The 65,449-nt window shown below is 37.4% G+C and overlaps 6 protein-coding genes, 2 non-coding genes and 1 pseudogene across 16 annotated transcripts; 2 read left to right on the top strand and 7 right to left on the bottom strand.

Moving 5' to 3' along the window:
• Positions 1-11,491: 11,491 nt before the first annotated feature.
• LOC103927851 (probable serine/threonine-protein kinase PBL28) lies at positions 11,492-17,480 on the bottom strand. 4 transcript variants are annotated; one of them, XM_048588745.1, is made up of 11 exons: positions 17,068-17,462; positions 16,721-16,777; positions 16,474-16,609; positions 15,548-15,930; positions 14,570-14,791; positions 14,217-14,230; positions 13,984-14,110; positions 13,840-13,911; positions 13,581-13,755; positions 12,577-12,709; positions 11,492-11,887 (listed from the first exon to the last, which is right to left on the bottom strand). In XM_048588745.1, exons 1-11 carry the CDS (start codon positions 17,150-17,152, stop codon positions 11,642-11,644), a joined length of 1,650 nt encoding a protein of 549 aa, XP_048444702.1. In that variant the 5' UTR covers positions 17,153-17,462; the 3' UTR covers positions 11,492-11,641. The 4 variants fall into 4 exon arrangements, with proteins under 4 accessions (XP_048444702.1, XP_009335087.2, XP_048444703.1 ...); XM_009336812.3 differs by having other exon boundaries at positions 15,548-15,903; positions 17,068-17,459; XM_048588747.1 differs by lacking the exon at positions 11,492-11,887 and adding an exon at positions 12,006-12,494 and having other exon boundaries at positions 17,068-17,480.
• Positions 17,481-25,502: 8,022 nt separating this feature from the next.
• LOC125479528 lies at positions 25,503-25,605 on the bottom strand. The gene has a single exon (XR_007260089.1). It is a non-coding gene; the product is annotated as a U6 spliceosomal RNA (small nuclear RNA).
• Positions 25,606-26,254: 649 nt separating this feature from the next.
• On the top strand, positions 26,255-26,327 carry TRNAK-CUU. The gene has a single exon. It is a non-coding gene; the product is annotated as a tRNA-Lys (tRNA).
• A 15-nt stretch (positions 26,328-26,342) lies between these two features.
• On the bottom strand, positions 26,343-29,097 carry LOC103927849 (annotated as a pseudogene).
• A 4,530-nt stretch (positions 29,098-33,627) lies between these two features.
• Positions 33,628-36,186, bottom strand: LOC125479445 (putative disease resistance RPP13-like protein 1). The gene is made up of 4 exons (XM_048588722.1): positions 35,889-36,186; positions 35,087-35,735; positions 34,250-34,988; positions 33,628-34,023 (listed from the first exon to the last, which is right to left on the bottom strand). Exons 1-4 carry the CDS (start codon positions 36,184-36,186, stop codon positions 33,628-33,630), a joined length of 2,082 nt encoding a protein of 693 aa, XP_048444679.1.
• Positions 36,187-37,116: 930 nt separating this feature from the next.
• Positions 37,117-38,252, top strand: LOC103927848 (proline-rich receptor-like protein kinase PERK2). Its single transcript, XM_009336809.3, has one exon. It carries the CDS (start codon positions 37,449-37,451, stop codon positions 37,950-37,952), a length of 504 nt encoding a protein of 167 aa, XP_009335084.2. The 5' UTR covers positions 37,117-37,448; the 3' UTR covers positions 37,953-38,252.
• A 2,458-nt stretch (positions 38,253-40,710) lies between these two features.
• LOC103927846 (4-hydroxy-3-methylbut-2-en-1-yl diphosphate synthase (ferredoxin), chloroplastic) lies at positions 40,711-46,455 on the bottom strand. Of its 4 annotated transcripts, none has more exons than XM_048588860.1 (20): positions 46,266-46,455; positions 45,640-45,904; positions 45,133-45,290; positions 44,909-45,015; positions 44,717-44,817; positions 44,551-44,627; positions 44,160-44,279; positions 43,837-44,067; positions 43,438-43,554; positions 43,261-43,335; positions 43,100-43,177; positions 42,921-42,980; positions 42,742-42,831; positions 42,462-42,606; positions 42,191-42,329; positions 41,895-41,972; positions 41,657-41,816; positions 41,462-41,560; positions 41,247-41,351; positions 40,711-41,049 (listed from the first exon to the last, which is right to left on the bottom strand). In XM_048588860.1, the coding sequence occupies exons 2-20, from the start codon at positions 45,845-45,847 to the stop codon at positions 40,948-40,950; spliced, it is 2,250 nt and encodes a 749-aa protein (XP_048444817.1). In that variant the 5' UTR covers positions 45,848-45,904; positions 46,266-46,455; the 3' UTR covers positions 40,711-40,947. The 4 variants fall into 4 exon arrangements, with proteins under 4 accessions (XP_048444817.1, XP_048444816.1, XP_048444815.1 ...); XM_048588859.1 differs by having other exon boundaries at positions 45,640-45,865; XM_048588858.1 differs by having other exon boundaries at positions 45,640-45,870; positions 46,266-46,454.
• Positions 46,456-47,948: 1,493 nt separating this feature from the next.
• On the bottom strand, positions 47,949-50,339 carry LOC103927845 (threonylcarbamoyl-AMP synthase). Of its 3 annotated transcripts, XR_664262.3 has the most exons (6): positions 50,123-50,339; positions 49,809-50,043; positions 49,459-49,634; positions 49,024-49,315; positions 48,375-48,506; positions 47,949-48,280 (listed from the first exon to the last, which is right to left on the bottom strand). XR_664262.3 is itself a non-coding variant. In XM_009336805.3 (5 exons), exons 1-5 carry the CDS (start codon positions 50,238-50,240, stop codon positions 48,440-48,442), a joined length of 888 nt encoding a protein of 295 aa, XP_009335080.2. In that variant the 5' UTR covers positions 50,241-50,339; the 3' UTR covers positions 48,229-48,439. The 3 variants fall into 3 exon arrangements, 2 of the variants coding, with proteins under 2 accessions (XP_009335080.2, XP_018498231.2); XM_009336805.3 differs by having other exon boundaries at positions 48,229-48,506; XM_018642715.2 differs by having other exon boundaries at positions 48,229-48,506; positions 50,139-50,283.
• Positions 50,340-58,298: 7,959 nt separating this feature from the next.
• Positions 58,299-63,714, bottom strand: LOC103927843. The gene is made up of 8 exons (XM_009336804.3): positions 63,422-63,714; positions 61,328-61,822; positions 60,255-60,417; positions 59,803-60,100; positions 59,564-59,636; positions 59,397-59,487; positions 59,038-59,117; positions 58,299-58,641 (listed from the first exon to the last, which is right to left on the bottom strand). Exons 1-8 carry the CDS (start codon positions 63,500-63,502, stop codon positions 58,498-58,500), a joined length of 1,425 nt encoding a protein of 474 aa, XP_009335079.2. The 5' UTR covers positions 63,503-63,714; the 3' UTR covers positions 58,299-58,497.
• Between the last annotated feature and the right edge of the window lie 1,735 nt (positions 63,715-65,449).

Below are 65,449 nucleotides of genomic sequence, written 5' to 3'. Positions count from 1 at the left end.
ATTTTGTAATGGATCTCAAAAAAGGGTCTCTTTACTTCTAACGCAACTTTTGCTATCGAATAAATCCCAATAGAAAATCCTTACAAATGGCTACATCAAATGGAATAACTAACTAGCTTTTGATCTATTGATATTTTATATTCTTACGCATGCAATGTGCTACTTGGTTTGTGAAAATTTGCACAAAAAGTGTGTTGGGTAATTTGGACTACAAACGAATCGTTTCAAATGGTTTGAATTTGTTATAATCGTTCTTGTTGGACCCTCTTCACCAAAAAATTGCTTCATTTAAATGTTAGAATTAATTATATTTTATGCCCTCATGTTTGGGTGCGATTTCAATCTTGTACCTCAAAATTAGTGTTCTAAAAATCGGCCTAGGTGCTGGGCAGAGGTGTGTCAATGCGATTAGGTCCGAATCGTTAAGAAAAATCAGGGAGCTGTTAGGCACCCGCCTAGGCTCTCTTAGGCGGCCTGGGCGGTCTAGGCGGCTATCTAGGCGGAGTGAAATGGTTTCCTGGGAAGAAATTCCAAACAGAAACCCAAAATCGCAAACTCGAATTTAAACTTGAAATTAACATGCAAAGCATGGGTTAAGCTACCTGAGTTTCGAACGGGACTAATTCGAGCTCAAGGGATCCCAAGTTCGACGGGTTCCTCGCCGGAGCTCCACGCTAGAAGCTCAATTTTCAAAGGTTGTAGCTCGATTCCATTAGAGCAACTCTCACCGAGAACCCCTACTTGGATTCTCCTACTTTCCATCACAAAATTTAACATGCAAAGGTACCATAGGGATCCCCAGGTTACGCAGGTCTTGTATTTGGTGGTTTGGGGTCTCAATTTAATTGGAATTTGTTGTGATGGTGCCTGGACCTCTCTTTGGCTATGTGGTTTAGAAAGAAGGCAGAGAGTTTGAAAAGAGAGAGAGAGAGAGAGAGAGAGAGAGAGAGAGAGAGAGAGAGAGAGAAAGAAAGAGAGCAAGCTGTAATCTTAGAGGAAAAGATGGTTTCAACTTTCAAGAGAAGGAGAGAGAGAGAAAAGAGAGAAAGAGAGAGAGAGAGGAGAGAACCGGTTTTCAAAAACAAAAATGGTGGTGATGTGTAAATGATGATAAGAATTGGTGGTTCAGTGTGTAGGTTTAGAAAGAGAGGGAAAGAGTGACGTGAGGGTGGGGTGTGTCTGTGTCAAAGGTAAAGAGAAAAGATGTGAGAGAGGTGAGAGAGAGAGATAGGACCAGTTGATATTAAATGGGGAAGGATGCATGCTCTGACCAGTTTTGGTGCTCCAAATGAAAGTGACACCAACCCAGATAAAATTAAAATCATAAATAAAAGACTCATGCTCGGATCGGTTTTGGCTCCAAAGTTCAAAGTGGACGCCAATAAAATCATAAATAAAAGAGAGAGGATTTCGGGGATGATATCAATGTGTGTGGTTTCATTAAGGGATAACTAGCATGGCTTTCTAGTAGTTTTATTATTAACCACCTAACCCATTACTTCACATTTTTACTTTTATTTTTTTTTTAAATTGATATAATCATTCAAAATGTCTTAAGTTATATGGCATATATGTTTAATGCGTTTTTAAATTTTAGACTTGTTGGATACTATTTTTGTATTTTATCATTCTTTTATTATCTTATCCATGGATTTAATATAAGTATAATTTTTCATGTGTCAATATGCATTATTTACAAGATATACAAGAAATTAACCTAAATCCGCCTAGACCGCCTAGGCGCTAGGCGCTGGCTAGCCGCCCGACTAACGCCTAGCATTTTTTAGAACCTTGCTCAAAATACATTTGCATGTTGGCTAATTGCTAGTTCGGTTCTCTTCCTGCACTTGTGTTTTGGTGGCTCTGTGGTGGTGTTGAGCTTTGGGCCTTGGCTAGTTAGTTTCTTTTGTGTGTTTCTCTTTCGACCATTTGTAATGTTCTATTTCTAAACAAAGAAGCTGTATTGACAAAAAAAAAAAGGGTTAAAACCCATTTTAGTGTTGTAAACATTCATAGTTTAAGTGTGATTGTGTAAATCCTAGATTTGATTTGATTCTAGTTATCCTTTCCTATTACATCTTGTATTCCTTGGGGATGAAGGAATATCTTCTCTCTTTTTACTACTATAAATAAAGGCACAATGTAGGAGGGATAACAACACACATTCCCCTACAATTCTACAAACACATCTTTCTCAATTTTTGTACCCTTGCAGCCGGCCCTATTCCATTTGTCAGATAAAATAGACCACAACACATTATCAACAAGCTCATACCACTGCGCTTAAGAATCTGATGTTGAAGAATTTTTCTGCATCAAACCAGTTCATCCATATCATCACGCAATCAAGTTCTTCCAAAACAAAGGTTTTTATCTTGATATTTTTTGCAGCCCTGATTGCATAAACATTCACCATAATGCATGACCCAACTTTACGTTTTTTGAATTTTAGATTCCACATAAATTGTGTATGCATTATATTCATAATTGTTGAATTATGTGAATTTGATATTTGCCATGAATTGCATCAAATATATGTATATGCATTATACTATTGAATTAAATATACTTTGAATTAAATTATATATGAATTGAATTGAAAAAAAAAACAGAAAAAAAAAAGAAACCGGAACAAGCAACCTCAGTTCTTCGAACCCATGCCCTCGCGCCATTGAACCAGGCCTGCAACTTGGGTGGCCGAGGGCTCCAAGATTGAAACCCAGAGATCCCGACGTCTTCCATGGCGTCTTCCCCTGTCGTAGGTTGGCCGTCAGCCAATCCCCATCCACGGGTCACCATGTTTGATAACCTGAAGCTCGTCCTCGATACCAGTTGACCGAGATTGTCGAATCTCGTCGGAATTTTTTTTTTTAAATTTCCAATTCGTATTACTAGGGTTTTGATAGAACGTTAAGATTTTTCAATCTCTGTTCATATTTGAGGTCTTCATTGACCCATGGACTCGCCCCAAGCACCGTTGTCCCAAAGCACGGCCACCCGAAACGGTGGCGCCAACCTTCTTCCTCGGCGAACACACCCAGCTACGGCTGGGCTGTCTTTGGACCCAACCTGAACCCTATTAGGCTCCATCTCTTGGCATGCTCTCTAATTTTTTGGGCCCCTTGTATAGGCCCATAAGTTGTTTGACCAACCAACCCGCGAAAAAAAAAAAAAGAAAAAAAAAACAAAAGTTTTTTTCTTTGGGCTCGCTTGAAGTGACTCGCGCAAACATAAGTTTTTTTTGTTAAGCTTGCCCGAAGCAGCCCACTACCTAGGCCCGGCCTATTTTTCTTCCCCCTTGGTTTCACTATTTGCGCGCACTTTGTTTGGGCATGTAGCCCCACTCGAGACCAAACCCAACCCAATTTTTGGGCCTAGGTCACACGGATCACATTATTTTGAAGCCACCAGTGGGCTTATTTTTCTTTTGAGCCTCGAGTTTTATTCGCCTAATTATTTTAGACCCAATGGGTTTTATATTTTTTTCAACCACACTTTAATTTGGCCCGAAGTCCAAATAATTAAGTTCAATTATAATTATAGACCTAAAGTTCTATTCTTGCATATTATTGTTGCATTTTTCTGTGTATATATTTGTGTTTGCATGCAGGAATATCTGAACCTGAAGTTCATAATTATTTTGAAACCTGAAGTTTCTTACAAACATGCCTTGTTTGAAAACCTGAAGTTTTCATTTAAAACCATCACCCATGAAAACCCAAAGTTTTTTCATGCAAAATTAAACCAATACATGTCTATTAGAACCCATATGTTCTACTCCTATGTGAATGGATTGATTTTTCTCCATTACACTAACCACATCTTGTCCATCTATTTTGTGATAGGAACATGTCAAATTTGAACAAACTCGACTTCATCGCTTTAAAGGTCTCTGGAAGAAACTACCTCAAGTGGATCCAAGATGTTAAGCTTCACCTCACTGCAAAGAACTTGCGTCCTGCTATTGAAGAAGAGACAGACAACCCTATTGGCGAAGCTGAAAAAGCCATTGCTATGATCTTCATTCGAAGACATATCCATGACGCTCTGCGGACTGAATATCTTGCTGAGGAGGATCCATGTGCACTATGGGTCGCTTTGGTTGATCGTTTTGATCACCAAATGACATATTCTTGCCTGAAGCAAGACATGATTGGCAGCATTTGTACTTCCAAGACTTTAAGTCTGTGAATGAATATAATTATGAAGTTTGTCAAATCCAATCACTCCTCAAGTTTTGTAATGAAACTTTAACTGAAGAAGATATCTTGGAGAAGACTTATTCGACCTTCTCTGCCTTTAATTTTGTCATGCAACAACAATATTAAGCTTAGAAGTTCACTAAGTTCTCGGATTTGATCTCTGTTTTACTTATCGCTGAAAAACAGAATTAGATGTTGATGAAGAATCATCAAGCTCGACCTACTAGGACAACTGATGTGCCTGAAGCACATTATAGCACAAACCAACACCCAAAACACCAAAAGAGACGTGGTAGGGGCAACCATAAGCCATCCCACCAAGGTCAACAGAGTCAAGGCCCATCCAATGAAGGAAACAAAGCCCAGAAGCGCCCAAACCTCGCTCCCACGGCCTCGAACTTCAAGAATAAAGGCAAAGCATCTGAAACCATGGATGCGGATATGTGCTATTGCTGTGGTTCAAATGACCATTGGTCCTGTGTTTGCCAAGCTACTAAGAAGGTTATAGATGAATATCATTCTCGGCGTAAGAAGTTTGAATCAAACTTTATATAAGTGGACAAACCGGAGACTACAAAGATAAAGGTTTTTGACTTTCAAGAGGATACCACCCCTATGGAAGATTAGAATCTTAGACATAGACTTAATTTTTAGTTGAAATAAGACAATGGGGCCCAATTCCACCTAGTGGCCAAACCCCTCCTTTGTTTTTGGTTGATTTTTGAACAATTTTCCATTATATTTGGATTATTTGTTGGTCATTTGTTTTTGGATATTAAGTTTTAATTAATTACCATTCATGAATAAATGAAATTATTTTGAATTGATATTTGTTTTTAGAACTTTTATGCATGTGACCAATTCAAATTAATTTTTCATTCTAGGTATGACTAGTGGGGAAGTTAGTTGTTTGACAGATAGTGCAACCACGCACACAATTTTGCGTGAACGCATCTATTTCACTAACTTCATACCTAAGAATGCACCTCTGACAACCCTCTTAGGCCCATTCAACCTAATTGAATGATACGGTAAGGCACGTATAATGTTGTCCAATGGTACAATCTTGACCATTGCTGAGGCACTCTATTCTCCATATTCCGGAAGAACGTTGTTGAGTTTCAAGGACATTAGAGACAACAATTACCACGCTGAAACCCACGTAGAAAACGGAGTTGAATTTATGTGAATAACTTCGTACGAATATGGCCGGAAGCGTATTCTAGAGAAGATGGAGCATATCCCGAGTGGTTTGTATACTATGACCATACGTCCCATCAAATGCCACTATGTGGCCAACCCTACTTCTGGGACCGTGCATGAAATTACACTTTGGCATGATCGTTTAAGACATCCTGGATGAATAGCGATGTGCCGTACTTCACACTGGCATCCAGTAACCTGAAGTTTAGGTTTGATCCAAGGAATCGTATGTTAAACATGTTTAATGGGAAAGCTTATTACTAAGTCTTCTTATGACAAGATTCATTCGAATCCTCTCTTTTTCTACAACGGATTCAGGGGGACATTTGTGGACTGATTCGCCCTCCCTGTGAATTATTTAGATACTTTATGGTTTTGGTTGACACTTCTACATGTTGGTCACATGTGTGCTTGTTGTCCACAAAGAACGTTGCATTTTCTAAACTGTTGGCTTAGGTTATCAAGCTCAAGGCTGACCACCCTGATTATCAGATCAAATCTATTCGATTGGATAATGCTGGAGAATTCACATCTAAAACTTTTGATGACTACTGCATGTCAGTTGGGTTTGAAGTTGAACATCATGTACCCCATGTTCACACCCAGAATGGCCTGGCAAAGGCTTTCATTAAGCGCTTACAAATGATTGCTCGATCATTAGTCATATGTACCAAGCTCTCGATCGCTACTGGGCAATTCAATATTGCACGTAGCAAAGTCAGTATGCCTGAGGCCTGTTGTGACACAACCATTTAGTGCTCTTCAATTGATTACCAGATACGAACATGACATATTGCATCTACGCGTTTTTGGTTGTGCGGTATATGTGCCAATCTCGCCGTCCTTACATAAAAAAATGAGGCCTCAGCGAAGGATGGGAATCTATGTCGGATATGATTCTCTTTTGATTATTCGTTACTTAGAACCTTTAACAGATGATCTGTTTACCACTCGTTTCGCGGATTGTCACTTCTATGAAACAGTCTTCCCGTCGTTAAGGGGAGATAAGAATGTCAACGTTCTTGAAAAATGACACGAATTATAGTGGATGACTCCCACTTTGCCTCCTTTAAATCCCTGCACCGCTTAGTTTGAAATTGAAGTGCAGTGCATATTAGATCTTCAGAGCATAGCTCAGAGCATGCCAAATGCTTTCACCGATCTAGAGCGCGTGACAAGATCACATATTCCAGCTGTGAATATGCCTGCAAAGATGTATGTACCAAATGTATGATGAACTTCCCTCCTAGAAGCCCGAACTGCTACAAAAGGGGATATCACTAGAGGTGGCGAAACCGACAAGAAACCCTAATTATTGTCGGATTTTGGTAAAAATCCGACATTAAATCGTGCAATGTCGGATAGAGGAACAGACACCAATGCTACCGTCATGAAAAGGGTATTGATGTCTTTTAACTCCCTTAATCCGCCACCAAGAAGCAAAGTAATATAAAATTAAAAAAGAACAATAGCGTCGCTTAAAAGTGACACCACCTGATAATTGAATAAATAAAATAACCACTATAATGTCGCCCATAAGTGACACCACCTAATAATTTTTTTTTTTCTTTCCAGAACTCCTCTTTCTTTTTCATCGTCTTCTTCACCCTTTCTCAATCCTCACCTTCTTCTCTTCACCATTTCCAGTAGATCGACGTTGCTTGCGTCCTATTTTGCTTCTCTGTGTCACCTTCCCCTCGCCTCTTGCATCTCAGATTTCAAAACAAGTATATTTGTCTGTCTCAAGTAGAAAATCAATCAAACCACCTCATTAAACACCCCAAAACCCGATCTTGACCCCCGTCTTACCCATCCCTAATCCCTACTTTTCTTCACCCAACAAAAAACACCATAATGTTTTTTTTTTTAAATTGCCGATTATGCTTTTTTTTTTCTTTTTTTTCTTTTTTAACAGCAATCTCCTAAAAAATAAGAGAATTTATTAGACAAATTTCAAGGTATAAAAAAATAAATCATAAATGAAAGATTTTTGTGATCTCTAACCTCTACCGCTCCATGTTTTGAAAAAGCACTAGAATTGTCATTAATGCATTTTCCAGACGAATCAAATGAAAAAGGCTATTCTTTCCAATTGGAAATTGAGGATCCGCATCTCTGTTAATCTGATCCTTATAAATACAGAAAGAAACAAAAAACAATTAAAAACCAAGAAACAAAAATCAATTTTCAATTTAAGCAAAATACTAGTTAGAATACAAAACTGAAACTAAAATTAATAATCATAATAATTTAAAAATGAACCACCTTCGAACTCTTCATCTTCGAAATGGAGTTCCTCAGTATGTTGATCTTCAAAATGTTGATCCATAGCAAAAGTTACTGGAAGGAGAAGGAGAAAAACTGAAATGGGGTAAGAAAGAGAAGGTGAAGGAGAATGAGAATGGGAAGGAGAAAGACTAAGATTGGGGAAGAAATGAAAGCACGGATGAAATGGGGAAGAAATGGGTTTAAATATGGATACTGAGTTGGCGTCGGTTAAAACTGACATTGATTGCACTGACGTTGAATTAAAAGCCACTGGCATTGAATTAAAAACCAACTTCTGGCACACTTTACTGATATGCACTTCGAATTAAATGAAGGCACTTCCTGACACACTTTATTGAAATTCACGTGGTGTTGGTTTAGATGAAATTTGTGTTGGTTCTAACCGACACCATCTTGTGACACACTTTACGGATGCTGAAACTTGCGTCGAATTAAATGTACTTGGTGTCGGTTTAAACCGACACTAAGTCTGACAGTGACTGCAAACTCTTCTCAATCCATTTCCTCGTGCAAAACAAGAGGGAAAATTCCCGCCTAAATATTTCAAATTATCCATGTCGGCTACAACCAACGTAGACTTTGAAAATATTTAAAAACTTTCATTAGTGTTAGATAGAAGCAACACTAGTCATCTTTTAACCGACGCTAACTTTATGTCGGTTACAAGCGACACAATTTTTTTTTTATGCGACACCACTATTTAAAAAAATATTAAAATCTATGTTGCATATAAGCGACATTAACAGTTTGTCACTTATAACCGACAGTAATTGCGACACCATGTTAAGTAGGTGTTGGAAATGTCTTATCCGCCACTATGTTATATAAAACCGACACCAACTACCGACACCATAAGGCCATTTTGTAGTAGTGCCAGGACGCCAATCTGGGTGATCCACGTACATTAGCGGTTAGCAAATCATTTTCCCCTACACAAAAGCGTGGCAGACCCCTTGGTTCAAATGATTCACATTCCCGGAAGAGGAAACCTATAGCACAAGGTCCCAAAGAGCCTACCTTGAATTCGACTGTCGCTTACTCATTCTATCCAACTTATGAGGAAAAAATAGATTATGGAAACATCCTTGAAGAGACAAATCCTCCTCCTGAGAATCTTGATATTTCGGTCTATTATGCTAGCTTAGATGATGTGTGGCGTAGAAATGAGATGATTGTTGACGATGCATTAGCATATGCAGTAGCTATTGAGATCATGTTGAGTGATGACATTGAACCGCGTTCTGTTAATGAATGTTGACGTAGAATTGATTGGTTAAACTAGAAACAAGCAATCCAAGTCAAACTTGATTCAATTGTGAAACGTAAAGTGTTTAGTCTTATAGTTCCTACTCCTCCACATGTGAAGCCCGTTGGCTACAAGTGGGTTTTCGTTTGGAAATGTAATGAAAAGAACGAAATTGTGCGTTACAATACTCGTCTTGTTGCACAAGGCTTCTCACAACGCCCCGGGATTGACTATGACGAAACTTATTCACCCGTTATGAATGAATGTGATTACTTTTTGCTACCTTATCAATTTGGTAGTTTCCAAAAAATTGGATATGCAGCTGATGGATGTAGTAACCGCGTATCTCTACAGGGATCTTGATACGGAAATTTATATGGAAGTTCCCAAAGGACTTACATTGACTGGTTCAAATATTTCCAAACCCCGGAGCACGCTATCAATTCAGCTGAAGTGTTCATTCAACAGTTTAAAACAATATGGAAGAATATGGTATAACCGTCTAAGTGACTATTTGACCAGTCAAGGATATGTGAACAACGAACTATGCCCTTGTGTGTTCATTAAGAAGTCACATTCCAGATTTACAATTGTTGCAATATATGTTGATGACATGAATCTTATCGGAACTCCTAAAGAGCTCGCGAAAACTCCACGCACCTTAAGTCAGAATTTGAGATGAAAGATCTAGGTAAGACTCGATATTGTCTTGATCTTGAGATAGAGCATTGTTCGGATGGAATCCTAGTACATCAATCGAACTACACCCAAAAGGTGTTACACTGCTTTAATGAAGATAAAGCAAATCCTTCGAGTACACAAGATCCCTTCCGTTCGAAGGAAGATGATGAAGAGATTTTGGAGCCTGAAGTTGCGATGAACACTTTATTGTATTTAGCTCAATGCACTAGACCCGACATCTCCTTCGCTGTTAATTTTTTGGCAAGATACAGTAATGCACCTACACCCAAACATTTGACTGGCGTGAAAGACATCTTCCGTTACCTTAAGGGTACTACGAATTTGGGCTTGTTTTATCCCTATGGATCTTTGAGTGATGCCACACTCTCTGCTTCTTGAGTCGATTCTTGCCTTGTGGGCCATATTCGAAGCTTATGCGATCTTTATCCCGCCGTTGATGTCCTGACGACGATCTTTGAAAACAACGCAACATGCATTGAATAGCTCAAGAAGGCTTACATCAAAGGAGACAACACCAAGCATATTGCACCAAAGCTCTTCTTTTCACATCAACAACAAGAGCATCGAAGATTGAAGTCACGCGAATCCGTTCACAAGACAATATGGCCGACCTCTTCACCAAATCACTGCTGATGACGACGTTTCAGAAGCTTGTTCATGGAATTGGTATGCGTAAACTTTCTGCGTTGTAACATTGCTATTTCTCTTTGGAATTGTGTCAAACTCAGGGGGGAGTATCCTGAAGATACTTGCTTGATCTTAATGTACTCTTTTCCCTACGATTAGGAGCATTTTTCCCACTGGTTTTGCTACCTAACTAGGTTTTAACGAGGCACCCACCTTGGGCTGGGCATATCCTTGATGACTTCTCGTAGACGTTTTTTGACTTTGCATTTCTCACACATTTTTCCTTAGACTATGGATTTTGTCCCTCCTCGAGTTTTTGCGATAGCCTTAGGGTTTTTTAGTGAGACTTACTTACTTATGCAAGTTCCTACCCTATTAAGAATAAGCGTTGTTCCTTAGAATCAGTGCCGACGAGGCGACTTCCTCAACTTCTGCATGATGTTGAGTCTACCTTGAGTATTTTCACACTCAAGGGGGAGTGTTGTAAACATTCCTAGTTTAAGTGTGATTGTGTAAATCCTAGATTTGATTTGATTCTAGTTATCATTTCCTATTACATCTTGTATTCCTTGGGGATGAAGGAACATCTTCTCTCCTTTTACTACTATAAATAAAGGCACAATGTAGGAGGGATAACAACACACATTCCCCTACAATTCTACAAACACATCTCTCTCAATTTCTCTACCCTTGTCGCCGACCCTATTCCCTTTGTCAAATAAAATAGACCACAACATTTAGTACTTTTTATACCTAGAATCTATTTTAGTCTTCCGTTAAGTAAATACTAGCACATGCCTACAAATTTTGTGCCTGTGAACATTTTTTTTTTGTTTTAAAAATGGAAATGAGAGAGGAAGATAAGGAAGAGTGGCAAGAAAGGTTTTTGTTTTTTATTTTTTATTTTTAAGTTAGATACATGCCAAAATCATATGTACGTGTTGTTTAAACAAAAAAATAACAAAATTTGATTTTGTGAAATTGCATTACTGCCTATAATTTTTTTATTTTTTTATTTTTTTTTATTTTTTTATTTTTTGTGATAGAAGACTGAATAGTCTTACTCTCTTTTTGTTGATAAAAGGGTTGTATTAATATTAGTTTAGATTAAAATATTCATTAACTAATTTTAAATTAATAAAAATTATTTAACTATGTAAAACAACTTAAATCAGTAAGGTAAAAAAAATAAAAATCAAATCGCAGTCCAAAAACTTTGAACTTTATCAACCTAATCAATCTGAACTTTTACTATTTTCATTTGATTTATTTACTCAAGAATGTTTGTATATATTATATATTTTTCTTGTGTAATTAATTACAATCGATCGAATTTATAAAAGAACGAAGAGATGACACTGATACAGGGAACTCATTTGAAAAGCTCACTCCCAAGAGTCACAGCACCTATCTCCTCATCAACTTCTATATGAAAATGGCTACTTTCTCTCCCTCGATGGATTCGTTCTAGCACCTCCACAACAATCTGCATCTGCGGCCTTCGTTCGCTACCATCTACACACATCAATGCCAGCTCCATCATCTGTTTTGCAGTTTGCCACGACTTGTCACCTAAAGTTTTGTCAACAAATCTGCCTAAATCCTTGCAATCCTTTGCCTACGAAAGCAAACGGAACTTGATAATGAATGAAAGGGTTGAAAGGGTAACAATATAGGCTGCACTTCGCCTTGTTGCTTTCTTTTTTTTGTTTACAGTAGTGTCACACAAGCAGATCTTATGAAAGAACGAAAAGTCTACTTCTTTGAATGACAAACTTTTAAGTACGTAAAGTCAGTGAAGTTTCATAACTACGCATAAATGCATGTATAAAGATGAAAGCCTGTAAATGCTAGAGTGAATGCATTGTTCAGAACCGACAACTCTCTCTCCCTCTCCACAACCTTTTGATCTCAGAAGGTGCTAGGATTTTCGCTCTACTGCATCTCTCACACACTCTAAATTCTTTCTTTACGAGCTCTTCAATTACGTCACTTGATCTTATCCAAAAAGGATCAGAAAAACCTGCAAGCTACTCTAGGATCTTGAGAATATCCATTATATTAGGGAGAGCTTCAGCCATCATTTTGCTTGCCTTAGAGAAGTGAGGTGTCCATCCACATAAAGACGTGTGGAGTGCAAGAGTGTAGAAGGTGAGGTGTTTTGCATTAAACGCGCCTTTCTTCAGTGTATGAAAAGGAACAGCCAAGTTCCTGATGGCCTATCCCTAAAATGTAAACGATATGGCTCTAAAGAGTAAAGACGGGAGGAATAGGAAGTTATCATTAGGGCAAGATACAGATATATACCTGCAATATTAAATTATCCACTGAGTTCAACTGGTTTCTTGCATTCGCTTCACGTCCACTGACCAATTCCAGTAAGAAGACCCCGAAACTGTAAACATCACTTCTCTCTGAAAACTTCTTTGATGAATCTAACCTATAGGGAAAAAAAGAGTAGATTAGATATAGACATTATCAATAAATCAATCTAAACACAAAAACCATAGTTCTAGAATGAATGATATCTGAAGTTTTTGCTAAATTGATTGTCAGGCATACTTCGTTATTATTGGAAGACCAAGATATCTGAAGTTTTTTTCTTCAAACGAATTAGTCAACTTATAATTCGAAGCAACTTCCACTATAAGAACTAGAGGCGCAACTTGATGAAGCACTCAGAAGCAGATTGCTACTAGCTGCTCAATGTAGTACTAGAAGAAAGTTAAATCATATTACCGTAAATTAATACAATCAACTTCTAATCTTGATTTTGGCACTCAAATGGTTATAGAACTCGACATAAGTTCTGTTAGGGCGGTATAATTTACAACGGGATTCTAGGAGAGGAAAAGAACATCCAGTAGCATTGCGAGAAGTCACTTTCTGTCTTCTAGTTATTAAAAGTACGCATTATTCTGGTGGTGATGCTACGGCAACTAGCCACCATAACGAAGTATGCTTGTCAGGCATATCCATGAGAAAATTTAATTTTGGTTACTTTCTGCTAAATTGACTTAAAGAAGCATAGAATTATAAAATAGAGCGACCAAAGGGTACTGTTAAGTGCTAGATTGTTTTTGCCAATCTAGATCGCTTAACGTGCAAAAATGACCTGCAAGGAATTGATAGAGGAATCTTTGGAGAATAAGCTGGACGAGGAAACTTACTCTTATATTCCTCGCACGCAATTCTTGCACATCAAGTAATCTTGATCGTTAGTGACAAATAGCATTACGGGCACAAAGAGGTGCCATCTGCATCCTACCATCTACCATACAGACTTGCACTTTAAAGATAAGATTACATACTCTGGGTCAACAAAGCAATCAACGGCTGAAGATGAGCCAGCATGATGACCCACTAGCAATTTGGTTAGTCCATAATCAGACACCTTGGCAGTAAAGTTTTCGTCCAGAAGAACGTTGCTTGTTCTAAAATGCATGTGCAGAAGAGGAGGCACCAAACTGCGAAGGTGTGCAAGTCCTTGTGCAAAATAAATGAAAGAGGAAAGTTCAATTATTTTATGCAAAAGAGACTTGCTGAAAGAACTTGAAGCAGGTGATGTACCTTTGGCTGCTCCCAAAGCAATCAATAGCCTTTGCCTTATGCCCAACCTTCCAATAGGCAAACCTTCAGCATCTGCATAATTATGTTGTTAAAGAGGGGGAGAGAGAGAACGAAAAAGAGTGAAAGTGTGTAGAGAGAGAGTACCGTATAGATGATTCCCAACATTTCCATTTGGAAGATAGTCATATACAAGTAACTGTTGAGTAGCATCTTGACAATAACCAATAAGCCTGAGAATATGCATGTGGTTGACACGAGCTACGTGCTTCACCTGTATCGGCTCAAAAGAAGTCAGAATATTAAGAAGTTGCTACGGAATGATTTTCTAGGCACTACCTCACTAAGAAAATAAGATATATGAATAGGAACTTGCATACCTCATGAAAGAAATGATGAAATTGAGGTTCCACCATAAAACCAATTGGCAATATGGGGAGTAGCCCAAGACCATATAAGCACATAGCAAACCTTGTCCCTCACCAATGTGGGACAACTCTCAACACGCCCCCGCACGTGTGGCGGATTTTCAAGCCTACACGTGGACAACAACTGGGTGACGTGGAGCGCGTGTGGCCGTTTGGCTTCACACGAGGACAACTCGCTCTGATACCATGATGAAATTGAGGTTCCACCATAAAACCAATTGGCAATATGGGGAGTAGCCCAAGACCATATAAGCACATAGCAAACCTTGTCCCTCACCAATGTGGGACAACTCTCAACAAGAAATACTGAGTTGGGGCATGTAGGCGTCTCTTGATAGCTACAATAGTCCCATCTTGGAGCAATCCCTTGTAGACCAATCCAAATCTACCTTGGCTTATGATATTAGTTTCACTGAAATTGCTTGTCGCTTGCTCCAATTCCAATATGGTGAGTTGCCTCAAGTTTGGTGCACTGTAAGGAGAATGAGCAACGGTGTAGGGAGATGCGTCCCCTCTTTCCCACTGAACTGAAGGAAATCAAAGAAACCAAATCACCAAACTTACCCAGTGAGCCAAACCACAACCTTAACAGATAGAATCACCTGTTAATATTCCTGTACAACATTATCAATCGAGCATGAAATAACTTCGCATCATTTTCAGTCACATCCTACTGTTACGTCTGCAATTTTTTAATACAGTGTCGATGATAGAGAGTACTTTTATACAAAAGTGACGTACACTAGGACTGAATTCTACGAGACGCACCTCATAATGCCAACTTTGGACCTTCTAGCTAGGATTATTCCCCCCATTTTTTATTCTTTTTGGGTTAATTAGAATGCATAGTGGTTAAATACAGATAATCAAAATGCATAGATGCTTTGCTCCCTTTCCTAGAAGAAACGAATTGATTTATCTTGAGGACCTGTTTGGGAAACATCAACTTGAGAAAGGCATGTCCATATTGTACTAGAGTGGTGTGTGGCCAGAAACTCATTACGTAGCCCAGTGCTCTTTCAATTTTGAAGCCTTCGAAACAGTGTCTGTAAAGTTGTATTGTTCATCATTTGACTCAACAAGAATACGCAAGGCTACTGATATTTCACATGTTTTATGTCGTTCCTCTTTTAATTAACGCTGAAGGCTGAAGGCATATGCAATGCAAGGAATCCAAGAATTCTTTGGCTAATGATCAGTGCAGTTAGATGTTTCCTCATTTGAGTCATTTTACATCCTTTCTGGGACTGAAAATTTCCTCAAATGGTTATGAGCTAACTTACCAGGAGGTGATGGTGCAGATGACACTGTCTCAGATGTTTGCCTAGTTAATCTTTTTACACGCATCAAGCACATGTAAATGAGCATCACTACGATAATCACAAGCAGAGTGGCAACAACTCCACCAATAATTGCTGCGACTTTTGGTTTTGTTGAATGGTTACCATGAACTTTTTCCACAGGTGTGAGTGTTGGAGTTCCATTATCCCCATCAACTATGGCTGCTATCCTCCTGCTTCTTGGTTTATGGTGCCCTTTTTGTAGTTGAATTGAAGAGTGTGTAATGAAAAGTCTTGGAACAAAAGGTGGCAAACTGACTGCGTTAGCCCACAGGGGAACTGAACAGATACCAGAAAACCTGTTGGAAGTATAACATCTAAGGTACCTGCAATACACGTCAAAGCTCAAAAGGTTAGGTCCATATCTATAAGAAAATTATTTTAGACTGGTGGCAGTCTTCATAAAGCTCCTCAGTACAAAAACCGTAAACTTTGTCTCCTCAGTTACATTGGTAGTACTGTAAAACAAAAATTGAATGGGGCTTTCACACAATGTGTTTTATGTAACTAGTTGAACATGATACACTAACTTGGAATCTTGAAGTAAAACCCATGGAAGGTATTGTATCACGATCCAATACAATATACAGGTCCTCGAGGAGCCGGTTTGTAAAACTAGAATGTTGTTACAAACAGGGGATTAACTTTTTGGTCAGTTTCAATATATGTTCAACACAAGTACTGATATGCATTACTACAAAACTTTAATTTGTAGCTAATTTCCTGGCAGTAATCAAGTTATTCGCTATTCGCTTGCGTCTTATATTAATGCTATGAAGGCAACAATTGTTCTACTTTGAATATGTTTGATGAATCATCATATACTATTTACTTCTGCACTGCTAGAGAGAGAGAGAGAGAGAGCTTACAAAGAAACAACACATGGGTCCTTCAGTTTATGACAGTTGACAATTTTCCATTGTGTTAGACAAGGACATCTTCCAATTCGACCTTTGAGTAGTTGTGGGCTTCCACCATCGCTCTTGAAAGTTAGTAGAGCTTCAGCTATGCGTTTCAGAGAGGGAAACAAAACAATAAAAAATCAGCATTCTTCGAAATGGCAATCGCAATGAAGATTAAGCAAAGTAAGAATATGACAGCCTAAACATCATGCACCTTTTGCGTCAATCGCATGCCTAGCCACACCGTTTCGAACATGAACAAAACCGTATCCTTTCAGACCAAAAAATAAATCAATGAGAAGATAAATTACAGCATAGCAGTTTGAAAGGAATTCCGAAATCCAAAACAATTCTAAACACCGTTTACATATTCAAAACAGCATATCAACGAGGAGATAAATTTCATCCTATGACTCAAATAAGGGGCACAAGCAGACGTGACAATAACCAAGTTGGCTAGAGCAACATGCTCTCGCTCTGCACCCAAGTTCGAATCCCCTTTCCCGCTTTTAGATTAGATTAGAATACCGCTCGAATAAAAAATACATAGAGAAAAAGTACCGTAAACTTTGTAGCTTGTTCTGCTGGGTTCCAAAAGATGGATGAGAATAAGCAGAGGCAGCTGTTGCCACCAGAACAAGCGCATTGTCAATAAGCCCAACCTTTCGTTCACACTTGGCAGACAAAATCACAAACATCCCACATCCCAAGGGATTCCCATGGGAATCTCAGAAACATCCGCATGAACAAGTTCAAATCTTGGGAGCTGCTCAAGTCCTCAAAGCCCAGGTAGTGAATGTGAATGATGATAAGTGAAAGAGAAAGTGCTGTGCTTTTCCCTTCGGTTTTTCACATTTCACCTTAAAATAAAAAGCCGCTTTTTCTCACATGGCTTTCTGCTTCTGCTGTTCATAAAATCTAGGATTCTCAGGAAAACAATGAGAACCCCCAAGTTTCAAAATCTTTTAAAGATTGTCGGCCTTTTGATGCGACAAAAAAAGAACAGTGAAAGAGAGATGCTAAAGAGATTTTCAATATACTCTCACCTCATATTTTTTGCACAATATATTATAAGATTGATATAATAATTGACATTAAATTGTAAGTTGTCAAAGAGCTCATAAGATAACTCACTTTAAAAGTCTCCGTAACATTTCTCACAACGAAAAAATAGTACATATATACAGACAAAGATTATTTAACGCAAAGCTAAAGTGTGACTACATGGGTCTGCACTTCATTGTTAGAACATGTTTATTGTTTTTTTCCTTCCACATGTCAAGGAAAAGTCACCATTGCCATAATCAGAGGCGGTTTTAAGGGAGCGAAAAATGCAATCGCACACGGCTCTAAATTTGAGCGAGCTTCAAAAAAAAAAAATTTGTCATCTAATATTTACATATCCTTTGCATTTCTCATAGTGAAACAAGAGTACATATATACTGACAAAAATTGGTTAACACAAAGCTAAAGTGTGAATAAATGGGCTCGCACTTCATTGTTAGAACACGTTAACAGTTTTTTTTATTCCACATGTCAAGGAAGAGTCACCATTGCCGCTGTCTTTTTTCTTCCACAGGTTCCAAATTTGAAGAGGCTCCAAAAAAATTTGCTGTAGTATATGCCTACACATAAACTGTGTGTGAACATTTTTTATTTTTGTTTTTAAAGTAAAAACAGAGAGGAAGACAGTAACAACATCCCAATGGGGGCTTTATCCTCAATGAGGCTACTACATTTGAAGCCTTAGTGAGAAATTTCATCTCCAATGAGCCGGAAAATAAAGATACGTCCACCACTTGGGCTAGTAACTTTCTTTCTTGAGTAGCATAAATTGGATGATTAATGATTGTTTTAAATTCCATAAGAATTAAAATTTCAAGTTGATTTAACGTTCATGGGCATTGGTGGGTGAAATTTTCAAATAATTTTTTTCAAAATTGTATGATACTAATTTACCAATTGGTGCTAGGTAAATTGTTGTGTTGTACGTGAAAATCAAATTATATTAGAGACCAAAGTGGAGGTTTGTATCTTTCAACGGATGAGATTGAGATAAGAAAATCTAATCCAACGAACAGTTCATAAATAATGAAATCTAATTTTGTCAGAATTAGAACTTTTTTTGGTTGAAATGCTCATAAATAAAAAAATTTAAAAAAATTAAAATAACACGTCCAAAAATCAACTTAAGAAAAGTTAACATAAAAAAAAAAAAAAATTATCGCATAATCAAATTACTACATAAATATATATATATATATATATATATATATATATAACCTCATATAGAGTCCGAAAAAAATAACCTTTCATTGGGAGAAATTCTTTTGTAAAGCTCCAAAGATTTCTCGAAGCTCTAAAATTGGCTATATCCATTATTTTTACAACCCCATATAAAGCTCCTCACTGAGAATGCTCTAAGAGAACATGAGCGTGGGGATTTGGGAGAGAGGGGAGTGAGGTTTATTTCTTGTGTTTTGACTTTGTTGAGCTCCCTTGTGCGGGTTTACATCCGAAACAGAATTCTTCTCCCAGAAAAGCAGCCAAACACATACATTATGAATGACGTGACACACAAAATACATTCCAAGTAGGTCCGCATTTCCTATGACATAAGAACGGTTAGTTCTTCAAAAACCGTCTTTCTTGGCCTCTTTCAGTCTTCGCATTTGTTTTCCGTCCCAGATTACCACACAGTATTAAATTATCAGTTGTTCAAAATTTATGAAATTCAAATCATAATGTGTTGCTTTATGGAGAATTGGAAATGATTACGACAAATTGTTATGTGAGATATCAATTGTTAAAGTAAGTAGGTCTCACAATGCGTCAACAGTTGACAGTCACTCATGTGCGGATCAACGATTGCTGCTTGCACTTGCACAACTCTAATAGAGATTCACAACAGGTTTTAGATGTAAGTCTTTGTCAATTTATATAGAAAATGAGCATGTCATGTGTACTTTTTCTTGTGCCATTACATTTTATTAGTTACTAGCCTTCATGCACGCGCTCATGCACATGGAAAAGGCATTTTTTGAATCACAGTGTGCTACACGCGACGTTTTAAATGTATTTATATGCGTAAATTGACAAAGGGAGTCAAATAAAATCAATCTCTATAAAATACATTAAGAATAGAGAAAATAATATTTAATAAACAATTGATTGAATTACATTATTGCTAGCCCATTATGAGGCTAAGCACACCCCCTCCCCCTTAGTGTAGATAACATCGTTTGTTGAAAAAAATAATCATTTGACAACTAATTTAATCACATTATTATTCGCATGCAAAAGACATTTTTTATAACCAGCATTACATGCCTTTTAAGATGTTTTGAACGTGTTTAAAAAAATAATATTAATTAACAACTGATTGAATCACATTATTGCTAGCATATTGTGAGGCTAAGCCCACCCCTCCCCCTTAGTGTAGATAATATCGTTTGTTAAAAATAAAATAAAAACAATCATTTGACAACTAATTTAATGTAATTTAATCACATTATTATCCGTGTGCGAAAGACATTCTTTATAACCGGCATTACAAGCCTCTTAAGATGTTTTGAACATGTTTAAAAATAGAGAAAATAATATTTAATAAATAACTGATTGAATCACATTATTGCTAGCCCATTATGAGGCTAAGCCCACCCCCTCCTCCCTTAGTGTAGATAATATCATTAATTAAAAAAACACGTGTTCGATTTATAACGGAGAAAAACTTGGATAAGCGTGTTTGATCATATCATCCGTTTGATTTATAACACCGTCATTTATCCTTGCATTTGAGATCACGTGTTCGATTTATAACGGAGAAAAACTTGGATAAGCGTGTTTGATCATATACACAACACAAGCACAAAGTTTCTAGTATTTTTTGTCGCATTTTACTCCACAAGATCTTAGAGCTGCGACATTGTCAACATGATAAGACAACAACAAAATTGTGGGCCTTTTTCGGGTCTACAAAATTGTCACCCTTGGAAATTAAGATAGGTTAGTCCAGAAATGGATGTCCATCAAATCTTCTGCACTTATTTTGTGTGTGATTTTTTTATGACATTATTGATTGACACATATTAAGTTTATGACAACAAAGTTAAGAATGATTAAGTTTTTTTACATATGTTAAAAATGATAGAGACCATAGAGAATTCATCCACAAAATGAGTGCAAAGGATTTGAACACAATGAAAGATTTCAATGACATAAAAATGCATCTAATTGGAATTCTAATATTCCCACTATGTTTGGATGAGGGAGATAAACTTGGAATTTGAACAAAAGTCAGAATTTATAAATTGACATGCACCAATTTTTTGTTTGGATTCAAGGACATAAAAATTAAGAATTTCTGTGTGGAAAAAAAAATTTTGAATTTGAGACCTCCAGGCTCCAATTCCCAAGTTTAAATTGCATGTAACTAGGTTTCATTTTCCAATTTATATGAATGAGAGTTTAAAAATAACAAATTCCGTATTCAAGTTCCATTGTTCTTTTAGGTAACCAAACAAAAGAATTCACAAATTCTAGAAAATAAAATTCTGTCATTTCAATTTTTGTTGTTTTGAAATTCCTTAGTAATCTTAGATTTTTGCATCCAAATAGAGTAATTTTTCGGAATCCACTGTAATTTTTTGCTTAGACATGATTAATTTCTTATTAATTGAAAGATAATTCTTAATTATCTTGTGTTATATATAATGATGGGTGGACAGCCATACTAGTCAATGACAAAAAAACCACTCTCTGCTCAGCTGTTCATGACTTAATATATAATATTTTATTTTTTATTTTTTGGTGTGGTAGGTGGTTCTTTGTCACAATGGTGGAAAAATGTTCAACCTTTGCATGATGATGTGAGTTTAAATCTCGTCGGTGACAAATCTAACAAAATCTATCGTTTGACCAAAAAAAAATAATAATAATGCATTTTTGTTTTTCTTTATGTTCTTTTGTCAATAAAAGATAGTAAAGTTTTTATTTATTTATTTTGTAGTTAGTTTTTAATTTTCTATCTATCAATTTCTTACGCGTCCTATCACGTATTAGTGTAATGCAATAACTCGGTAAGCTACGAAACAGATGTTGGGTTTTAATTTGGGAAAGAGAAAATAAATATGTTACAGTATGTCCTTGCAAACAAATTACGTGCATAAATTAGAACCTTTTTAAGGATAATTTCACTGATTATAATTTTCGACTCCTAAGACGAGTAAATTGGTGCACCTCTTTTAGTCTCTATCAAGTTATGGTAGTTATTTCATTGTAATTAGATCAAATAAGAACGCCTTTGATCGTCCATTAGCGTGTAGGGTGGTAGATGTAGAGGGTGTCCGCCTGCTCTTTAGACGCGTACTCAACAACCTAACGGCTCTTTTATCATCTTAAATTGAATCAAAATTAAATCCAAATATTTTGGTGCTAGTTAAACTTCGCAATTAGCGTGTAGGTTGGATTTTAGTAAATTTTCGAGTTTCTCAACGACTATGGACATGGAGGAGGAGATTATCGCTTGCCTTAGGCCATCTCCAACCGATGGCTGGCCAGATGATTCGTTTTAGCCCTCTAAGATATTAATATTTTAATGAACAGTACAGGGCCATATTTGCCTCCGTCTCCAACCGAGGGCCAGAGGGCTCGCTTTAGCTCTGTCACAAAAAACGGTCTCCAACCGAGGACCAAATGGTCATAGGGCCAAACATAATTTATTATTTAAAAACTACAACTTAAATGTTGTTTAAGTTTCATGTTGTTAAATGTTTTTTTTTTTTATATTATATAATTTTTATGTTGGTTAATGTTATTAATATTGTTTAATGTTGTTTCATGTTACTTAATTTAATTTAATGTTGTATAATGGCTTAGGAGGTTATAGAAAAAAATAGAATTAAAAAAAATATGAAATAAATTTTGTGAAATAGAAGTTATAGGAAAAAAAAAATAGAATTTAAAAAAAAATATGAAAAATAGAAGTTATAGGATTTGTAAATAAAAAATAATAATAAAACTGTTAAAAAAAAATATTCAAAGAATTCCTGTCGGTTATAACCGACAGGAAATCCAACATAAACAAAAAAAAAAATGGCCAGCCCTCTAGCCCTCTCCGATTCCGTGGGGCCTTCTCAGATTCCAGAGCCCTCTGACCTAGCCCTCGGTTAGAGACGGTTTTCAGGCTATTTTCGGCCCTCTGGACCTTTCGGTTGGAGATGGCCTTAGCATCAACTTTGAGGACAGCCTCAACCTTGAGGAGTGTTTTAACACCTCCATTCATCTAGTCGGCCGTCTCATCGCCAACAATGAACCTTCTCAAAACGTGGTCAAGGAACTCCTGAGGTCTGCTTGGAATAAAATGAACCTTCTCAATCGTAATAGCATCAACTTTGAGGACAACCTCTACTCACTTGCTTCTCTGCCCCGTGCCCCACCCGTGAATCCGACACTATCCGTCTCAAATATGAGGGACTCCGCATTTTTTGCTACTAGTACGGCCGTCTGGATCATTCCAGGGGATACCCCTGCCTCGCTCTACCTCTGCCTTCCAGCGAAAACAAGTACACGGACTCTCCTTGTGCTCAACCTCTGTCCAGGGTGAACCCTCTCCTCTTCCCCCCCCCCCCCCCCCCCCCCCCCCCCAGACGCATTACTTCTAGCTCTGGCACAAACGACCTGCACTGGCGACGAAAATGGGACAGCTGGGACGACAATTTTTACAGCTTACCTTATGACGATGTTGATGCCCTGGCGAACCGTTTTCTGGCGTCATAAAAAACAAGGAATTTGCCAGTCATAATGATGTGGCAAGTGTCAACAACAAACCCTTGGGGGACAGTCTGAATTCTCTGCCATTTCTGACATGTTGGTTCCCTACTCATACCTACCGAGGACCAATCCTGACACTTCCAATGTTGGGTAACCTTCCACCACACAATCAAATCCCTACCCCCTGATCTCGGCCACGTATGGCATCTGGATAGTTACGGAACCCAATTTACCAATGGCACCCTCATGGGCTTTAGCCTACCCCTATGGGCCTTGTAAAATTATGTGGGCCTACCTTGGGCCTCTGAGAAGGTTAGGGCCAGCCCAACTAACTTCAAGGTATTGGACTGCTTTTCCCCTTAAAACAAAAATCCAGGACTTGGATGAAAGTGCTTATAATCTAGCAAGTCAGATGGTTCGTGAATCTAATGGCGATGGACTTTCTGTGAGACAAAGTCCATCACCTCATGCCAAACAAACAACTGTAGCTCTTAACCCCTCTAACTTTCAGATCCGAAGTCTAGGGGTGCAAAATTCACAAGTGGATATCAGAACAACAACCGTGGTCTCAAGGCAGGTCAATGCGTCTCTTCTACCAGCTCTGGATCAGCTTATAGAGGTGGAGGCCTTTGCGAGGTGGTCATCAATCCATTGAAAGATTTGGTGGAATCAGAGGAAAAATGACTATTGGGAAGAAAACAAAGTCTTTCCTACATGGGACAAGCGGAGACTAACGGGTTTCAGCCCTGCCATCAGTTATGAAAACACTGATTTGGAATTGCTGGGGGCTTGGGAACCTCCAAACAGTTCAAGCGTTGCAGGACCTGATCCGGCAACAAGATCTCACGTTGGTTTTTTATGTGAAACTAAACTTGATACGGGGACTATTATATCTGTGAAGCACAAGTTGGGATTTGATAGATGTTTTGGAGTTCATTCACAGGGCCAATCTAAGGGACTCTGTTTGTTTTGGGTCAATGATATCAACCTGCGAGTTTTTAATTTCTTTGATCGCTCCATTGATTCGGAGATTGTGGGAATTGGGGATACTCACCACTAGCAACTTACTGGATTCTACGGCCATCCTACCACGAATGATCGTCATTTGTCCTGGGACACTCTTTGGGCTCTTGCACCTTTAAGCTCACTACCATGGGTTATCGACGGCGATTTCAACGAGTTACTCCATCCCAACAAGAATGAAAAGGCGCCGACTTGTCCGATCAACCAAATTCTTGCGTTTAGGGAATTTGGGGTGCTCGAAATCAAAAGTTCTAGTTGGGAACATGCGATAATCCCTATGTTGTAGTCACCCAATGCATTACCTGGTGGCAGGAATTTGTGCGTACTAGGGTGGCACAGTACAATCGTAATCTCCAACCACCCCCCTCTCCTAAATGGATGCCCCCCCTCCTCTCCCCAATCGACTCGTTGAAGATGAATATTGACAGAGGTTGGAATGCATTTGCAAAACTCAAGGGTTTTGGTCTGATTATTAGAGACTCTACTGGCACTTTTGTGGCTGCAAAAGCTGGAAATTTCATGGATACTTTCACCCCCTTTAGGCGTAAGCATTGGCATTTCGTTCGGCTTTGGTTTGGGGGTGTTCTAGTAGCTTTCACAATATGATTTTTGAATCTGATTCGCTTCAGACCATTGAAGCATTGCGGGTCACTTCGACTAATCTCTCCATGGTTGGGCAAATTATTGAGGATATCAAGGCTTTACAGTTGACGATCATTGAAGCTTCCTCTTCCCATTCACTCAACGAAGCCAACGCGGTTGCCCATCTTCTAGGTAGATTTGGTCTTACAGTTCCCCATGAATGTATTTGGTTGGACTATCCACTGACCATAATTTTAGATATCCTCCTTGAGGAGTCTCTATCTTAGTTTACCATCTGTAATGACCTTTGTTTAATGAAAATCACCTATTGTTGCATTAAATAAAATAAAAAGAAAAAGCAAAAAAGGTGATACATTTGCAATTAGTGGAAACTCGAATGGTGGATATGCATCCATGATATTTTTATATGTTGTTCTACATCTCTACAAATTTAAAAACTTGTAATTAGATTCCAACTAACGGCAATTTATTTCATTATAAGTAGGAAAATGTTCCGACTAAGGATAATAAATTTGTGAGCTTAGTCTTACTTCATCGAAAGCAGAGGAGATGAAGGATTCAAAAGAAAAATTGATCTGCAAACGGAAAGGAATTAAAAAAGAAATTTGGACCATTTCTCGATTTATGCATGTCATTCTTGCGCAGGAGCCATGCTAATCTTCTATGTATTATTTCAATTTTATTGAATGTCCCCGAAGGGATAAGCTTCCTTTCAGACGGACAGTATATAAAGCACTTATAGACAGAAGAGTCGGTCGATGTAGGACTGCTGCATAAACACGATTTAAAACGCACCCTTTAAAGCGTGGTTCATCACCATAAATGCATAAGTCTTATTACTTGTGGGTCCCAAAACTCACAAGCAGCCCGTCTAGCTCTTCATCAAGGCCAAGCGTTGGGTATTTTACATACCTCTTAGCCTCACTCTCTACCCATAAGATACTTTGTTTGTATATGTTTGCAGAGGTTCGTGAATGAGACTTAGATCTGGTGTCTACTTTCTCGGTTCGAAGTTTGGCTTCCTCCAAGGATGTGACAACAGCGACGATGTGGTCTTGGCTACTGGAGTTTAGGGATTTTTATTGTCTATTTTCTGATGCCTTTGGGCCTAAACTTGAGTAGGTCTCCCGTTGTATATTGGGTTGTTGTTCTCATATTGTTTAGGTCTTTTACTTTCCCTGTAATTGTTTTTTCGATCCTTTTTTAGCCTTGTACTAGTTTTTATCATAATGAAAGTTGACTTTGTGATAAAAAAAAATAAAAATAAAAAACTCGGTTCGTAGAGCGCAATGATCTTAGCGTCCATAAATGCAGAAGTCTTCTTACTTGTGGGTCCCCAAACCCCCAAGCAGCCCGTCTAGCTCAGTTGGTAGAGCGCAAGGCTCTTAACCTTGTGGTCGTGGGTTCGAGCCCCACGGTGGGCGATTATTTTCTTTTTTCTCCTTTCATTTATTTTTTTTGGATTACTTGTTCAAATTAAATTGTAGACCATCTACGTTAGTGAGGTCAATTGGTCGGAACAATTCAACTATATACTCTCTTTCTATATGAATCAGATCAATGGACCAAAATTAATGTGCTCATTTTTTATGGGTTTTAAGTCAATTGACAAGAATAACGTAACGTATTCACACTTTTTTGGACCCAAGTTCGAATGATCATCGATAGCACTTTACCATAAAGAATAACCAAAAGATCTAAACCCTGAAAAACCTTTTGACCGAGAGAGTCTCCATTCATATGAGAACATGGTGAGCAAACCAAAAACCAGACTCAATGGTGAGGCTGAGGTTGAAGGGAGGAAGAAGCTTGCTGGATGAGAGGAATGCCTCCAAACTTGCAGACCATAGTTTGTTCTGAATGTTGTTCAAGATGGGCATCCATGGTTGAAAGAGATTATGACTGCTATTCTGATGGTGCGGGATATGCCGACTGATTGAGGAAACAAGGCCAGGATCCAAGAACAAGCTTCTGCGGGGAGAAACGTCTGAAATGAAGTTTCCTGCAAATCCCGTGCAGCACTTAGATGAGTCGAATTCAATTTCTTCTGTTGAATTTCGCTAGTCAAGTAGCGAGCAAAAGACAAATTATAATGGTGTGGCAAGGCATGTGACAGATGATATAATCTATAGTATCAGATTGCACAATTATGGATTTGCAATTGAAATGAAGCTTCAGAATACTAATGTTTGCAACAATGCTGAAGATTTCTGATGTCTAAGAGACCCAATTAGTCGTTGTCTGTATACTGTAGCTTTATTTCTTCCATTGCTTTTCCATCAGACTCATCTCCTTATAAAATTATTTATAGATAATGTCCGTAGAAGTTAAACCAAGCCATAAATATGATAATATCTGTCCAGATACTCTGACTTCTCCAACAGATTTCATAATCTTAAAAGAAGAGTGACATAAAAGTTGCTCTATCACTTGATACATTAAATTAATAACACATCATACATCACTACGCGATGCATGAATGAATGGTTACCTGAACTGGACTCGGTAGTGGAACAACTCCCTCCAATGCAGCATTCAAGGAAGGGATGCACTGAAACTTTTCAAAACAAAGATGCAAATCACTTCCATCACGATTTTTCTATTAATGCCAACAAAGCAGGTGAATTAATGATCAACTCCATAGTTGATGCATCTGCAGAAAAACCACTCTCCACCATTTCTTGAATAAGTCTCATCGCCCTCGATGTCTCATTGTTATTGATAAACCCTCGGATAATTGTGTTGTACGTGCAACCATCTGGAGAACAGCCTTTCCCTTTCATTTTCCTTAGCAAGTTTTCTGCTTCACATGTTAGCCCCCCCTTACAAAATCCACTGATCATTATAGTATATGTCCTGACATTAGGTTGAGTTCCTTTTGATGATAAACTACGAAAGAGATCCCATGCGTATTCTACTTTTTCAGCTTTGCACAATCCTTCAATAAGAATATTGTAAGTTACAACATCAAAATCCAACTTCTTCCTTTCCATCTCTTCCAACAATTCAACCACCATAGAAAGTTGGTGGCTTTTACAAAGGCCATCCAACAAAATATTTTATAGGTTTGAACATCTGGAAGTTGGCCACGAGCTTGCATTTGAGAGAACAAGTTTTTTGTATCTTGTATTCTTCCCATCTTGCGAAACCCATCCATAAGAGTGTTATAAGTAATAGTATCTGGAACCACTCCCCTATGAAACATTTCTAGAAAAAAGCATCCAGGCATCATCCATGAATCAAAGAGTTATAGGTCGTGACATCTGGGGCAATACCCTTACTCTTCATTTCTGAGAAGAGCTTCAGTGCATCAACAACTAGAGTATCCTTGCAAAGACTGTCAATGACCGTGCTATAGGCAACTACGTTTGGCTTGCAAGCCCCTTCTTCCATCTTCTTAAGCAATTGGATTGCTGCAGTGTTGTTACCTTTCAAGCAATGGCCCTTTACTAGGGTACCGAAAGTAACCACATTCGGTTTACAATTACCACTATCCAACATTTTCTTGAAAAGTGTTGCTGCCTCAGCCACTCTATTCTGGAGAATAAAGCCGTTGATTAGAGTGTTGAAGGCCGCGACATTTGGTTCAAAACTCAATTTGAAGAAGTTTCCCAAGATAGACAAGCCAAACCCCATTTTCCCAAACGACAAAAGCAATTAATGATAATGTTTAGTGTATAAACATTAGGACGAATTCCGGACGCAAACATTCTGTTATTCAACGAGACGACTGTCGTGTAATGCTTCAACTTAGCAAGTTGACCCAACACTTGAGTGAAAAGGACAACGGAAGGCAGAGGACGCCTTTGAAGCATTTCGTCGAACACGTCGAGAGCATCCTCGAGATTAGAGCATGCTCGAGATTAGTGAATTTCACAAGCTGGTGTTGTTGGGTGCTTCTAGATTCGGTCGAGAAGCTCGAGAGTGAAACAAAGCCAAGTAACTGTTGAAGAAAACAACAGAAGAAGATTGAAAAAGACAAGACAGCATACCAAGCCTCCTGCTGCTGCTGCCGCCATAACCAACCTTCAAAAAAGAAGAAGAAGAAACAGCAATCGTTCCCATCATCGTCTTCAGCATTTTAAGTCAGAAAGTTGAGAGCAATTGTTGCTCACAAATCAAAGAGTTGTTGCAGGACTGTTTGTGAGGATTCAGGAGCATGTATTTCATGTTTTGTTCTAGTTCTAGATTTACGCAAATTAAAAATAAATAAACAAATCAACCAGAAAATATGGACTTAAATTGGATAAAACCATGCATGTTATAATCCAAAAGCAATGTTATTTAGGCCCTCAAATCTAAGAACTCTTTATTTTTTTAGTCATTGGTTTATATTCTTTATAAAAAAAAAAGCAATTGGTGGTAAGTCATACTTATCCATCTTTTTTAAAGACCGGAAAGATTCATAGTGTCATTTCAGCCTTTCCCTGATCACAGTCAAATAGACTCACTAATTTGGAGCTGTGATTAGTTTTTTAATGGCATAGAAATGCATCTAATTGGAATTCTAATGACCCAAAAAATATGGACTTAAATTGGATAAAACCATGCATGTTATAATCCAAAAGCAATGTTATTTAGGTCCTCAAATCTAAGAACTCTTTATTTTTCTAGTCATTAGCTTTTATTCTTTATTTAAAAAAAAAAAAAAAAAAGGCAACCGGTGGTAAGTCACAGTTATCCATCATTTTTAGTAATCAGAAATATTCACAGAGGCATTTCAGTCTTCCCTTGATCACAGTCAAGTAAACTCCCCAATTTTTGAGCTTCTAACCTAGTCATTAGTTTTTTAATGGCATAGAAATGCATCTAATTGGAATTCTAATGACCCAAAAATACAAGCTATGGTAAAAGCAAAAGAGTAACTTCGTTAAAACCTTGCTCAACGAGAATATATGCGATTAAATCCCAAACAAAGAAAGAAAAGTATCACAACTCAGTGCCAATTTCATAGTTACTCAATAATGTGTTATTGCATGTTACCTAAAAAATAACGTGTTATTGGAAATCTAGTAAAAAACAAACTAAAAAGAGACAAATATTAATGGCAGTTCTCGAGGCTTTGAGCTAAACAACACGATGTTATTATTCACAGAATGAAGAATGACTAAGTTGTCGGTACCTAATTGAATACATCCGGATTTTTAAGGATTTTTAATAAACTATCTTAAAATTCTAATTGAATACATTTTGAATTTCAGAGAATTATTTATAATTCTAATTGAATACCCCTAAATTCATTAAAAGAATTAAAATCCCTCAAAATCCCAATTGAATACACCCCCCTTAGAATTATCATTCAAGATGTGGTCAAGAATGTTGTATACAATGTGCTATTCTTGGCATTGGAACAAAGAATGTCATCACATAATTCCTGCAGTCATATTCTAAAAATTTTGAGTTGTGAATTTATGATCCATACCCTGTGAGAACTCTTTCAGGGATCGACATCCTACTGTTTCTATGGTGGTTTCAGTTTTTTGTTTGTTCAACATTTGATGTATTAGTATTACAAGTATTAACGAGGATGATAGACAATTCTTACGGGCATACTTTGATTGCCATGAACATGAAATGAAAGCAAACTCTCACAACTGAAGAAAACGGTAGTACAAAACTGGATTTGGTCAAGTTGGCTAGTGTGCTTCGTCCTTTGCATCCAAGTTTGAATTTCCCTCTCCGTAGATTTGTCAAGGTTCGGAACAATATGGTCCATTGTTCTCTCAGAAAAAGGCTCCAACAAGGGAGAAATTGTAAGGTACATACTCGGACCACTTGGCAATTAATATACCACACAAAACCCCCACAGCGACACGCACTTGTGTCTAGTGCCCGCCCTACATAGATGTCCAGACTGTTATTCAAAATCGGGCATCACTTTCCACAAACATCACTAACTAAGCAAGTATGCAAGATCCATTGCATCCAAGTAACTTGGGGAGCTCACCAGTGCTTCACCTGTTTCATGGCTCTTCCAATACATCGTTCGAGTACTCCTTACCAGCAACACCCGATGCTCCATTTGATAACTGGCTTGTGCTGTTGGAACATGAATATGTGGAGTATGTGGAAGCAGGGTTTCCCCGCGAATTCCGAGTCTGTGTAGCCGTGCTACTTCTTATCACCTTGAGGCGAGCCTTTCTACCCTATGGTGGAGCAACAAATCATAATATCTATTAGTCTCTTGTTTAAGGACTTTGACAAATAAAAACAGGGAAATGTCTACTATTTGAAAAGATGACAAATAATTAACTTTCCCATACACTTCTCCAGATGAGAAGCAAACCTCCCAGCCGCGATAGGCCGACCACAAATCATGCACTCAAACACTTCGCTAGCTACAGAAGGATGATTCTGCCCAAATATGTCAACCACGTACTTGCTACTACAGAACCACTTACCGTTAAAGTCATTAGACCTAGTAATGTGTGATTCCAAAAGGTCAAGAACAGATAAATGTAAAATCATCTACACATGGATGAAATGCTTCTCCTTGCAATTTTTTATTTTAATTTTCTATTAACAAGACACTATTCTAAACTACTCTAATTTACGCGGTGGAGGATACGAACTAGGCTGCAAAGGGGAGACACAATGCCGTAACCAACTGGCTTAACCCACATCTCCATCTCAATGCATCTAAACCCATAACAACTCAAAACCCACAAAAATTTTCCAACCCATTTCTCAAACAAATTCAAACCAAAGGTTCAAAATTTCACCTTATTCCAGGTCAGAAACCGCGAAAGCCAAACGCAAAAAGAAGCAAAATGGAGTTGCTTTAAATGTGAAAGGGGAAATACCTGAGCATCGGAAAAAGAGGACTTATCATTTCTTCAATTGGAAGCGACATGGCGGAGCTAAATTGGTCTTATAAACCTACCCAAAATACAGAAAACTTATCAAAATTCATCACCAACCAAAAGAAGAAACCATATTATGTATATTATATTTCCAAAGTTCTATTCAAATTAGAATCATCAATTATCTAAGGTATATATTCTCAATTCTTGTGCGAAGAATGATGATAAGAGAGAATGTAATATGCAGTAGTCCACTAAAGATCTATTACCAGTTCGCACTCGTAAAGAAAAACTTGAAGATGATAATGGCATTGAAAGAAGATGAGATAGTAGGCCACCGTTTTCAAACCACGCCCGTATGACAAAGAACTATATCATCCCGGGGTTCCATCATCTTCCTTTAGAGGAGCATCATCATGCCAAATATGCTTAGGAAATTGATGTGAGCTAACATCTATTGCCTCAGACATTCGCCTCTTAAGTTCCACAATAAGGACACCAATGAAGCCACCATATTCAAACCATATAAGTCAGTGCAGCACATATATGTGTGAATTACACATTCGTGTTTGTAAAGAAACTCATCCGCACCAACATAAAAGCCACCATATTCAAACGAAATAAGAATGATTAAAAAAAATTAAAAAAACACCATCCTCCAAGGGTTACCTACATGATACATCTCTTGCGTCAACATGAAGATCAGTATGACATCGGAAGAATACGAGAAAAGCATGCCATGGCTTTTCACTCATGCCAGAAAGGCCCAGTAATTGATGCAAAGCAACTGTTCCCTTAGGTAATTCGACTTTACAGTTCCACACCACAGCTCGCCACTGCATCCACAAAGCCTACAAATGAGTCTGTCCTGGCACGTTGTACTAACAGCTACTTAGGATTGATTCCACAAGTGTCTTGATAACGAAGGCTGATTAAACAGAAAGCTTTTTTCCACTGATTCACGCAACCGAGAAATGGTAAAAACGGAGGATACAGACCAGTTGAATAATGCATCAATAATACACAAAGAACTGATTTTTCTTTTTTGTACAACTAATACATTTAAAATGACATCATGAAGTACATGAACTATTGAGAAACTAATCTGCAACTTTGATTCTCAAAACTTTCAAATTTTGTTCTTTATTTTATCTGCCCCTCCCCACTCACTCTCCCTCTCTCATTAAAAAGTTTATGTTGGAGACAAATAAAAATAATGAAACGAAAAGAAACATCGGAAAACACCTCGAAAGATTTAATTGCACACATCTTTCCATTTGTCAGCTACGATCTTGCGATCGGAACCACAAGAGCTTAACGTATCTACGCAAGCGTCAAGCTGGAATCTGAATAACGAAAATGAGACAGCATGCCAATGGAAGAGGAAACTGTAGATGCAAGTTTGTGCCTCCTATGTCGAAAGTAGGTTTCTACAGACCAAAATAAGCAGTACGGATGGTTTTTAAGCCCAGGAATAAAACATATTCCAAAAGTGCTTGGTCAAAAAAATGTCAGTTGCCAAAGCAATACATGTTCTATAAGTAATGCCAGGGATAAGTCTAGAGAATAATTCAGAGCAAACAAGATTTAACAAAGAAAATGGGAGAGATGAGAAAAAAATTGCAAAATTTGTTATTTCTGAAACGTGAATACATTATTCGGTTATGAAAGAGTACCTATAAATGTTGCACTTATGATGCTTACCATGCTGGATTGATCCTCTCCATACCATCCGAAAATGTTGAAGATGTAGGGATAATGTGTCTTCCATGCTGCAACGAAACATTTGATCAATACGCTATGATTCTTATATCTATCATGTCTTTTATTTTTAAGACTATTGAAGTTAATCAGATGCAAAAATACCAGAGAGTGAAATGCCGAAAAGCACAAGTTTGTACGAGAGAGCTCATATGATGACTTAGTCATTTATCTGTATGCAGGGAATGTGAGATATCTTGGCCCAATGTTGTCCGGTCCTGTTCTCATACCTCTTCTCCAGGGTGGAACAAGAGTAGATCTCCAAGAAAGAAAGAGATGGTGGCAAACCGTCTTCTGGCAGGAGCTGAAGATTTGGACACTGCGAAATGGATACCTGTTGAAGAGAAGTGAGGTGTTCAAGTCCTTTTCCGTCCAACGATTTCAGACTTGATAGTCCAGTGATGCGGACAGAGTTAAGAGTAGTAGGGAGCAGCTGTTCCTTGAGCAACATTGCCCATATCTCGCCACCAATGCTAACTTGTCTAAGCGAGACAAGTCCTTGCAATCCCCACTCCACTGAAGGCCTCACTCTGTCGCAATTTCTAACATACAAATACTGCAGGTTGGGAGGCAAATGACACAAGATTTGGAAGATTGTATAGGCCCAACGCTCGAAGGGCGGTGAGGGTGCGAATTCGTTCGGGGAATGACTTCAAATTCTTGCATCCATTGACTTGCAAGTGTCTCAAGTTGGGAGTGGGCAGTCCTCTGTCGGGAAAAGACGCCAGATTTGGACAGTCGTAGATTCACAGGTGATTGAGATGGCTTAGGTTCTGATCAACTCCTTCAACAGAAAAGGATTCCAGAATCTCACAACCATTGATTGCAAGAGTTGAAAGTTTGGGGAAAACGCCCAACGGGAACGACCTCACCGAACAAAAACTCTTTTCTATATCCAAATACTCAAGTGATGTCAATTCGGCCATCATCTCATGTGATAGGAACTCTAATGACGACATGGTTGGGCAATTGCTGAGAGTCAAGCGTTCAAGATACTGCATTTTGGGCAAGCACTGTATTGCAGCAAAATTAAAAATGCCAAGTGTGGACAAGAACTTCTTCTCTACTCTCTCTATTAACGGTAACAGACCGGGGCATCCATTAATATGTATTTCTAACGAATTCTGTAAGTAGTCCATGTTAAGACTACTGGTGCTGCTACTAGTAGTGGCCCATTCATCATGCAGATGTAGAAATTCACACCCAGACACCCTAAGTGTTTTCAAGCAAGGAAGACGATTAGGCAAGTATCCTCTCAGCTTCGGACAATTCCTTATTCTCATCTCCTGGAGACACGGAAAGTCTGAACATTGACCTCCACTTGGACTCGGCAGCCAATCCTCCCACTCTGGCATCTCCTCAAACTTTAGCGTCTTCAGAGACTGAAAGGGCTGAATTACAGAAGCTCCATTACGATCACCATAGAACTCATAACCAATCGTCCTAACAAATTCCACCCTTATGATACATAGCTCTTTAAGAGTGGGTAGCTGCCCAAAACTTGGCAAGGACAAACAATACCTACAATACACATGAACTGTATGTTAGAGAACGAATTAGAGCTTTGGTAACGTAATAAACCCCCAAGTGTTTCTGCTGCTAAAGGCAAACCATTGCACTTGCGTGCAATTTTCTTGCCAAGTTCTTCCAAAGTTGGATGTGCATTGTGGTTTTCATTTCTAAATGCATGTTTTGCAAGTAACATCCAACAATCTTCATGTGACAAAGGTTCCAAGTATTGAATGGGAACATTTTTCATGAGAGATGTGACATTTTCACTTCGTGTTGTCACGATGACTTTACTTCCTCTTGCCCCGGAAGTAAAAGGAGTTTGCAGGCACTTCCAATCAAAATATTTCTCATTCCAAAGGTCATCCAACACAGATAAGAATTTCTTTCCCCTCAGTTGTTCTCTAAGTTCAACTTGAAGCAAATTCAAATCTGTCATATTACAAGGTGTTGAAGTGACTGACTCGAGAAGAGTTTTAGTCACCCTAATAGCATCATAATCTTCTGAAACACATGCCCAAGATTTAAGGGTAAAGTGCTCCTTCACCTTGTCATCATTGTAAATGACTCGAGCAAGGGTCGTCTTGCCAACCCCGCCCATACCAACAATGGTGATGATAGATACATTATCCTCGCTTGCATCATCAGAGAACAAGACTTTTGATAAATTTTCTTTATCCTTGTCTCTTCCATATACAAAAGGTTCATGAATCAAGGAAGTTGTTGGAGTTCTTTGTGAAACCTTCCTCCCAACAACTTCTGTCAGACCAAGGGCAACTTTCTATTGCACAAAGTCATCCAGCCTTTGTAATAACCCTTGTATCTCAACATTCATGCTTTGATAAAAATGACTACGAGAAGTAGAGAAGAAGTTCCACACCTTTTTGGTTAATTTCTCGGTTTGACCTTCACCTTCCACCTTGCATCGCAAAGCTTCAGTGTCGATCTCATCCAGTAAGTCCTCCGCGTCAAAGACAGCGTGCTTGAGCTCATCAAGCCATTCTCTCACGGCAGGGTTTGAAATTTGCTTCTCTTCCGCATCATTGAGGACTGCACAAAGGGTGAGCAGCGTCATCTTCAGTTTCATGAGGAGTGGTTCATCCAGCTTCTTCTGTCGGAACAAGTCACCAAAGTCGGTTGAAGCAATGCGCTCACACAGCACCTGGATGAAAGCGGATATAAAAGCATGTCCAATCAAAGCGGCAGCCATTTTTCTCTTGGTTGCCAAGTTTGCTAATAGCTCAATGAAGAATGAAAGGCTTTTTAGATTGTAAAATATATGCATCCCAATTTGTAATGAACTTGTGATTGATGATCAGTTGACCGAAAAAAAAACACTTCTGATTGGTCGATCTCTTGTAATCAACCTTTGAATAGTCATGAACAACAATAACTTTTGAAACTTTCAAAGCTCAACTGGGGAAAACTCAAATTCTAGGTAAACCTACCTCAACTTGTTCTAATCCTTATGCCAAATATGAGTTTTAACCCAAAACTCGTTTTTTGGCCAAATTTAAGCCAAAATTTTTCCTTAAGTTTGTAGGATGACCCACCATATATGAGTATTTTTTTTAGTTTTATATTATAAATTCATTGAATTCAATAATTAAGATCTAATATGATAAAATCCAATGGTAAAAAAAAGATCCAACAATCCAAATGTAAATCGGCCAAACTAATTTTTAAAAAATGTTTTCATGTGTTTCATATTCTTTTATAGTGTTCCACAAGTTTCGTAGTGTCGATTTAATGATTTTTTAATATTTATCGGAATCTAAATATTTTTAAGTTAAATGTTAAAAAAATTAAATTAGGATAGACTCTATTTTTTTTAAGTTACTTTAAGAAAAAAAAAATATTCTAAATTCATTCTTTTATAATCTCGGACTAAATATTTAGGTTAGAGTAGAAAAATTATTTTTGCCAAGTGACCCTTTTCCAGCGTGGGACTAATCTAACAAAATCTATCGTTTAACTAAAAAAAAATTGTTTTGGGACTAAAATTTAAAATTTCCTTGGTTAAAAATGGAACCACCATCTTTTACTCTCTATATAAATGACGCCAAAACAAAATAAAAATATTACATAAACCCCAAACCCAAAACTTGAAATTCCAATTTCCTTTTCCTTTATATTCTCCACGCTTTCCACGCTTCCAGCAAAACCCAACTTCCATTTCCTCCGCATTTTTCTAGATCCAGTGTATCGCTCCTCTCCCTGCTTTTTTACTCCACCTACGTGTCCAGATCTGAATCCGCCTCTTCCCTTCCCCTTGAATCTCGGCCGTCTCCTTTTCCCTTTCCCGAGGTCTCCCCTTTTCAAATTCAGATCTCCTCCACTCCATTTCAAAACCGCTTCCCAAACTCTCAATTTCCTCGCTTCTCACTTTCCAATCAGATCCACATTTTCTTGGGAAACAAATACCTCGAAGCGCCGCCGCCGCCGCCGCCTCCTCTTTCTCCTCCTTCAACAATGGCGAGGTTCATCGAACTCCTCTCTGCTTTGCTTCTTGCATTTCTCCTAGTCCAATTCAGCACCGCCGCATCCTCTTCCTCTCCGCCAGTGCCCTCCCCGACTCCGTCGCCGCAACCCGCTGCCGATTCGCCGTCTCACATATCTCCATCGCCGATTTCCCTCACTCCATCTCCGTCCAACACACCGGCGCACTCACCAATTCCTTCTTCTCCTCCCGCGCCGCCGCAGTCGACTCCATCGTCGTCGCCTGACAGCGAGCCTTCTGTTCCCGCTCCGGCGCCGTCGGATCCTAGCGACAACAACAATGACATGAACGCCGACGACAACGGAGCTGAGAACTCCTCCGGGGGAGGAATGAGCGGGGGAAAGAAGGCGGGGATCGCGTCTGGAGTTATCGTCGGAGTCGGTTTGGTAGGGCTCGGAGGATTTGTGTACAGGAAGCGTCAAGATAACATACGTCGATCTCAGTACGGTTACGACGCCAGGAGAGAGTTTCTCTGAAGAAACACTCAGTCGTCTTCTCATACGCAAAGCTCTTCTACTTCTAGAGGTTACTGTGAAGTCGTCAATTTTCTGGTATTAATTTCTCGTAGTTTGTTTTGTTAAATTCTGGGTTTGGTATATGATTGAATTGGGGTTTTGCGACGGTGAAAAAATGGTGATTCGATTCTTGATTCTTTGGTGCGTCGGTGGTGGTGGTGGTGGAGTGGTGATAGGTAGATTTTTTTTTTTATTATTTTCTTTTTAATTTTGGGCGTAAAATACTTGATATAATAATTGAATTTACAGATTCAGAGTTAATCCTTTTGCTTTTTTTTTTTTTTTAATTTATAATATCAAGTTTTTAATTACTGAGAAAAATGAAGAAAAAAAGATCTGATAAGTATCTGCCATTTTAATTGCGATTTAGATATATAATGTGATAATTTGATTCAGTTTATCTCGTTAAATATCGTAAATTAATTGAATACAGTTTATAAATAATTGATAAAATACAAGTCAACTCAAGTTTTGGGAAAATTGGTTAAGATGGAAATATTTTGAAACGAGTGATTTGGATTTGATTAATAACTTGAAATTATAAGGTATTTAGAATTTGAAATTTGGTACTTGTTATTTAAATATTCCTTTTAAATTAACATAGAGAGTTGACAAAAAATAGGATTGCGGGTAACATTTGGGGAATGTTCTGTTTGCTGGAAAGAAAAATGTCGACTTTGTGCCAAAAAAAAAGAAGAAATTGTTTGAAAAGTGAAAACTTGCCCAACTATAACTTTTCCCTCCTTTTTTTTCCTTCTCTCCTTTTTATGCTTTGGTGGCTTTTACTTTTGCTTCTGCATCTTTAAAGTACAACCTCTTCTGTGCGCAAAAGAGCCCTCCGGTCGAAATAAATAGGGAAATCGATTAAAATGATCATTTTTTATATTGGGTCGGTTTGTTGGTAATGGATCTCTTTCATTTAGATCACCGAATCAAGTAATTTAGATCATTTAAATTTCATCTAATGATAAAAAATTATTACAACTTTTAAGGAGTCATAACAAATGTGGCCGTTAGATGAAATTTGAAAGGTTCGGATCATTTAAACTGGTGGTCTTGATGGAAGAGATCTTATCTAAAGACAAAAAATTATTACAGCCTTTAAGGAGTCACAACAGGTGGGCCGTTGAATAAAATTTGAAAAGTACTGATCATTTGATCTGGTGATCTTGATAGAAGAAATCTAGAGAGAGAATCCCTTTCGATCGTTAATATATGTTTGAAATATTGTCAGTATTTGTTTTTAGATCAATTTAATAATAAATCAATATTTTATTAAACTTCAAGGAAATTTTACAATTTATGTGGCCAAGCAAAAATGCACCTGCTTTTTATCATGGGCATTGATAATGGTACAGATACAGAATTGATAATGCATCGACCAAATTCCTCGCGTAAGAAATGTTAAAACTATCTTTAATTGAGATGTCAAATTTTAGATGGAAATGCTGCTATGTATATTTGATATAAAAAATTATTCCAATCGAAGTGTTATTTGCTGATAAGATTTGAATACTTTGTGATTAGGTGTTAAATTTGAAGTTAATATTTTTTGATTAATTTTAGTGCTAGACCTCTTATTCCATTAACATTTCAACCATTTGTTTCAACAATTTTTTTTTTTTAATAAATACAACCTTTTAAAGCTCTATATTAATAAGAACATAAAATTTAAAAATTCGGCTTGAGAAGTATAAAATCTTAAATAAGATTTCAAGTTGTCATGTCAGCTATCAATTGTAATTTGACTGTTATAATGTTAAATAAGATTTCAAGTTATCATGTCATCTCATGTTTTTAGCACAATATTTTATAATGTTAATATAAAATTAACGTTAAACGTAAAGTGACAGAAAACTCATAAAAAATGAAAGAATATCTCCTTAGCATTTCTCTCCTCACGCATGCTAGTCCTTGCAAGTTATAAGTGGGAATGGAATGCCACTGACTTGGTACAAATTGTAATGTATTTCACTTCAATCAATTTTGTGTCAATATCGGTGATAAATTTGGTACTTAAGTGCGGAGCATTTTCTGACTTTTTGGCTCTGTCAATGTCGCCAACTCATGCCAATGTGTTAGACTATTTAGTGCTATTTCCACAATATGATTTGCACAGAAGTGCTATTTGATTCAGTTTTCCAATATTTTCTTGTTGAGAGAGGATACTCGTCGGATTATCTTTGTGAAAATCTCGAAGATCCTTCAATCATACTCGTTCATCGTATATTATGCGGTCAATTTTTGTTAGGCACTGTTTATATTCAATTTTAAATTAAAAAATTTACAATAATTTCTAACATTACGTTGTACAATGGACGAATGTGTATTGAGGATTCCTTGTGAGGAGCCAGCGAGGATCCTCATTCGTGGGAATTAAGATGTGAGCAACCCACCAATTAAATTGGAACACAGTGAAGCGTTGAGGCATGAGAAATGATGACATTACATCCACCTTTTTGTGCGTGTTTTTGTGGGGTAATTGGTTGCTGTTGGGAGTCAAGTCAAACGCAATTTAAACATGGCTCACTTTAACTCGAATGGAATGGAATGTACAGCAACATAGCCCAACAAAGTTCCAACCAAGTGTTGTTTCGTCAAAACGAAAGGACATAGTGTACGCAAAATATTACTTGTTGGAGTTGTTCAATGCCATGACGCTGTGTGTTGAGCAAGGGAAATTTCGTAACTACAGAACCGGCTAAACCTAAGGTTTTAATTTGGTAAAATGGCTACATTGTTGTTTTGTATATTCCATGATGAACGTTTTACACGGTGCGCTGCAAATCGGTACAAATTCTTGCATACATGTACGGCAATACATATTCTTTCAGCTCAAGTCATCATTTACTGTTTTCATCTGTGGGTACATGCGCGTACAACATACTGGGGGACAACTCTCTCTCTCTCGAATACCCTCTAGTTTCAATCTCTGGCGATTAGAGATTACCGGCTTTTACTCTTCCGCAGGAGGGTCAACCCAGCGGCCGTGATCTTTTATTAGCTGGATCAAGGCATCGGTTGCATGCTCCATCTCAATTCCACGCTTCACCACGGTCTGAAACACAATTCAACCTCATATCAGGTTCACCCGTGTTGAAGATTGGAAACAAATCGTTACAATGACTCGTAAATAAGGTATTTTGGAACAAATAATATCACAATCAATTCAAATGAACTTCAAGAGCTGCTTTTCTACTTCTTGATTTTATGTTCTTCCAATTAAACCGATAATAAATTTCACGCTGGACATACCTTCCCAACATAGAGGTCAATCTTTCCAGGAGCACCGCCAACATAGCCAAAGTCTGCATCAGCCATCTCCCCGGGTCCATTCACAATGCAACCCATGATTGCAATCTAGCAAAGGAGATAGAGAATGAATTGCACCAAACCATTGGATAACTAAATATGAAAGGCAATCACCATTCACGATCATTTAGTTAAAAGGGAAATAATAAGGTAGTTACCGAAACACCAGGCAAGTGTGATGTCTTCTCTCGTATTTGTGCACTTATTTCTTGAAGATCAAACAAAGTTCGGCCACAGGATGGGCACGAAACATACTCCTGAAATGAGATATAGGCATGTACAAAGATTGTTTTAGACCATCATCTCTTCGTGATATGTCAAATTCAGGTATATTTTGTAACAAAACTCCCTACCGTCTTTGTATTCCGCATTCTACATCCTTGTAGTAAATTGAATGATGTGTTTCTAAGGAAATCAAAGTCCTTGTCTGGGGCTTCCAATAGGAGACCATCTCCAAGTCCATCTACTAAAAGGGCCCCCGCATTGGTACCAGCACCAATAACCAAGTCATCCCTGCACAAAGTGGAATTAAGCCAGATAGTACTATTACCATGGATCTCCGGCAGAGAGAAGAGTCGATCATGTAAGTACCTATGGATTCCACTTGGAAATTGAATATGGTGTATTACAGGAAAGTTTAGAGCATTGTCTCCCAGATACTCGAATAGCCTACAGCAACAGACTTCATATTATCAGAAGGAAAGATGTGTGCAACAATACAGGAAGTTAAACCATGGACTCTCAATTAGCAATTAACGGCCCTACAAGAAAGGAGAAACAAATTTCATATTTGTGTGTAGGGCCTAGGAAAGCACCCTTCTACATTGGAATTCTTATAATGTTGATTTTATTTTGATAGTGAGTTATACGAGTTATGACGTCATTACCTCCTTGCAGCATGCACTCGGCTTATTTTATCTTCACCGAAGGGCAGATCATGGAGAATCATTGTAGCATCAATGCCTTTGAGAATATCCAGCACTTCATAGGGTTCATCACCACGTAGTGAGACCACCAAGCGTGTACCTGCAAGGTAATTAACTCACAAAAAGAAATAGACTATAAATGATAAATCAGGGGTAGCCTCCAACATGTACACATAAAAGAAGGGATATGTTCAATTTAACATCAGAACTCAAATCCATAACAAAGCTTCACCTTCTGGCAAAAGCTTGTATGCACAAGTTGATAACTCCTTTGAATTTACCAGAACCATGGCATTGGGCAATGGCTTTGTTAGCTGTTCTGACAATGGTGTTATAACACCCATACTTACATCTATCAACCTTTTGAGAGCTAGCCGCTGATCATAATACAAAGAAAACTGTCAAATTATTCTTGTTCTTGCAAAGAACTTAATGCTCAAGCAGCATATTACGAAATAAGTGAATTGTTGGGGGATGATGGGGGGAGCAAGAGGGATTATTTTCAAAAGTACCGAAGAAAAGTGCAGCACGGTTCTTACAGAATCAGCATCATCGAGAGTTGGAAGTTGTCTCAATAAGATCGAGTCAACTGTTGCAAGATCCTATATCGACAGAACTAACCATATCAACGAAAATCCCAGTAAACCTACATAATGTACAATATATAGTTTAACATGGATTAATAGTAGACCTTAAATGGCATTCCCAGAATGAGTTTTGCTGCTAGTGACTTGTACAGGAGGTCTGGTGTCTATAAAAAATGCAAAAAGGTCAGTGTACTTTCTCCACCCAACAAACCCCCCCTCCCTCTCAAGGGGAAAAAAAAGAACGCAAGAAAATGGAATAAAGAATGTATGGTTTCAACGGTACCTTCAAGTGATCAAGGGATACTGACATGAGAACAGATCCATCACGGTGCAGGACACCTCTATAATCCACCTCTTCACCCTGTGTTTTGACGACATCATTATCTCTGCTAAAGAAAAAAAATATGAAGCACAAAGTGATTCAATATCAAGATCTGGATTGACCTCCTTTTGCATTGGCAGTTGACCAGATCGACGCTGAAAATCAAAATAATGTCGGTGCTTCTCTTCAAATGGAGCCTGATACAAATAATGCCATCAAGAAAGGTGATTAGACTTTCAATTCCTAAAACAGAGTGATCAAGAATATTAATCAACTAACAGGATATTGTAAAATCCTACCACTCCTTGCTGAAGTTCAGCTGCTCTCATACCAAGGTTGGCCAATCTTCGGCAGGGATCTATCTCCTCCTCCGGTGCTTCAGTAAGTGAAACCCTAATTGTATCACCCAAGCCATCCTTCATACAAAATTCCAGAGTTCCATTATGGCTAGACATGATTTATAAATGTAATGCTTCGTGGCATTAATATTAACTTCAATCTATTGAATGAAGTGCAGGATCACATGACACACACAAATAGGCGAACCTACCATCTGTCATAAGCACAGTTGCAGTATGAAAACAAGTATTCTTAAAGCCAGCTTAACAAATAGCACATTAGTGGCACATAAATCAGAATAATCCCTACAATGTTTACTAGTCGATCACAACAACTCAACAAAATGATTCGAACTGTACCTGAAGAAGGGTTCCAATACCAATCGCAGATTTCATTCGCCCATCCTCACCTTCTCCAGCTTCAGTAACTCCCAAGTGCAATGGATAATCCCAGCCTTGAACATACATTTCAGCTACAAGCAGACGATATGCCTGGACCATTATAACTGGATTGCTTGCTTTCATTGAAAAAACAAAATTATGGTAGTCCAACTTCCGGCAAATCCTTGCAAACTCAAATGCAGATTCAACCTGTTCAAGGAATGACGTGTCAATGACACCTGATGGATTTGTAGGCACATCAAACAAGCTTGAACTATTTTCAGCAAAGATAATTTGCTCACCATTCCTCTAGGGGAATCCCCATAATAGCTCATTATACGATCTGAAAGGCTCCCGTGGTTTGTGCCAATACGCATTGCCCTTCCATACTTCTTACACTTTTCAACCAATGGAGTAAAAACCTGAGTTGTTGAGAACAAAAGTTAGGGCATGACTGTATCAACATGATTGATACACAACAGTAAAGGTTTTATACTTTACAAAATATTTGCCTCTTTAATCTCCTTATTTTATTTTCTTCATATCAATTCACTTTTTTTTAAGGAAGTTACATATCACACATAAGTATCAAATTTTAAGGAAAAGCTACGCCACATGATATTCTCAAACGTAAATGTGTGTTTTTAACAGTGAACACGAGCAGAGGCCATATACTCATAGATATATGCTTACCTGCTCAATGTGCTCAAGTTCTTTCTGATAGTCGTCTTCCGTGTACTCTAGCTTCTCAAACTGGGCCCGTCTATCAGCTGTAATACGACACCTAAATGAGTCCACAATCATTCTATTCAAATAAAATAAAACAGAACCATTGAACAATGAACTGTGAACTGTATACCAAAATTTCCAGGGTTGACACGAATTTTGTCAAAGCAGTCAGCGACTCGCAGTGCAACAGTAGGAGCAAAATGAATATCTGCCACCAAAGGTATATCATAACTGCACATATAGATCGAAACATGGTCAAGCCTCATACAACATAAGAGGTAAATATTTAAATACCCACTGGAATTACAACAATGAAACCTACTTTTTCTGCACGAGGGAATTTTTAATTTCAAAACAAGCATCTGCTTCTTTCCTCCCCTGAACTGTTATCCGAACAATATCTGCTCCCTTATCTGCTATTCTCATTACCTACCAAAGGAGAAATTTGATATGCCAACATTCTGAATCAGGCCCAGAGATATCATAGATATACAGATTCGGTCAATCCACTTATATATAAATGAAGAAATGAGGGAAGTAACAAACCTGTTCAACTGTAGCAGCGACATCCTTTGTGTCAGTTGTGGTCATTGTTTGAATCCTTATGGGATGCTCACTACCAATACCCACATTTCCAACCATAACTGTGCGTGTTTTCCTCCTGACAGTTTTATGTACAGATTCACAATACTTCTGCCGAGGAACTACATTGAACAAGCCATTTATTAGACGATATGAAAGAAACTTTATAAAGGTAGAAAGACACACATACTTAGGCTGATATATACTACCTCACATTCCATTGCGTTTCTCGGAAAACTGAAGAAAACTTAAAAAGAAAGAACAATGCAGGAAAATTACAGCCAGCTAATAATAACTACCGATTATTTCTTGTTCAGCATTTCTGAGAAACCAGGAAACAAGGCAAAAGAAAACACAGTAATCTGCTTTTACTTTCACCCGGTTTCATGGCAGCCAAAAGTAATTTCAAGGAAAACACAACAGATGCATTAAAACAAAGGGCTGAATAAACCAATTAGGGAGTTCAACAACCTAACAAAGGGCTGCCTTCAGATGCAGGCTTGAGCTCGGCAATATCCGACCCTGGATTTGAGTTTTGTATCACTGAGATTCTTGTTCTGCCAGACTTGAACCTCTTCAAATCAGAAACCCTCACAAAATCCATACTTTTAGCAAACCCGAAACTCGAGTCCCTGCCTTTCAGACCCGTAAAGGAAGCCGGTACAGCTCCTGTCGCCATTTCCACAACTGCAAAGCTCTACCCTTCACAATTCAAAAGCACAATTTGCTAGAAATTCTGTTAACTCATCATTTTATACATCAAAATTCAAAATTATCATGTCAAGACAAGAACTTCGATTAAACATGAACCAAAATATAAACAAGAAAAAGAATTTGTGGGGTTTCAAATTCACTCTTTCTTTAAGCTGAGCAGCTAAAGAAACTTAATAAAAATGATCTTCTTCATAAATTTCTCAGCTCTCCCAGAACCCAAAACACTAAATTAATCCAACACCTAATCACATTCAAACCAACTGAATTCTCTACTTTCCTGAGCAAATTTTGCATAAAATCACAAGAGAGTGAGCTCAAAAGGATGCTCAATTGGTGGACACGTGGTGTGCTGGTGATTGTGCTAATGGGTCTTTTCTGTTTACCTTGGGAGAAGTGTGGAGATGATCAGTCAGAACCACTCAGAGTGAAAGGGGAAGAAGAAGAAGCTATGGAACTCCCGAAGTTGGAAAATTTGGAGGTGAGATGGGGAGTGAGAGAAGAGAGTTGTCGTCAAAGGAAGGCCTCCCCAACAAACGGATTTTTGGAAGTTTGTTTTTCAATGGTTGAATTTGTACCATTTGTGGATTGTCTGGGATGGAAAATATGGACAAAACCATTTCTTTTTTTTTTTTTTCATAAACAACAAAACCAGTTTTTTTGGTATCTATTTTTCTGGTAAATGTTTAATCTTGGGATCTAATCAGTAACCATACAAAGCAGGAAGCCATTAATAATTGCGTGTGCTATTCTTTCTTTGTGATTTTCAGCCTTCCTCTTCCACAAGACCTCAACATAAGCCTGAGCCATTTGTTTAGAGAAGTGTTATCCACACATTATTTTTTACTTCCTACACACGCTTTGTTAATTTCTATCTGTTGATTTTCTTCAATTTATTCGATCTGACGGCCGAAAATTAAAAAGGTGTGTGAGAAGTAAAAAAGGTGTGTGGATATCACACCCCTTTGTTTATTGCATAAGATCGAGGGTAATGTTAGAGAGACTAAATTTTTTTAAAGTAAAACTAATGAAAATGACTTGAAAACATTGAGTTTTAACGATAATAACAAAATAAAGGGTAAGGTGAATAGTACCAGTATTGACTTTTTAGTGTAAAAATATGATTTTTCGTTAAAGTGAACAGTAACGAGAGCTTTTCTTTAAAGTTTCCTTTTTTAAACTAAATTTGCAAACCAAATGATGTGATTGTAAATGATTGGATTATTAATTAAGTGTCGGTTAACATGCTTATTTCTTATCAGTGACACATCATTTGGTTTTAAAATTTGACATTCCTAGCAGATTTAAAATAATAGAACTGTCTAATGTTTAAGGACAACTTTTGTTTTAGAATATTTGGCAACTTTTACACCGACCGTTGGAATAAAAATTTCTAAATCCGTCACTAAACAAAAGAATGCCTAATTTCGGGAGAACGAATGAGCACGAGTTCCCAACTTTTTGATGCCAAAGAAGAAGCACAACAATTGGGAATCTAGTATAAACCGTTTTGCCTTATATTCTGTCGCGGGAAGACAAACGACTTCAAGAAACTAAACTGCTGGCCTTCCAATTCAAATTGCTGCCCACGCGCTTCAGGACACGCGCTAGTCTACTCATCTAAGCCTTTGAACCAGAATCGGCGGCTCCGAAAGTTTAAACATATAAGTAATGTTAAACAGATCAAATTTTGTAAACTAAATAATATGTCAACAATAAAAATAAGCACATTTATCAACGTGTAAGTAATAAACCAATTATCAACTTCCACGTCCTTTAGTTTTTCAAAACTTTGTCTACAAATTTAATTTATCTAGCATTACATTAAACAAATATTAAGCTCACTTCTTGTAATAATAACAAAATCTCCAAAAGAAGTGGAAAACACATTCGGATTATATATTTGTACTTTGTTACGTTGAAATAGAGTTACGTTTGAAATAATTAAATTATGAACTTATTATAACCGTAACTCTTCTTCCATTATCTCTCACCGATTGGCCTAACCTCTAATGATTGAGTTGCGCGTATTTGATACGTCATGTTGGTTTGTGAAGAAGTGAATCATATTGAGCTCGAATCGTGTTATCATATTGTTAAGTTGTCATCCCTGATGAATCCGTCCTTTAAACTATTGTGTTTGTGAATATGACACCCTCCATTTACAAATTTGACAGCATATTATAAGGAAATAACTTTGTACTAAAAAAAAAAAGCCCTGAAGGTGAAGCATCCAATATTCCATCGAACATGGTTTGTCCACGAGGCCTAGAAGCGAAACGACGTCGTCACTAGTATCTTCCTAAGAAGGACTTGCACGAAATGGATTCAGGGTCACGTGGCATCCCCGTATCTAATAATACATTACCAAGTGCAATTTTTCTCCAAACCTCATCGATATCTTCAGACCATATAAAATTAAAAAAATAAGTAGAATTCTACAATCACAAATTCGCTTCAATTCCAGATTATGTGTATATATCGTCGATTCATACCTAACAGCTGCCCAGGTCACAGCCACTAAGGCATGTAAAGCATGGAAGTTGCCATGCATGCGGGTTTAAGTAGCTGTTCCTTCTTCCTCAAGAGAAAACCTTTCGAGAATTGCAACAGTTTCGTCTCTCGCACTGCAATGGCAAAGCAGGGAATATTTATACCACCAGACCCTAGTTGTACTAAAGCACGAATTAGCATGTCCAAAGCAAAAGAAACGAGGATATAAAGAAGACATATCTAATGAGCAACAAACGGGATTTTGATCCATCAAAACAATCCTAAACATATTTGCATTTCAAATTTGGAGAAAAACTATAAATGATTATTACCGATAGCTATCCCGCCAATTTTGTTAAATTGAACAATAAAAGGCATCATTAGACCAATTATTAGTTTACTACGTCATCTTTTCGTATGTACTGAGTACTAGACAAACTTCATAAGATTTCCCAAAATTAGAATGCATTGATGAGATGAAAATACACCATATGTAATCCTTCAGCTGTACCTCATCTCTACTGAGTCGCTAACTATTATTTCCTTAAGGACTTCTTCTAGATTTAAACAACAAAACGACAACAATAATGTCATATATTTTGCAGCCATTCACATCATAGAAAAGGTAGTGTAGTCAACTGAGATTCTTACCTTCCGGGTCGAAGAATCTTGTACTTGTCGATTCTGGTGAGGTCCACAACTGTTGAGCCTGCACGGCCTGAAGGAAGCACACCACCATTGTAAACGTACGCACAGTGTTCCCAGAGGTTCTCAAAATCTTTGATGGAAACACTACTTGGCTGCCCACTCAGGTTTGCACTTGTAAGGGCCAATGCACTCCCCAATCCGCGTGCAATGTCCCTGATGAAGTTACAGTCAGGTACTCGAACTCCAATACTATGCAATCCTGGGTTTAAAGACTTCTCAAGAATGCTCGACTCCCCTGCAAAATACCCAAACTAGCTTTTCTTACTCAACACTGAATGTGTAAGTGAAAAAGCCGAAACGAAACCAACCCTAATGATATCCAGCATCAATCAAATGGTAGTGTCTATCAGAGAGAACTCTTATAATTTGTGTTCTTACCTCGGCTTAGTACAAGAGTAACGGGTCCTGGAAGGAGAACCTCAAGCAAGCCATGGGGCAAATGGTCTGTGACAGCAAACCGCTCAATGTCCGAAACATCCCCAACACAAATTGCAAGAGGACTTGTATGCTTACGTCCTTTAATCTCATATATCCGATTCACTGCTTCCAATGAGCTGAATAATTCTCCACCATTTCAGAAAAACAATAAATTAAAAAGATAATCTTTCTTATAAATCATCATAACAAAAATAAGATCACTATACCGATATCGAGAAACAGAAAAACAGGGCTTTAGACACTGAGGCATTTAAACAAACAGGTGGAGTGCATTGGGTTGATTGCCATACCAAGCATCACATGCTATGCCGTAGAGCGTATCGGTGGGGACGGCAATGACTTTTCCGGCTCTGAGAGCTCCTACGGCCTCTTCAGCGTGAGCTTCAGTGGCCGGCCAGACCACCCCCAAGTGGGTTTCAACGCCCCCGTTGCTCTTCTCCAAACTCCAAGCCATCTTCTTCGCAACGCAGCGTTTCAATCTACTGGTGTTCACTGTTGGCTCTAAATTACCCAAATTGCGCAAGCCTGGAGAAAAAGAAGAAGAAATAGCTAAGTTTGATACGTTTGTTTTCTTACTCTGTGAGAGAGAGACTGACTGACTGACGGTGGTGAGAGAATACAGAGGAGAAGCTGTGGAGGGGGAGAGCGGAGGAAGAGGAGGAGGGAAGCGAAGGAGAGGCGAGTAGGGGAAGTCTGGCTGCGATTCTTGTTGGAATGTTCATCCCTCTGCGCTACTCTGCTCACTCGTTTGTCCTGTGTCTTCCGTCAACGATGAGCACGGGTCCACCGCATGCCCATTTTCTTTTTCAAAAATTTTATTATGATTACCATAAACATGAGAATTTGAAACTATTACATTAATTTAAAAGGTAGAGCATTTCAAATTCAAGACGTATAGATAAATTTAATATTTTATTCATTAAGATATTGTACCACATGTGATGACCATTTACATAAGGGTAATTTATAAGTTTGATTTCTTTTGTCTTTTTCTCAAAGTGGTAAACAAAAATTAAATTTTAGAACGTTAAATGATGAAATTTGAGTTTTAAAATTAAAATCAAGTTAAGTGACACTGCAAAAAACAAGCCTTTATATTATGATAATTTTTTCGATGTAAGCGATAGTTTGTACTTTGTAGCAAACAAATCTAAACGGAAGATGGTTCGAGCTCTAATATTCCCTAAAGAAAAACCTTAGCCGTTGGGGAGAAGAAACCTTAAGAAAAAACCTATCGTCGCCGGCCCCATTTTTTTGCCTAAGGGTCGGCATCATTCCATTTTTATCCCTTCTATTTCTTTTCCGGTTATTAGTAGCGTCGTTCTCTCATTTTTTTTTTAGGAGAGTGTTTGTGTTTGTGGTTGTGGTCACTACTCCTTTCGAAGAGGAGAGCTTTTGCAATGGTTATAACTTACTGCTCAACTTCAGATCTTAGAGTAATAATTGTTGTTCAAAATTAAGGTGGTGATTTTGTAGTTTGTGCGCTTGTCAAGGATTGCGGGGGAAGCTTGACATTTGTTACAGGTGACTCATAGTAAGGTTTTTTGCGACGATTGCAAGATCATCAATGGGTGGTGTGGTATTTCCCTTGTAGGGTGTTTCAGTGGTTTGAGGGATTCACAGTCATGTTCTCTTGCATAGTCTTTAGGTGATGGTAAATTACCTTGTGTGTATTGACGGAGTTGGGTCTCGCTCGTAGACTTTAGACCTTGTGAGCTTATTTAGGAAACGAACCTATGAAGAGTTTATTTAGTATTGTCATTTTTTTGTTTGTTTTGTTTTGTTGTCTGTTTGCCTGGCAAAGAATTATGAGGACATCGTCGTAATGTCTCATAGTATGCTTCTTTACCGAAGGAGCGTCATCTTTTGCAAGTTCATTAGAAACTGATGCAAAGTTTTGTCCTCATGAGTGTATCTTTCTGTTTGGTTCGATGTGGTTATGTGGAATAGGTTTTGTATTGTCTTTTTGTTGCGTTTGTAATTATGGAATTATATTTTTTATCGACGATTCTCATTCTATTTGATTAATGAAATATTTATTACCTAAAAAAAAATGTTTCAAGCTCAAGTGTAAAGGGGAAACATATTGTTCTAGCCACTTAACTAAGCCGAAATGTGAAGAAAAAAAAAAAAAAAACTCTTGTTAGATAGTTGTCACGCTATTAAAAGAATATTGAGTTGCGTTAAAAATAATATTACTTAAGTCTTGCTTGACATATAGATGCTGTTCTAAAAGATCTGAACGCTAGGTGGTTGGTCACCACTCCAATTAGTTCCTAGATGTTTGAAAATTAAAAAAGTGTACTTGGACCTGTTTTGACATCCGCCTAACCCCCCTTAGGCACCCATGTAGGTCGCGATTATCACTTAGACGGAAAATCGATGAATTTCATTTGGCATTTTTTTTGTCAATAAAATGTGAATACTTGGATGAACACTTATTATATGTTTGTTCCCCATGTTTTCAATATATTCTAATACTTTATAATTTATATGTTATTTTATTTTGCAATTTATGTATCCCAATACAATTGTGTTTTCATTTCACTTTTTTTTCTTTCAATAAAGTGTGAATACTTGGATGATCACTTACTCTATGCTTACTCCCCATGTTTTCAATATGTTTTAATACTTTATAATCTACATGTCATTTTATTTTACAATTTATGTATCCCAATACAATTGTGTTTTCATTTTGCATCTTTTTGTCAATAAAATGTGAATACTTTGATGAACACTTATTGTACGCTTGTTCCCCATGTTTTTAATATGTTCTAATACTTTATAATCTATATGTTATTTTATTTTGCAATTTATGTATCCCAATATAATTGTGTTTTTTTAGGAATAAATAGACACTTACTTGTACAATATACAATAAATTTACTTAAATCCGTTTAGTCAGCCTAGGCCCCGCCTAGCTGCCTAGGTACTAGGCCCCACCCTACCACCCAACTAATGCCTAACCTCTTTTAGAACTTTGCATATAGATCTAAATTTATAATTAATCTATTTGAGTTGACCCTATGATATAAATTTATTATTAACATGTTATAATAATGATTGGCAATATGGTTGATATGTCTTACTTCTAATAAATATTAATTAAGAAATAAATTCATGTGTTATAATTTGAGCAAAATAGTAACTTACGTAACCATACTCTAGTTACACCGATTGTTCCTTAAAATGAGTCGAGTTAACTCAACGAGTCGAATACTATTTCTGAGTAACATGGTAGATCGAATCTTTTATTTATTGGTGAAATAAACGTTACAGTTATACATAATCTAATTTTTCTAATGTCGAAGTGACACGTAAAACACATGAGGTTCTTGAAACGGACTTTCCTTGAAACTTACCCTGACAATTAGTGTGACCATATCTCTCTTGTGGTTATCCATTCCAAGGCCCTACTCTATAAATCATCTTTCCCAGCAATATGAGAAATCACATTTCTTATTGCACTGTAACCTAAGGTGTATGCTCACAATACATCTATCAATTGACACGTGTCCGTTCAATTAATCTTGGTTAATTTCTTTTTAAAATTGAAAAATTAATATTTAATGTGAAAATTAACTAGAGTTAAATGAAATGACATATGTCAATTGATATGGTAAGCATACACCATAGTTATTACGGTGAGCAAAAATGCTCCCATGTAACCTATACCCATGGATTGGTGGTGCTTAAGTCCTTTGTTAGAACTTGTGCTGTTTATCCAAGTTCGTAACAATTCCTGGAAATGGGTGGCATGGGAGGAAGAAGAAAAAGTAGATGCTGTCGCACAACCTCTGGATCCTAGAATTTTCGGACGGCTGCGATGTCGATGCTGCTATTCTTCACCAGCACATAGCTTGGCCTCTGAAGTGATGAAGAGCAGCTATCTGTGCGATCCTCAAGGATCATGACTTCAGCCACCGTCCACGACCGAGCATAGGGTATGTGTTGTTTTCGTGATGGCGATGAGCACCTACAGAAGAAATTTTTTGAGATTTTTGCTACCTGTCGTGTACGAGATTTAAACTCAAGACGTTCTTCAGGAACATAAAAGCTTGAATGCAACTAGACAAAATGAGCGCGTGCTTGATACAACAAATTTTCTCGTTGTCCTTGTAGTTTATCATGGTAAACAAATTAGAAGTAAAGATTTGATGTTTTACTCTTTTGTTCCAAACATAGTAATAGAATTATAAAAGTCATATTAGAGTCCTGGACAATTAAGTAATGGAATACAATTTTTATTCTTGCTCTTTTTGTTACACTTTTGGACGAAACATAATACATTTTTTATGGGAGATGTTATTAATACTAAAAAAATCTCATTTTACACTCCTTGTAAGTGTTTTTTTTTTTTAATTATAAAAAATTTGGAGTGTAAATTAAGATTTTTAGAGTACCAATAGCAATTCTTTTTATGTAAAATACAAGTTATTCATCTGGAGATATATAACAATTTTTAGAGAAAAAGAAAAACGAAAGTGCTTTCTCAGGTAATTATATGAAGCATTTACAGGGTTATAGTTTTGCCTAAAGTGAAATCAAGGTGTAGTTACTAATTCAACTTTTAAAATGGATTACGATTTTACATACAAGGCATGCACCCCTGTGGCTATTTGGTTTTGAAATTAATCAAGATAATTAATTCATTTTCAAATAAAAAATTTAAGATCCGGTTGATATTCTATCAAAAAACTATATTTTAAGAATATCCCTTAAGAAAAAAAAATATATATATATATATATTTTTTAAATCTCAAAATTTTAAAACTTGTTTGGTTAAATTACTAGCACGAAGTCGGAGGGGAGAGAGAGAAGAGGGGCAGCAATTGGAGAGAGAGAAAAGCAGCATAAATTGGAGGACAATGATTGTCTGCCCTCTCATTTCCTGTGCCCTCCCGTACACTCCTGTTTTGTGTGGTCACGGTTAAACCACGTCAACATTTTATATTATTTTTTTTATAGAGATAATAAGACAAAAATGAATAGTAGAGACAGAAGACAAACAAACAAGAGGACACAGAAGGACACTGGAAGTGGGAGGGCAAACAATCATTGTCCTAAATTAAATAGGAGAGACAGAGGGTGATGAGAGAGAAAATTCGGACATCGGAAGAAATTGGAGATAGTTAGAGTTTTGTTGAGTTAAAAAAATTCAACAAAATCTCACTTTTTGGTTTTTAACAAATTATCTATGTTTTTAAATTGATCTTGAGTTTAATTTTTAAAAATAGTCCAACTAAACAAAAATAAGTACGCAAAACTCGAAAAGTGTTTCGAAATTTTAAAAGTTGAATTGAGTTCAATATTTATAAAAGCCTATAGCCCCAGCCAACTAAACGTTTTCCTTAATCTTTAGGGTTGGTGAATTTTTCTAATTATTGATGCCACCAAATGTCAACTTATTAATGAAAATGCTACCGCTTTTTTTTTTTTTCATTCTTATTTTTATTAGATGGTTTTGTTTAATAAAATAAAGTTGTGAGACACTGAAGCCTTTTTATTCATAGTTTTCCTTAAATTCGATAAGCTTTTTAGTTAAAATGGTATATGATATTAGTATAACTTATTACTTTAGTTTTGATATTGAAAATCAATAGAAGTGGTCCTTGAGTTTTTAGCTTGAAACTCAAAATGATATGTGAGCTGACCCACATCCATCTGAGTTTGATCCACAAGTTTTGAGTGTTAACATAGGTCATTCATTTCTCAATTAATTGCTGTAATCGTCACGCCATTGATTCCTCAAATGAATAGGCTATTCATTTTTCAATTAATTAGTCCAACTGATTCTACCCATTGAATAATTTGACAGATAGTCACACCACTATATAAAGGTGGTTATGCCATTGTAACACATTACAACAATTCTCCAATAAAATTTTGTCATTCACTCTCAAGGTACTTCCTTCTACAATACATTATCAGCACTTTTGCTCTACAGCCCCTTGAGAGTTTATTCTAAATGGGGTTCCTCTATCTGCTTAGGAATCTTATGCATGACTTTATAGACCCACAGAACCAGCCTAATTTGGAGAGAGCTCACTATCAGATATGAATATGACATCAGTTTGGAGACATTGTATCACAATTTATCCGCACGCACAAGTCACTGAACGCATCATCTTTAGCTGAACTGAATTTCTCATAACATATGACCAACCAAATAATTTCAAATCAAAGAAAATTACGTGATTTTATGCCTGAGCCAATTTGCTCAACCTGGGACGTAACCGCAAGCCAGGCTGCTAGAGTTAGAGACTTGAAGCTATCAAGATTCAAACCCACAAAGAATTTGTAACTTCTAACGCCATACAAACAAAAGGGGATTCAATCGTTCAAACAGAAGCCCTTACGTGCAAAGATGAATTCTCTTAATCATTTGACCTACAACACATTTGCAAATGAAAAGATCTATTTCACTAGGAAAACTACTGGATGCATGGTGGTGGACAGCACCTTTTCTCACGTCACATTTTCTAGGAAAACTCCTTTCAATGATATCATATTTCAGCAAACATATTACGCTGAAGAAATTTTTTGCCGAACTAAGCCCGTGATCGTTTCTTTCAGTTCCACTTGAGTCTTCATTTTGTCGAAAGAAGTCCTGAGTTTAAATCTCTTTCATGTCATTAAGTAAAAACAAAAACAACAAACTTATCTTTGGCAAAAACTAGTACACATGGTAATTGCTTCCGGCATAAACTCGGACACATTACCATGTGGCTCTTCTTACGAGTGAAGGTTGGAGTCCTGACTCCAAGGACCGCGCCTCGTCTTCAGTTAGCTGTCGAGGTCAGAGTCCAAAAGAATCAAGGCTCAGGCGGATTACTAGCGGTGAGAAGATTGGAAACCAACCCTCCCACGCCACCGACAGCAAACCTGCCGGAAGGCTCTAGGATCCGTCTCTACTTTCCCTCTTCCTCCCATGCCACCCATTTCCAAGAATTGTTATGAGCTTGGATAAGTACCGCAAGTTCTAACAAAGGCTTTAAGCACCAACTCATCTATGTTGCTTGTGCTTACAGTGCAGTACGAAGTGTGGATTCGCATCCTGTTGGGAAAGATGATTTATATAGAGCAAGACCTTGGAATGGATAAGCACAAGAGAGATAAGGTCACATGAATTATCAAGGTAAGTGTCGAAGAAAGTCCGTTTTAACTTTGAAGAATGATGCATGTCTTATACGTGTAGCTTCGACATCAGAAAAGTTAGACTCTATGTAACCATAATGTTTATTTTGTTAATTTCATGGTAAATGGTGAAGAAAGTCCATTTTAAGAACCATGCATGCCTTGTACGTGTTGCTTCGGCATCAGACGAGTTGAATCAGTGTAACTGTAACTTTTTTTCATTAACTTTCATTGTAAGTGACGAAGAACCTCCGTTTTAAGAACAATGCATGCCTTGTATGTGTTGCTTCAACATCAGATAAGTTGAACTCTGTGTAATTGTAACATTTTTTTCATTATCTTTCATGGTAAGTGATGAATAACGTCAGTTTGAAGAACCATGCATGCATTATACGTGTAACTTTGACAAAAAAAAAAAAAAAAAGTTAAACTCTAAATAACCGTACGTAACATTTGTTTGTTCAAAAAAAAAAAATAATAATAATAACCGTAACATTTATTTTATTAAGAATAATACTTGCGTTTCCCCCATTATAAAGATGAGCTCATTTCCCTACTTACAAATAACATATCTTCACCCCCTAGAAACTTCATAATTAGAACAATTTAATTTCCTAGTTTTCATTTGAAGATCATCCTTACAAAAAAATTATTCTAATGGGAGATCGCTTAGTCTTACGTATTGAGTAAATCAATGGTGTAGGTACCAAAGTAACATATTAATGATGAATTATCCATTTATGTGATACATATGAATGACTAAACGATCTTTGAGAAAATAATTTTGTATAGAAATGGTCTTCAAATAAAGATTAAAAAGTTGAACGTGTCCAATTATAAAATTTCTACGTGATGATATGTTATTTGTGGCCCCGATCATTTAGGTACGATTTGGGGGAATGCAAACCAAGGCAAGTGTCGAAGACAATTCGTTTAAAGAACCATGCATGCTTTATATGTGTAGCTTCGATATCATAAAAGTTAAACTCTGTGTAACTGTAACTTTTATTCACCATTGAATAAATAAGAAACACTCGATCTGCGGTGTTACTAAGTATTCAGTTCATTCAACTCATTTTAGGTCATGGTGCCAACTCAAAGATTAATTAATGCACTTGATTCATGTCTTTGAGCAATATTTTTCTTAGCTCAACCCAAAACCAACAAATTATGACTTAAATAGTTATTCCATTAATAATTTTTTCTCTTCAAACAACACAAGATCATTGTCTTGGGTTTTCATAATATTGTAGATGCTAAAGTATTTAGTCTGGGAATTAAAATGCTTAAACTTTTAAGAGCCACCATTAAATTGAATTTGTGTTCTTAGCAAGGTAGCATTTAGTTTTTCCTTTTGTGCAAATTAAAAGGAAAACGTAACACTAAATAATTTCAAATTGAAATTATAGAGATCTCAGCACAGAACATTGATATGTTCTTAATAACTGTATATTATAATTGTATTGATGGAATTTGCATGCAGAAATTAACCATGTAGGAAGTACAAAACCCTAACTTTTATAAATTGTTTAGATAACGCGTAGTTGAACTAGGAGGTCAGACGAGAAACTAATACTTCATTTGCTCTAACAACAATACGTCTAATTACTCACTACTTGGTACCACCACTGCTATCTTGAGGCTATACAATCTCAAATCTTGTATTAAACATAGGAAGCATACAAAATTCCAGGATATTTACAAAAATTATCGAAACTCATATCTCCGCTATAAGCTTAAACACGTGATGTCAGCCATTGATGACCTTACAATAAAGATTGGACTCCTGTGTGAATTTATGGTTCCTGGGAACTGCTCTAGTCATGTGACTCATGTCGACAATTAGGACATCTGACGTTGCTCGGATGCAGTTTGCCATCTTCTTCTCCATCTCAAGGACTCGACGATGATGGAACTCCCACTCATTGCAACTCCCAACCCGGCAAATGTTGCGAGGAGAATACAAAGAACTGCTTGCACGCGGACCTGAAGCCACAACATAATGCAAAAGTATTTAACATTGGCATAAGATGACAGGACTTGGAATGCTACATTTATTTCAACAAGAAAATCATAGATAATAAGTGTAGCATATTGACTTCAAATAAACGTACATCACAGGATATGGGATACTAGTTGTTCAGAAGGGATTGAAGGTCCAAATAATAGCACAAAGCCATTTCTTAGTGTTCAGTGTGGTGCAAAAAGTTGATCGATATTTATGATCTGATTTATAATATGCATAAAAGTTTGTAAGCCACACTGAGAGCAGCAAATTATAAATAGGAGGTCGTTTGGGTTCCACTTCGATTACAAGAAAAGTGCGGAATGAACCTAAAAAAAACAAAGAAAAGATAACTTGCTGCAGAAAGAGCTTCTTACCAACGAGTAAAATATATGTGCAAATAGAACCACCAGAGCAAACTGAACCGATGCATAAACCCAGACAAATCTTCTTTGCACTGAACACAGAAGATTCAAAAGTTAGGGTAGTGAATCAACAATCTATAAGTCGGAATTTTGATCTTAAAAGAATATGATAAAAATTCACTGCCACGGTTGCACGAAAATATATCATGGCTTTATATTCTAATATTAAATGATTGCTCTTGTAGTTTCCTTCGGGACGATGCATGTTACAATTCCTTGTAACCTATAAACTCAGAACGTGTGTTTTTCACACCACAAATGAGCACTCGAAGATTGCACAACTTAAGGAGAAAGGACGATTGTCAGCCTACCCATGGTTGATGAGGTCATGGATGAGAGGAGACCCAGTACACATGAAAATGGAAGAGAGATGGCAATTGCTCCAGTACCCATCTTCTCCACCTGCAGTGAACATGCATATTATGAAGGAGGCAGAAATATAAATTGACAACTCCGCAGTTTTGATTTCCAATCTTACCAGGAGCTGCTCAAGAAAGCAAAAGTAGGCAAGCATGCTGACAATGACAAGCACAGGCACTTCCTGCCAAACCCTGAAAAGATATGAACGAACAACATTAGCGCATGAATGTTTTTCTATGGATCATTTTTTTCAGCGAGATTCTTTTATTGAGCTTATGGGATGCAAGATAATTAAACAAGCATGTTTGTTTGTGAGGCATTGAACAATGAGAACTCTAAAAATGCAAACCCACTTGCCTGTTCCCATTAGCATCTTCCTGCCCATATAAACTTGCACCAGCATTTCGAGCTCGAACACTTTGAATTCGTAATAGAGTGACAGGCAGGTTTTGAACGTCTTGCTTACACACATCACAGGTCTTGTTACCTTTGATGCTAAACCATTTAATAGCACATTCTTGGTGAGCCAGAGCAAGTTCACCTTTGCAACTGCATTCCATTTTGAGAGTCTCACCCCCTTCACACAGTTCCACAAGACAAATTCTACAGACGGCCTCTTCCTCAGATATGTCTTCACCATTATCATCATCTTTCCCTGAACCATGAGATCAATAAGATCGAGTAAGAGTTAACATAATATCCTAAGTAAATTTTTTATACAACAAAGTTATAAGTCAGAAACGTTATCATATAAAACTTGATCAGCAGTCAGTGTTTATAACATAATCGTAACTAGACAAGAAAGATACCAGCATCTTCTGTTGGGGAACTAATTGATACATCATCTCCTTCCTTGACTCGAGGAGTGGAAGGAAATACACGAAAAAATGAATCCATCCTCCTTAAGTTCACTTCTTTATGGTTGACTGGGACTGAAAGTGAGCGAGCTATCTGTCTTTTGGATTCTTTCCTCTGTAAGATAAAAAGGAAACAAGCCTTTGTAATAGTAATACACATGTTTATACATGGACATGACTAAGACGTTAGGTCATCTCCAACCAATCCGGCCAAAGGGCCATAGGGTTAAAAATAGCCCGGAATGACACGAAAACTGTCTCCAACCGAGGGCTAGGCCAAAGGGCTCGTGGGCCCTACCGGGCCAAAAACACCAAACCAAGCCAACCGGCTGGCCCAAATGAGCCAGCCAGCTAGCCCCAGGCTGGCCAAAATTTCAAATGCCAATGCTTACCGACGTCATGCTGACGCCAGTAGCCGTTGGATTTGAATTTTTTTTTTTTTTGGAACAAAATTTAAAAATAAATAATAATAATAAATAATAAAATTTTAAATTTAAGTTGTAGTTTTTAAATTTAAGTTGTTGTAGTATTTAAATTGAAATAATAAATTATGTTTGGCCTATGGCCCTTTGGCCCCCTCGGTTGGAGATGGTTTTTTGTCACAGGGCTATGTTTGGCCTATAGCCCTTTGGCCCCCTTAGCTGGAGATGGTATGAAATATGGCATGGCACTGTTCAATAAAATATAATTTCTTGGAGGGCTATAAGGCTAAAGGGAGCCCTCTGGCCCTCCTTCGGTTGGAGATGGCCTAAGAGCAAGTAGATTTGAGCAGCAAGATAATGGGGGTACTCATAGAATTGGAAGGAATAGATGCTAGGGTACTAGATGAGGTTATAGTTCTAAGATATTCTTCACATGTTTGATGGCCTAGTTAACATGTATGCTATGTATGTACTAGTGATTAATTGAACAAGAACTTGAACACATCTAATGAAGCTACATCCGTAATGCTAACAACCACGTGGTGGTGGGTTGATCAACTAGGTTAGATTAGACATTCTTGAGCAATAATGTCCAGAACTTACAATTGAATTCAGAGAGCCACCAACACTTCCGCCGTGTGCAGATTCTCGGAGTGCAAGTGCCATTGGAGTTACAGGTAGGGATGATGTTCTCTTCATCTTCGGTGTGAATAATTTTGTGAGAGACAGTGACCTTGAGATGGAAGCTTTTTCCCGAACTCCTGTAGAAGAACCTTCTGAAGCTAGGTTGGAAGCCTTCTCCGCATCAGCAGTACTTCGATACTTGAAGCTTAGTTTTGGTAAAAGAGATTTTATAGATGATTTGCCTTTAGCTGAAGAGGGCCCTGGCGATCCACTCATTCTTCCATCTACAGAACCAGGTGTCAAGAGAAAATTTACTTTCCTAGGAGTGGGACTCGGTGTTGGAGGCATCTTTATTGCAACAAAATCCTGAACACAATCTTCGGATGGTCTCGTGGGTATCTCCAGGTGGAGATTTTGTCGCTTCCATGGATGAACTTGGGGTGCTTCTTCAGCAACTACTACTGAATCTTCAACCTGAACAAACGAGGATATAGAATGAATTGAAGAGGTTGTAAAATATGAGCAGAACGCAACACAGTATTTATTTTAGTTGCCAGCTTAGCAATCTTTTCTTGTTTCAAGTTTTTCAATAAATTAATCTGATTATACAAGATAGCAGTTCCGAAGACAGAAGTAACCAGCTGTATCAGATAGAAGTGTTGTATTAACTCATACGCTTGTTTAGAACCTACATTTTTGTATCCATTACTCGAAAATGTCTTCCAAGTCTTTTATGTAGTATTCTTTTTGTAGGCAGAAATTAATGAGGGAAAAAGAAAACAGCTTGATCCATGAAAGATAATGGTCACCATCACAATCAGTAATATCTGATGTACTTGATCATTTTTTTCTGAACTAGATTTAAATCTATTTCCTTATATCATTTATATACCAAGATTCCAGTTTCAAAGGTAAGTCATATATATCTCTCTGTCTGTGTGTCTGTGTGTGCAGGCAGCTGCATGAGAGGGATCCCCGTGGTTTGCAAGCCATGGGGATCACTTGTGGGGCCTAATCTGCAGTGTAGTTCAGTGAAGTGGATCGTTTAATAACTGAACATATACCAGAAAACTTTCACTACTATGAATTTCTAATATCAGCCAATCTCACAATTCAAATCCGATACATTGTAACTTTAAAATGTTCGAACTTAGAGATTAGTAGTAATACAACAGGGGTATGTTTAAATGCACAACTGCTAGGTATTTAACCGTAGTCTCTATTATCGAAAACACATAAAACAATTTTATCATTTGATTTAGATTCACACACATGTGGCAGTCAAACACTCACATTTGTACTGAAAACAACATAAACTGGATGTTGCTAAGATTATTGAGAGACATTAAAATCTCCACCACACTCATTTCGGCAAGACACCCGCAATTTTTTCTTCAGAGTACGAAATGTTAATCCAGTTTATTTACAGGATGTTGATTTGAAAATAATTGCACATGATCATGTTTAGGGAACTAACACATCAGGTCTGTCTTCGGCTCATTTCAGTAAGTAGATTGTACACCCATACAACTTTAATAACTTTTCTTATCAAAATTAAAAGAAAAAACTGCTATTGCATCACTGAAAAATTAAAGTTACAACTGTTGATTTGTAGGCAAACTTTACATATTTGACAACTGGATTAGACATTAACAGTACAAATATGGTTTTGCAGTTTTGTGCATGATCTCTACCAATAATATTGTTTCAAATTGGTCATACCAATCAAAGAAAATGCGGCGAAACGGACGATTTCTTGACACCGTAATGATTCACAAACCCAGTTGTAGAAATCCAAAAGCATAACAGAATTAACAATCAAATTGATCCCAATAACTTCCTGTTTATTTTTTCTTTGGCTTATGAACAAACAGAGAACAAGAGCATCGGAAAACAGATGATCCAAGCAAAAGACATGAAACAAACAATCAATTAATCATCTGAGGTACGAGTAAACATACTTACAAACTAGCTCATGATTAGCTCAAAACACAGGGAAAATGGCTATTGCAGAATTACAAAGTGAGTGAAATTGTAAACTGTAAATAGTAAATAGAAGCAGAAAGTTTGTACCTTGTCAAGTGGCACGTCAACTTCTCCTTGCCCCTGGCATGAACTTTGACCATGATCATGCTTTTCTTCCTCAGTTCCCATTCTCTCTCTCTCTCTCTCTCTCTCATACAATCCCACAAACCAAACAAAACCCAATTCAGAACACCCTTCAAACAACAAGCCTATGCATCCCAATCTCAAAAATAAACCCAAAAAAAGAGAAAAAAAATAAAGAGATTAAAAGGAAAAAAAAGAGAGAAATTGGAATTTTGAGTTATGGAGATGTAGGTTTCTTGGGGTCTGAGGGAGGGTGAGTGGAAGGGAAGGAAGGGAAAAGCAAGTAGGATTGGTGAAAGGAGAGGAAAGGACACTTGGAGATGCTGCTGAATGCACATTTATGGCAAAAGGTAGTGGGGGGTTGGAGGGGGGTGGCCTACTCTGCCTACACTGCCTCTCTCCACTCTTTCCTTCCCTCAGCAGTGAGTGTCACATTCATTGTGCGCGCGGGGGGGGCTTTTTTGACACGCTAACTCCACCCCCTCGTCATACGTACTTTGCTTACTTTAACAATTTTTTCTTTGACCACTCCGATCTATCCGAAAATCACCCCTAATTACTCCGATACTATTTGGGTGAGGAACTTTAAAATATCAAGAAATTTAAGTATAAGAAATAGATCATAAAAAATAAGATGTGGAATTATCAAAAAGCATGTGAGAAGGATTTTCAATGAATACTTGAAAGGAGGAAATGTGGTGGGGAGCCTTGGGCCTCGGTGAGAGGGTCAGAAAGGTGCTTGATTTCTACTATGACATTAACCCTCTTCTTTTTTATATGGCACTCGGTCGGCTGGTTATGTTTTGTTACATATACGCTAAATCAGTGTCGCGTGAATAAACAAACGTTATACAAGCAACAAATAAGCATAATGCGACCGGCGTGATATCAATTTTGTTCGGTGTGGAATAAAAACAGTTCACAGTATCACGTCAGAGAATAATTGTTAAATTAAAATGAGTTAATAGTAACTAATTTTAACTTTAAAGTTATTTTTGCTCACTTTTAAAAGAGAGATGCCAATGGTCCAATACAGTCTAAGACTTTGTTCTTTTTCTTAAAAGGAGGTTGGTTTCATTTTAGTTTGTCACAAGAACTTGGTGCGTCTGTTAAAGTTGTTGGGTTCAGAATTCATCCAATCCTCATTGAAGTGGAGGTGCATTTTGGTTGGACCTTTCAGAATCTCAATTTTGCTACTTTAAATACCATGGTCGGTGCTACTATTTTAGAACATGGTTTCATACAAATGAATGAATATACGCTTATTGACATAAATCTTAAATTTGACCTTCAACCAATCAATTTGAGTGTGTGTAAAAGAGGCATCCAATAGGAATATTGGGTTTGAATTTGGGATTAACCCTTAAACATGGATCTTGGTAGCCTTTTATCCTAATTTTATTCATTTAATTACACATTATTTATCGTTGTGAAGGAGTTTATACTAAAATAAATGTTTAATATCCAAACTTTGATGTGCAAATCTCTTTCTCATCATTGCATTATGTTACAAAATAACAAGATTTACTATGATTATGTTTCTAGTGTATTAATTCTGATATCCACTTATATTATAACACGTGAATTAGTAACATTAATAATAATATAAGAACCGAAAAATTAATCTTCTCGAGATGACATTGCCTAGAAAGAAACATTTCTCCTAACCTGTAAGTTAAACTTAACTTATTTTTACAATGAATAGTAATTTGCTTGGTGGGAAGAAATCATAAGGGAGGAGAAATGGCTGCACCGAGTAATAATAGAGCACCTGGCGGCAGTGATGGTAAATAAGATGACTTACAGAATCATAAAAGTATCACATCAGCACGGTGAGTGATGAGGGCACTAAGCCTACTAATTTACAAAAGCCACAGTTTTGTTTTTATTCCCAATCTTTTTAACATTATCTCATATTAATTGTTTACAACTTTCTTAGGTAGTTAATGCATTCGTAATCAAAGTCTACAAAAATCTTAATTAGAAACCCCA

This window comes from the organism of the source record quoted next, unplaced genomic scaffold (genome assembly GCF_019419815.1).
Source record: "Pyrus x bretschneideri cultivar Hongxiangsu unplaced genomic scaffold, Pyrus_bretschneideri_v1 Contig29, whole genome shotgun sequence".
Classification (NCBI taxonomy): domain Eukaryota; kingdom Viridiplantae; phylum Streptophyta; class Magnoliopsida; order Rosales; family Rosaceae; genus Pyrus; species Pyrus x bretschneideri.
The sequence above is the reverse complement of the archived record's forward strand: the minus strand, read 5'-3'. Positions and strand labels throughout refer to the sequence as shown.

Excerpts from the sequence above, each read along its gene's own strand:
- LOC103927843 (XM_009336804.3), bottom strand. The coding sequence starts at position 63,502 with ATGGGAACTGAGGAAGAAAAGCATGATCATGGTCAAAGTTCATGCCAG. Across the intron at positions 61,823-63,421 it reads TTGACGTGCCACTTGACAAG|GTTGAAGATTCAGTAGTAGT; the intron begins GTACAAACTTTC and ends TCGTTTGTTCAG. Across the intron at positions 59,488-59,563 it reads GCTTTCTTGAGCAGCTCCTG|GTGGAGAAGATGGGTACTGG; the intron begins GTAAGATTGGAA and ends TGTTCACTGCAG.
- LOC103927848 (XM_009336809.3), top strand. The coding sequence starts at position 37,449 with ATGGCGAGGTTCATCGAACTCCTCTCTGCTTTGCTTCTTGCATTTCTC.
- LOC125479445 (XM_048588722.1), bottom strand. The coding sequence starts at position 36,186 with ATGGCTGCCGCTTTGATTGGACATGCTTTTATATCCGCTTTCATCCAG. Across the intron at positions 35,736-35,888 it reads TTTGCGATGCAAGGTGGAAG|AAGTTGTTGGGAGGAAGGTT; the intron begins GTGAAGGTCAAA and ends TTGGTCTGACAG. Across the intron at positions 34,024-34,249 it reads AATCCTTTTCTGTTGAAGGA|TATTTGTATGTTAGAAATTG; the intron begins GTTGATCAGAAC and ends CCCAACCTGCAG.
- LOC103927851 (XM_048588745.1), bottom strand. The coding sequence starts at position 17,152 with ATGCGCTTGTTCTGGTGGCAACAGCTGCCTCTGCTTATTCTCATCCAT. Across the intron at positions 15,931-16,473 it reads GACCCATGTGTTGTTTCTTT|GTACCTTAGATGTTATACTT; the intron begins GTAAGCTCTCTC and ends CGTGTATTGCAG. Across the intron at positions 14,792-15,547 it reads ATCTGCACCATCACCTCCTG|TTCAGTGGGAAAGAGGGGAC; the intron begins GTAAGTTAGCTC and ends GATTTCCTTCAG.
- LOC103927845 (XM_009336805.3), bottom strand. The coding sequence starts at position 50,240 with ATGAACATTCCAACAAGAATCGCAGCCAGACTTCCCCTACTCGCCTCT. Across the intron at positions 49,635-49,808 it reads GGCATAGCATGTGATGCTTG|CTCATTGGAAGCAGTGAATC; the intron begins GTATGGCAATCA and ends AGAATTATTCAG. Across the intron at positions 49,316-49,458 it reads TACTCTTGTACTAAGCCGAG|GGGAGTCGAGCATTCTTGAG; the intron begins GTAAGAACACAA and ends GGTATTTTGCAG.
- LOC103927846 (XM_048588860.1), bottom strand. The coding sequence starts at position 45,847 with ATGGCGACAGGAGCTGTACCGGCTTCCTTTACGGGTCTGAAAGGCAGG. Across the intron at positions 45,016-45,132 it reads TCGCTGCTACAGTTGAACAG|GTAATGAGAATAGCAGATAA; the intron begins GTTTGTTACTTC and ends CTCCTTTGGTAG. Across the intron at positions 43,178-43,260 it reads AACTGCCAATGCAAAAGGAG|GGTGAAGAGGTGGATTATAG; the intron begins GTCAATCCAGAT and ends GTCAAAACACAG.